General features: G+C 41.5%; 3 protein-coding genes across 7 annotated transcripts in view; all 3 read right to left on the minus strand.

Moving 5' to 3' along the window:
* The window catches only part of LOC132868870 (apoptosis regulator BAX-like), a 13,233-nt gene extending 774 nt beyond the window's left edge, over window positions 1-12,459 (minus strand). Inside the window, exons 1-5 of the mRNA XM_060902108.1 lie at window positions 12,250-12,459; window positions 12,130-12,160; window positions 10,106-10,276; window positions 7,516-7,651; window positions 7,284-7,388 (exon numbers count right to left, since the gene is read on the minus strand). Of these exons, the coding sequence (XP_060758091.1) occupies window positions 7,284-7,388; window positions 7,516-7,651; window positions 10,106-10,276; window positions 12,130-12,160; window positions 12,250-12,271 (465 nt within the window). The 5' untranslated portion in view covers window positions 12,272-12,459. The remainder of the gene's footprint in view (window positions 1-7,283; window positions 7,389-7,515; window positions 7,652-10,105; window positions 10,277-12,129; window positions 12,161-12,249) is intronic.
* Window positions 12,460-20,737: 8,278 nt separating this feature from the next.
* LOC132868872 (apoptosis regulator BAX-like) lies at window positions 20,738-41,836 on the minus strand. Of its 4 annotated transcripts, XM_060902113.1 has the most exons (7): window positions 41,714-41,836; window positions 27,270-27,525; window positions 27,143-27,173; window positions 24,008-24,178; window positions 22,634-22,769; window positions 22,435-22,539; window positions 20,738-22,133 (listed from the first exon to the last, which is right to left on the minus strand). In XM_060902113.1, the coding sequence occupies exons 2-7, from the start codon at window positions 27,289-27,291 to the stop codon at window positions 21,978-21,980; spliced, it is 621 nt and encodes a 206-aa protein (XP_060758096.1). In that variant the 5' UTR covers window positions 27,292-27,525; window positions 41,714-41,836; the 3' UTR covers window positions 20,738-21,977. The 4 variants fall into 4 exon arrangements, with proteins under 4 accessions (XP_060758096.1, XP_060758097.1, XP_060758095.1 ...); XM_060902114.1 differs by lacking the exons at window positions 27,270-27,525; window positions 41,714-41,836 and adding an exon at window positions 27,574-27,729; XM_060902112.1 differs by lacking the exons at window positions 27,143-27,173; window positions 27,270-27,525; window positions 41,714-41,836 and adding an exon at window positions 34,873-34,947.
* A 55-nt stretch (window positions 41,837-41,891) lies between these two features.
* slc16a6b (solute carrier family 16 member 6b) lies at window positions 41,892-59,594 on the minus strand. 2 transcript variants are annotated; one of them, XM_060902109.1, is made up of 6 exons: window positions 59,185-59,594; window positions 56,335-56,577; window positions 54,564-54,707; window positions 49,706-49,834; window positions 44,680-45,540; window positions 41,892-44,569 (listed from the first exon to the last, which is right to left on the minus strand). In XM_060902109.1, exons 2-6 carry the CDS (start codon window positions 56,570-56,572, stop codon window positions 44,340-44,342), a joined length of 1,602 nt encoding a protein of 533 aa, XP_060758092.1. In that variant the 5' UTR covers window positions 56,573-56,577; window positions 59,185-59,594; the 3' UTR covers window positions 41,892-44,339. The 2 variants fall into 2 exon arrangements, with proteins under 2 accessions (XP_060758092.1, XP_060758093.1); XM_060902110.1 differs by having other exon boundaries at window positions 59,181-59,594.
* Window positions 59,595-60,948: the final 1,354 nt, after the last annotated feature.

The following is a 60,948-nucleotide window of genomic DNA, read 5'->3' on the forward strand; positions in this document are numbered from 1 at the left end:
TTTTTACTTTCTGCACCCGGGTTTTTCCACCTCTGCCTCAGGAAGACTTTCGTCATGACTGCTCCCTGTTCCAACACCCAGGCTGCTGAATAAACTTCCCCTGACTGTCGTAACCGCTGGGTGTTTCTCAACGGCAGGGACAATTCTTTGAAAAGCTGCGGTTCGTGGACACCACTTTGAAGTGACGCATCTTGATAGCTTGCTGACTTTAGCGCCTGGGACACAAGCCACAAAAATCTGTTTCGACATTTCTGAGAATGTCTTGCAAATAGAATGCGCTTTTCTTTCTTCACAGTCCCAGATGTATCCAAACCTCTGTCCTACAGAGGGCGGTAACGCACTAAGTCACCAATAAACTCAATAGAAGAAGGCGACACAGCCCTGCACGCTTGTTAGACTGTTCTATATTGTGTGTTCTCTGAATGCTAGAAAGGAGTCATGCCTAGCCTCTGAAAGGTCCTACCAAGGAAACATCCCTGACATTGAGAAACACCCACTGACTGTCTTAAGCGAAGATCATAAAATGCTTAAACACTAAACTGTGGGTGGTAAAAGAGAGCAACTGGACTTGCTTGAAGATTCTTGAAGACGTTTCACCTCTCATCCGAAAGGCTTCTTCAGTTCTGTCTGACTGGTAGGGAGTATCAGGTATTTATCCTCTCATGGATGAAAAGCTCATCTAAGGTGTCATTGAGTCATCCTGTTGGTGTGGCTCACTGGGGGCTGGTTGTGAACGGCCTCGAGAGTCGTTAGGATGATCAGTGGATTGCCCGTTAGGGTGATCAATGGAATGCTGATTTTCTCTGTCCTCCTGTGCGTCACTGAAAACAGCTGGGTTTTGGTGTGCATTCAGTTGTCTGGGAAGCGTGCCAAGGACTGCATTGTAGGTGGCTGATAAATGATGTCTTAGGCCTCCACCTCTGTTCAGTGATGGCCGTTCCAGGTTGACAAAAATGGCTTCTTTAACTCCTCGCTCATACCAACGATCCTCTCTGGCTAAAATGCATACGTCACAATCCTGAAATGAGTGTCCTTTGTTGTTAAGATGAAGGTAGACAGCAGAGTCCTGGCCTGAGGAACTGGCTCTCCTGTGTTGAGCCATGCGCCTGTGAAGCGGTTGTTTTGTCTCCCCAATATATGAGTCCGTGCATTCCTCACTGCACTGAATGTCATACACTACGTTGTCCTGTTTGAGTCTGGGTATTCTGTCCTTAGGGTGGACCAGTTTCTGCTTCAGAGTGTTACTGGGTCTGAAATGTACCGGAATGTTGTGTTTGTAGAAGATCCCTACCAGTCAGACAGAACTGAAGAAGCCTTTCGGATGAGAGGTGAAACATCTTCAAGAATCTTCAAGCAAGTCCAGTTGCTCTCTTTTACCACCCACAGTTTACCATGACCTGGATGACTGAGAATCTTCACAGACACGCTTAAACACTAAATCGCTAGTTATTTAAAAAAAAAAAATCTACCACTATTTTTTTCGACTGTTTTTGTGATACTGACTTTTGTAAAAAAAAAAAACACACAACAGGGTTTTAACCATATGGCATTCTTACATCATACACTATTTGAAGAGTTTGGTTCCAAAATGCACTAAGTGCCATTTAACCTCCTAAGGCCCAAGCTGTTTTTTTACATGCATTTTTTATTTCTCTTTGCTATTTGGGCTTATTAGAACCTGATTAGAATAAAAACTAAGCATCATCTTTTGATAAGATGTACTTTTAGAGAAAAAGTATGTCCACATATGTGGATTCTTGTTCCGAATTTCCATAAAGTGCTGTCCACGCATGTGACCACTAAGCCCTAGGAGGTTAAAAAAAAATTTAAAAATTTAAAAATCAAGTTTCTGCCAAAAGATATTTGGCATTTACCGGATGCTCTTATCTAGAGCGATGTACAACATACCCAGAGCAGCCTGGGGAGCAATTGGGGGTTAGATGCCTTGCTCAAGGGCACTTCAGCCATTCCTGCTGGACCAGGGAGTCAAGCCAGCAACCTCTTGATCCCAAAGCTGCTTCACTAACCATTCGGCCATGGTTTCCCCCTTTGATTGCTATTCAAAGTTCCAAAATCAATTTTATGCAAAATGTGATATCCACCATGTTTCTCTGCATTGTATATCCCCTTTCTTTCCAAAACCCAACAAACGCCACTGCTGATTTACCGCAGATCACAATTTCTCCGTTCGACCAATCACAGCGCACCACTCAAACATGAACAGTAATGGCAGCTCTCATTGACTGTCAACATCACAGAGAACCCCTGCCTTTGTGAGATTTTGAACAAAATAAATAAACGAGACCATCAATGACGGCGTAGCTCACTCCGGCCCCCGTCTAGTGCAGAAGGAACGATCTAAAGTGGGCCACCTTATGGGCGCAATAACTGTTGCAAGCTATATACACTATATACAAGCTAGATATAGAAGCTATATCCACCCTAGGAATACCGACCTATTTACGAGAAAAAATCCAAAACGGTGAGGAATTGACCGAGAAGAAGCGATTTTTGTTTGTTGAACTGCTCGTTAAGGCTTAATTAGTCCATAACTTCATTAATAATTGTAATTAAGGAAATCTGGGTAGACATCAGTGACGGGAATAACGGCGTTAGAAATAAACGGCGTTACTAACGGCGTTACTTTTTTTAGTAACGAGTAATCTAACTAATTACTTTTTACATCGTTATAACGCCGTTCCCGTTACTTACAATAAAATACTATGCGTTACTTTATTAAAGCTGTTCTCATCTGGCACGCTGCTCGTTCAGCCTTTCTTTACTCTGCTTTAGTGTGGGGCGGGGAGATGCGAGACAACGGCACAGTAAGCCAATCAGAGTAGATTTAGACAACATACGTAGGTAGGCCACGCCTACTGCACTACTGCGCACTCTTTCAATCGGAAGACACAGCGATGGCGAGCGGTCAGCCCAGCACTGCGCTTTCACACTGGAAATACAGCCAGGACTTTTCATTACTTGAAATAAAAGGCAAGAGTGTTTACGTGCAATGCACATTATGTCGAGGAACAAAGCGTTTGTCCTCGTCAGTGGCCAGTAATTAGTAACATAATTTTAATAACTACAAAAATATATTACATTTGATAGATGTCTTATCTCACATTGTCCCACAAAAATATTAATATAGTGTAGATAACATTACTAATTGGTTCTGTTAAGTGTCCATTTCAATCATTAAACACATTTAACATTCACTTTTATTATGATTACACTAATTGAATTTGATTTTTTTTGAGGGGGAACAAAATGTAACGGAATAATTACTTTCCCTGGTAATTAGTTACTTTTATGACAAAGTAACTCCGTTACTAACTCAGTTACTTTTTGGGAAAAGTAACTAGTAACTGTAACTAATTACTTTTTGAAAGTAACGTGCCCAACACTGGATATAGTAACTCATATAATCACTCTTTACAACCGTGGTGAGCAGAAAAGCATCTCAGCATGCAACAGCAGAACAGAAGAACACATTGGGTTCCACTCCTGCAGCCAAGAACAGGAATCCGAGAATCAACAACAAGTTAAAGTGGCCGGTCAGTGTAAATGCAAAATGGACCACGATTTCACTTGGAGACTAAATTCACTGAGATGCCAGATGGGTGCAAGTTTGCAAAATGAACAAAGGTAAATCTGTTATCTAAACAACGGGCTGGTTCTTAAACCAGGAAACAAGAAAATGAGAAGGAGGGCGACTGGAAATGCACAGAGATACGAGACTCACTGAAATGACACATGAGCAATCAGCGTGAACAACGATCAAGAGTCGAGATGTTTACGTCAAGCTCTTATCCAGACATGCATTGAGGTCTCTGTTGAAAATCCGATCTTAACACTAGAACAAGTGAAGAGTTTGGTTCCAAAACGTTATCATCGACGAAGTAACTTTGAGAAAAAATGTATTTTCTTTACCAAAAAAAAAATTGGCAGCATGAAAACCAGTATTTTCTGTTTGAAACTTTAATAGAACACTGAGTTTGTTATAACATTAAAAATGTCACTCTAGATTTTGAGTTTTTAAATTTTATTTAAAAAAAATATATTATTATTATTATGGCAGCACGGTGGTGTAGTGGTTAGCGCTGTCGCCTCACAGCAAGAAGGTCCGGGTTCGAGCCCCGTGGCCGGCGAGGGCCTTTCTGTGTGGAGTTTGCATGTTCTCCCCGTGTCCGTGTGGGTTTCCTCCAGGTGCTCCGGTTTCCCCCACAGTCCAAAGACATGCAGGTTAGGTTAACTGGTGACTCTAAATTGACCGTAGGTGTGAATGTGAGTGTGAATGGTTGTCTGTGTCTATGTGTCAGCCCTGTGATGACCTGGCGACTTGTCCAGGGTGTACCCCGCCTTTCGCCCGTAGTCAGCTGGGATAGGCTCCAGCTTGCCTGCGACCCTGTAGAACAGGATAAAACGGCTAGAGATAATGAGATTATTATTATTATTATTATTTTTAGCTCATGAGTTTGTGATCGTGTCAGCCCTGTGATGACCTGGCGACTTGTCCAGGGTGTACCCTGCCTCTCGCCTATAGTCAGCTGGGATAGGCTCCAGCTTGTCTGCGACCCTGTAGGACAGGATAAGCGGCTGCAGATAATGGATGGATGGATGGATGGATGGATGGATGGATGGATGGATGGAGTTTGTCATCATGTGTTGTATGTCGTCCATCTGGCGTTGTCCACATTTCACGAAAATTGCTTCTTCTCTCTCAATTCTCCACTGATTTTTATTCTTTCTGGCAGGAAGGTAGGTCTGCCTGGGGTGCATATAGATAGCTTCTACTCAAATTTGCATAATTGGAATTAATAATGAAGATACAGAGTAATTAATCAATCCCTAACGAGCAGTTTCCACACAAATCCCTTCTTCTCCCTCAATACTTCACTGATTTTGATTCTTTCTGGCATGAAGGTAGGGGTACCTAGGGTGCATATAATGTCTACCAGTGTTGGGCACGTTACTTTCAAAAAGTAATTAGTTACAGTTACTAGTTACTTTTCCCAAAAAGTAACTGAGTTAGTAACGGAGTTACTTTGTCATAAAAGTAACTAATTACCAGGGAAAGTAATTATTCCGTTACATTTTGTTCCCCCTCAAAAAAAATCAAATTCAATTAGTGTAATCATAATAAAAGTGAATGTTAAATGTGTTTAATGACTGAAATGGACACTTAACAGAACCAATTAGTAATGTTATCTACACTATATTAATATTTTTGTGGGACAATGTGAGATAAGACATCTATCAAATGTAATATATTTTTGTAGTTATTAAAATTATGTTACTAATTACTGGCCACTGACGAGGACAAACGCTTTGTTCCTCGACATAATGTGCATTGCACGTAAACACTCTTGCCTTTTATTTCAAGTAATGAAAAGTCCTGGCTGTATTTCCAGTGTGAAAGCGCAGTGCTGGGCTGACCGCTCGCCATCGCTGGGTCTTCCGATTGAAAGAGCGCGCAGTAGTGCAGTAGGCGTGGCCTACCTACGTATGTTGTCTAAATGTACTCTGATTGGCTTACTATGCCGTTGTCTCGCATCTCCCCGCCCCACACTAAAGCAGAGTAAAGAAAGGCTGAACGAGCAGCGTGCCAGATGAGAACAGCTTTAATAAAGTAACGCATAGTATTTTATTGTAAGTAACGGGAACGGCGTTATAACGATGTAAAAAGTAATTAGTTAGATTACTCGTTACTAAAAAAAGTAACGCCGTTAGTAACGCCGTTTATTTCTAACGCCGTTATTCCCGTCACTGACTATATCCTTCCTGGCAAAAAAAGGATATAGTACCTTATATATAGTACCTCGAACCACCTCTAATCTGTCCATTTTCCTCTGATCTCTCTTATCGACAAGGTGTTTGTTTACTTCCCACCCACAGAACTGTCGCTCACTCACTCACTTGATGTTTTTTTTGTTTTTCACACCATTCTGTGTAGAGACTGTTGTGCATGAAAACCCCAGGAGATCAGCAGTTTCTGAAATACTCAAACCAAAAATACTCATCTGGCTCAAACCAACACTCATGCCACGGTGAAAGAAAGCCACACTTTGAGATCACAGTTTTTCCCCGTTCTGATGTTTAAACATTGTGAACATTAACCGAAGCTCTTGATTTGTATCTGCGTGATTTGATCCATCGTGCTGCTGTCGAGCGATCGGCTGATTAGAGAACTGCATCAAACCACAGCAGGTGGATGTATGTATGGGTGTTCCTAATAAAGTGGCCGGTGAGTGTATATTGACAGAACAAGTACTGTATAATATCTAATCTAGGCTAATGCACAGTACACAAGTGAGGCGCACTCAGTCCCCAGTATTACACCACACTGCAAAGCATGACTGTTTATCAAGTGAAAATATCTGAAATATTTAAGTTATTCCACAAAATCGAGTCGTACACGAGCTGATGGCCGACGAGGCGCGTAGCACCAAGTTGTCTATAAGCCATGTACGACGAGATTGAGTGGAAAAACTGTTTTATTCTATCCACATTCACTGGATTTTAGGAAACAGAGCATTTTTATTTGTATTTTTTGCAAATTCGATAAATTAAAACTTTATACAAAATGCCCGACAAAATCGTTTCTGCTTAGAATGTAAACAAACTGACGAAATGACAGGAGCAATTTGTGAAAAATGCTATAATAATAATAATAATTCTTGGAAAAAAAATTTTTTTTAAAAAAAGATACGTTCTTACCATCAAATACTTTCACTCCATATTTTGTTGCGCTTTTTTTTTGTATTTTTGGGGGTTTTGTTTTCGAGTAGAGTTTTTATTTTGTCCTCGTTTGGATCAGCAACACGCTTCGCCGTTTTGTTTTTCTCTACTCATGGTATATGAGCTGATATCCTAGTAGTAGTAGTAGTAGTAGTAGTCGTAGTAGTAGAATAGCCAATCAGAGTGCACGATTGCTCATATCCAGTGAATGTGGAAAGAATACGATCAAATATATCTGTCCTATTATAAGGTTGTAATAAGCCTAACATATGATTCTTAAACCTATTTCTTGAAATTTTTTTCTTAATTTCACACTTGAAGTAGTCTTGTTCGAGTCACTGGGAAATAAATATTGCTCATTTTAGACATTTATTTCTCAAAAGAAGAAAATTATCTGTAAATTTAAAGAATGAAATGGTTAAAATAATCTAAAAACAGGCTGAATAATCTTATATTCGATTCATATTCTTTTCCATCTGACCGACTGGTGAAAGGTGCACAAACATGTTCCTCGTGTGCGAGTGCATATCTGCTTCTCTTCTTACCCATCCGCCCATGTTGCGAATCCATACCAAGAGCTTCATCCTGAAGAAATCCAAACATGAATCCAGGATTTCGGAAAATACTCCGGGCAAGTTAGCCAGAACCATCTGCTTAAGAAGGAATGAAGAAATGTGAGTCATACACACACACACACACACACACACACACACACACACACACACACACACACACACACACATACAAAGAACTACAGCACAACAGTATCTAAAGGACCTTAACAGACAGCTTTCCGACTGTGCAGAACAGCACAATGATTCTTCCCCAGTTGATCTGACCATCGTTGAAGACGCCCTCCACAAGCTTGGGAAAAATCGTCTTATCACCCAGACGTGCTAAACCATCGATCTGGCTGAGGAGTGAACAGAGAAAGAGAAAATGATGGGCATAAACACTGATGTTCTCAACCTGTGTGTGTTATATGTAAGGAATAAAACACTTGGGGACGTACAGTTGGAGGAAAATAATCAACAACTAGTTGGTGTGATGATAGGTTACTTTCCTATAACAGAACATCCTGAACATCTTACACCACGGCGATTTTGCCATCATTAACCATCAATTAGAGACTTACTTATATATGTATATGATTACCTCTGACAGGTTTGTTGGAGGAGGTTATGTTTTCGCCCCCATTTGTTTGTCTGTTCACAACATAACTCAAAAACTAGTGAACAGATTTGGATGAAATTTGGAGGAAAGGTGAGCCATGGGCCAAGGAACAACTGATTAGACTTTGTAGAAACATATCTGTGAAGATACTCAGTCGTCCAGGTACATAGTAATCTGTGGTTGGTAGAAGAGAGCAACTGGACTTGCTTGAAAAGTCTTGAAGACGTTTCGCCTCTCGTCCGAAAGGCATCATCAGTTCTGTCTGTCTAATAGGGAGTATCAAGTATACTATCAAGTATACAAGTATCAAGAACCCTATTATACTTGATACTCCCTATTAGACAGACAGAACTGATGATGCCTTTCGGACGAGAGGTGAAACGTCTTCAAGACTTTTCAAGCAAGTCCAGCAAGTACCTTGGCATCCCACAGGCTAATGGAAACCATGAAGAGGCCACAAGAAAGTCAACCACAGCCAAATACCTCCAGAGAGTAAGGCAGGTCCTGAAAAGTCAGCTGAATGGTAAGAACAAGGTCCGAGCCATCAACATGTACGCACTACCAGTCATCAGATACCCCGCTGGTATCATAAACTGGCCAAAGAAGGAGATAGAAGCCACAGATATCAAGACTAGAAAGCTCCTCACCATGCATGGAGGGTTCCACCCCAAGTCCAGCACCCTGAGACTATACACGAAGCGGAAAGAGGGAGGCCGAGGGCTAGTGAGCATCAAGACCACGGTCCAGGATGAAACATCGAAAATCCGAGAATACATCAGAAAGATGGCCCCAAAGGATGAACTGCTAAGTGAATGTCTCAGGCAGCAGAACCCTGATGAGAGTGCAGAGGAGGAGGAGGAACAGACAACCTGGAGGGACAAACCCCTACATGGCATGTACCACCGTCAGATAGAGGAAGTGGCTGATATCAAGAAATCCTACCAGTGGCTGGATAATGCAGGACTGACAGACAGCACAGAGGCACTAATCATGGCAGCACAAGAACAGGCCATAAGCACAAGAGCCATAGAGGCCAGGAGCTACCAGAGTTGATCAGACCCAAGATGCAGACTGTGCAAAGAAGCCCCTGAAACAGTCCAGCACATAGTAGCAGGGTGTAAGATGCTAGCTGGATCAGCGTACATGGAGAGGCACAACCAAGTGGCTGGGATAGTATACAGGAACATCTGCAACCAGTATGGAATAGAAGTACCCAAGTCCCAATGGGCCATACCACAGAAGGTGGCTGAGAACAACAGGGCCAAGGTTCTGTGGGACTTCAGCTTCCAGACTGACAAACAGATCTTGGCTAACCAACCGGACATAGTGGTGGTGGACAAAGAGCAGAAGAGGGTGGTGGTGATAGATGTGGTGATCCCAGCTGACACCAACATCAGGAAGAAGGAACATGAGAAACTTGAGAAGTATCAAGGGTTGAAAGAGCAGCTGGAACGGATGTGGAAGGTCAAGGGGTGCATGGTCCCCGTGGTAGTGGGGGCACTTGGGGCAGTAACCCCCAAACTGGGAGAGTGGCTCCAGCAAATCCCAGGAACAACATCTGAAGCCTCAGTCCAGAAGAGCGCAGTCCTAGGAACATCGAAGATACTGCGCAGAACCCTCAAACTCCCAGGCCTCTGGTAGAGGACCCGAGCTTGAGGATGACATGGATACCACCCCCCCGCTGGGGGTGAGAAGGAGATTTTTTTTTTATATATATGCACACACACACAGAGTAATGAGCTGTTGCTATAAAAACAATAACATTAGAATGAGTGCATTAATCTTAACGTTTGATTTGCAGGTTTAACTGTAGCTATAAACAGATTAAAAAGTATAATGTCATTCTTGAATCAATAACAAATGTTAGAACTGGCAAATTGCTGTGGAATAAGAGGAATAAACACTTCAGAGCATGTTTTATTGGACTTTGGAGTGGTAACCATAACTCTGCTTCATGTCATGATGTATCACACCATTACATCAGTGATTATCCTAAAGTGTTTTATTCCTTATTTCAAATACATCAAAAGTAAATAAAATGTCAATTCCTCTACCTACATGCATAAGTTTAATAAATCAGATTGAATCATGAAGTGAATTATTATTATTATTATTATTATTATTATTATTGAACTGACTCATATTTTTAAGTGCAGTGGGGAAAAAAGACACTCACTGTCCAAGTGAAACTTACTCATTAAAGGTTTGTTCCTGATTTAAGTGGTCACCGATCATTTTCACTGACTGAGCCAGCTGATCCACCAGCTTCTGGCTCTGCACATCGGGTAAAGGTTGAACCTTTGGGAGGCATGGAAGAGAGAGGGTTCCTCCTTGAATAATGCCCGCCGCCTGATCCTTAACCACCCTGAATGACACAAAGAGACTTGTATTGCATATCGATCCAAAGTCGTTAGGACACATAGTTTTGCTGTGATGACTGGGGACTACAATCACCATGATAACTTTAGGACTGCAGTTGTCATGAACAGTTTTACACTCAAGTTTCTATCAATGAACAGTTGATAACTTCAAAAAAAAAAAGACAATGCTGGGACTAAAATGAATTTCCTGGATACACAGTTGTACGGCGGCACGGTGGTGTAGTGGTTAGCGCTGTCGCCTCACAGCAAGAAGGTCCGGGTTTGAGCCCCGTGGCCGACGAGGGCCTTTCTGTGTGGAGTTTGCATGTTCTCCCCGTGTCTGCATGGGTTTCCTCCGGGTGCTCCGGTTTCCCCCACAGTCCAAAGACATGCAGGTTAGGTTAACTGGTGACTCTAAATTGACCGTAGGTGTGAATGTGAGTGTGAATGGTTGTCTGTGTGTCAGCCCTGTGATAACCTGGCGACTTGTCCAGGGTGTACCCCGCCTTTCACCCGTAGTCAGCTGGGATAGGCTCCAGCTTGCCTGCGACCCTGTAGAACAGGATAAAGCGGCTAGAGATAATGAGATGAGACACAGTTGTACTACTTTATATAGGACACGGTTATAGAAGTGAGTTATTTATAAATCACCTGGCAGCACGGTGGTGTAGTGGTTAGCACTGTCACCTCACAGCAAGAAGGTTCTGGGTTTGAGCCCAGTGGCTGACGGGGGCCTTTCTATGTGGAGTTTACATGTTGTCTGTGTGGGTTTCCTCCACAGCTCAAAGACATGTAGCTAGGTTAATATGGGGCTGAAGCGCCCTTGAGTAAAGGCACTGCTCTCCGAGTGCTGTAGTATGGCTGCTCACTGCTTTGTGTGGGTGTGTGTGTGTTCACTGCTTCAGATGGGTTAAATGCAAAGGAGGAATTTCACTGTGATACTGTGCTTAAGTGTACGTTTGACAAATAAAGGTGGCTCCTTCTTCTTCTGAGGTAAAATACCTGGGTAGGAACCTTGTGCGAGTTGTACTGTGTTGCACGGGGGAGCTTAATAAAGGACGGAGTAAATCGACAAGAAGCGTTTGTCATACGTCCTGTGTCAAACACTGAGTTCTATATTACTCCAGTGCAAAAATAAGTAACAGAACACTATAATTTCTGCTTCAAAATCATAATTCTCAAGTTTATTTTTGTAAATTTACTGTCAGTGCCTCCAACAATGAACTGATGGGTAAAACAGCACGGCGCGGAAAGTTCAGAGCACCTTTTCGAGCTTTGGCCAATCAGCGCACAGGAATGCAATCACGTGGTTTTCAAAAATGGCGACGCCGGCAGAGACCGAGAAGGACTGTGTCTTGTGACATGTCGCGACTGTGGTCTAATGACGCCATTTTATGTCTTTTTTGGCCCTAAAAAAGGCACACACAGTTACTTTGAGGTCCAATAGCAATCCCTAGGGGCTACATTAGTATAGATTGTACCCTGGGGGACAGAAATGGACTCCTACATCTATTTCTGACAACTTGTGTATTATGATTGTAGTGTCTCTGTATAAAACTATAAAACTACAGCATGACTGGACATTAAATTGGTGTTGGCTGGTTTATTGAGCTGATCTGAATGGAAGAGTCAGTGTCAAAATAATATCCGGTTATTTAGTTACTCGGAGCAAGAGTTAAAAGTTTTACTTTCACTTTCGGTTTGTGAAATCGGTTTAAAGTATAAATACCGCGTTACCTTCTGTCATATAAACATACAGAATTATTCATTTAGAGCTCCTGGATTTAGACTGTCAGACTTCCATTACTGACCGAAAGAGGACCGTGAACATGAACTGGAACACTGGAAATAAACTCACATCATTAAGAGTGCTTCTCCAATTTGGCCATCTGTAGGTGGAGGAAATGAGAAAAGTTCATCCTTAGACCATTTAGACTTCGCCATGGATTTTAAAGGGAATAAAAATAATGAGACTTACCTGGTGTTTCTTCGTTAGACATAGTCAAAGTTATCTTGCTTCTTGACCTTTCTCTGATCAAGTGTAAAAATGGACCAAAAAAATGTTCACAAAGATTACTTCTGACTGAGGAAAATCTGCTGTCTCTAATTCATACAGACGAAATGAAGCAGGTTTCTATTCCGGAAATATGAGTTTATTCCTCGGCTTTGGGCTGAAAGGTTACACCCCGGGTACACCTGACGTCATTGACTTCCTCACGGTCTGCCCAAGGCATAAGCGAATTAAGCGCCCGCTTAGGGCCCCACACACCACCAGGGGGCCCCCAAGAGCAGTTGGAATGCCCACCTGCGAAAATATTTTTAATTAAAAAACGTAATATCAATGACATGATATAGCAGGGGCGGCACGGTGGTGTAGTGGTTAGCGCTGTCGCCTCACAGCAAGAAGGTCCTGGGTTCGAGCCCCATGGCCGGCGAGGGCCTTTCTGTGTGGAGTTTGCATGTTCTCCCCGTGTCCGCGTGGGTTTCCTCCGGGTGCTCTGGTTTCCCCCACAGTCCAAAGACATGCAGGTTAGGTTAACTGGTGACTCTAAATTGAGCGTAGGTGTGAATGTGAGTGTGAATGGTTGTCTGTGTCTATGTGATGACCTGGCGACTTGTCCAGGGTGTACCCCGCCTTTCGCCCGTAGTCAGCTGGGATGGGCTCCAGCTTGCCTGCGACCCTGTAGAAGGATAAAGCGGCTAGAGATAATGAGATGAGATGATATAGCAGAAACAAAAGACACAAAAATAAGACACAAAATAACGTTTTTTGTATCATTTTCATCAGAGCCGGCCCGTGGCATAGGCAATATAGGCAAATGCTAAGGGCGCCGCGTCCATCCAGGGGCGCAGAAACGGGGGAGAAAAATTATGACTTCCACTATTCTGAAAACGAGTCAGCATTATGTCTTAGCCTAATTTAATTGTACAGCAAAGCATGTAGTCAGGGTGCGATTTGTCAAAAAAAGCAGGGTGGGGTGGGGTGGTGGTTGTTAATCATGAAACAATAAGCGCTCAACAGTGGTTCGCCCTGTCTATAGTGTGTCTTCGGGCGCGCAAGTGCGCATCCGCGGCTATTCTCTGTTTTGGCCATGTAATAGCCTAAGTGTTGTTGGCTAAAGAGTGTTTTTGCATAATGTAGATAACTGACATAGATCTGTTGCTTGTTTTGAATATGGCTGCACTTGCAGCAGTCTGTCGGGTTGAGCAGTCTGGGCTGAAGGTCTTTTATGCACCGAACACGTTTCGCAGCGAGATATTCCAATGGTGCCTGGCACTTTTTTTTTTAAATAAAACAAAGTTGCTTTGTTGATCTGTGTTCTCATTAAAATGACAGTTTAGCAGCTCATTCAAGCAACCATGTTGCGAAGAGCTTCCTGGAGGAAAATATAATAAACGCGTTGAAAACAAGAAACAATCTCAGTGCGTCAAGACTGCAGGGAAACGAAACAAGCACTCAGATGTGTTCTCTTTACCAGCGCCGGCGATTGCTATAGGCGACCTAGTGTGCCCAGGGGCACCAAGGGCGACCAAAGCCCCACCAAAAAGTTGGGATGGAGTTATTGAATGGAGATGTTACCAAGTGCATCAGTGGTGTACAGTGTTTTCAACCACTGTGCTGCCGAACTCTAGTACTGTGGAACACTAGTGTGCCGTGAGAGATCACCAAGTGTACCGTGGAAAATTATAGAATGACTGTATATTGTAAATATTGGCAACAGCGTTTTAGTTTCAGTCAACATTTTCTATTGGTGATGTGCCTTGAGATTTTTTTCATTGAAAAAAGTGCGCCCTGGCTCATGAAAGGTTGAAAACCTTTTTTACAACACCTTTGATGCGGCTGGGGATGTAGAAATACGCGCTCCTTACCTCTGCTGTTACACTACCTGTGACAGTAGCTTCTGCTGAAAGAAGCTTTTCAAAATTAAAACTGCTGAAGACATACTTAAGGTCAACAATGAGTCAAGAACGTCTGAATGGGCTTGCTCTGATGAGCATCAACCAAGAGATCTCAAGAGAAATATCATTTGATGATATTATCAAGGAATTTGCCATTAGGAAGACCAGACGAGTCCCATTGTAATGTTACTTCAATAACAAAGTACCCATAATAGCACTTTTGTTTGAAAATACAGCCCATTGATGTCCTAACAGGGTGCTTAAGTTTGCACAATTTAGAACTGTAGAATTTTTTATTCATTTAATTTGTTAATTCTTCAGAGATGACTTAACTTTTAATAGCAAAAAAGAAACTAAAAATAATTTCTTGTTTATTGTCCATGCACTACACTTTGAACAGGGTGCGGAAGAGTTTTTGCCCATTATATGGAGATATGTATTGAATTTGTGTGGTCATTTTACTTTGTGACACTTTATGTGAATAATGATAACAATAATAACAATAATGAAAAAGATAAAAATGACTTCTTGTTTATTGTCCATGCACCGTACATTGTTTAATAGTAATAGAATAGAGTGATTAGATTAAAGTGTTATTTAGATGTTATTAGAGGGTTTTTTTCTGGGCGGGGGGCAAAATTCAATCTCGCCTAGGGCAGCCAAAGACCTAGAGCCGGCCCTGGTACATTAGGTTAACTAATCCTTGCTGCTGGTTGCTGCCACTGCGCTCCTGCACAACCAGACGCACGTGATGTGACAGGAGTTATTCACTTCGGAAGATAGGTGGACTAGATGGCTAAGTCATGTCTCAAAAAAGAAATTATCCATCTGGGGAAAGACTCAGTGGGCTTGCACTTACAAGTATCAATAGCAAAGTTGGTCGGGAGATCTCCTATAATGACGTCATTGATGACTTTGCCTCCCGAAAAGCCAGGAAACATAGATTTTGAAGGGAAATGAGCAAGCACTGATGATGACAGGAAAAAGGACAAGTGTTGTCTTTCCGAACAGTGAGTTATTTTAGGCGAGTTTTCATATTTTCTCCTATAAATAGTTTTAAGTGCAACATAATAGGTTGTCTCATTCATCTCATCTCATTATCTCTAGCCGCTTTATCCTTCTACAGGGTCGCAGGCAAGCTGGAGCCTATCCCAGCTGACTACGGGCGAAAGGCGGGGTACACCCTGGACAAGTCGCCAGGTCATCACAGGGCTGACACATAGACACAGACAACCATTCACACTCACATTCACACCTACGGTCAATTTAGAGTCGCCAGTTAACCTAACCTGCATGTCTTTGGACTGTGGGGGAAACCGGAGCACCCGGAGGAAACCCATGCGGACACGGGGAGAACATGCAAACTCCGCACAGAAAGGCCCTCGTCGGCCACGGGGCTTGAACCCGGACCTTCTTGCTGTGAGGCGACAGCGCTAACCACTACACCACCGTGCCACCCCATAATGTGTTATTGTTGATGTTATTATGCTGCAAATTTCTCTGTTCATTTTGTGAATTTATTTAAGATTTCTTTTAAGATGTAAGGTTTATTCCAGAGTTTAAGATTTATTTATTTGTTTGGGCAGCACGGTGGCGTAGTGGTTAGCGCTGTCGCCTCACAGCAAGAAGGTCCTGGGTTCGAGCCCCGGGGCCGGCGAGGGCCTTTCTGTGTGGAGTTTGCATGTTCTCCCCGTGTCCGCGTGGGTTTCCTCCGGGTGCTCCGGTTTCCCCCACAGTCCAAAGACATGCAGGTTAGGTTAACTGGTGACTCTAAATTGAGCGTAGGTGTGAATGTGAGTGTGAATGGTTGTCTGTGTCTATGTGTCAGCCCTGTGATGACCTGGCGACTTGTCCAGGGTGTACCCCGCCTTTCACCCATAGTCAGCTGGGATAGGCTCCAGCTTGCCTGCGACCCTGTAGAAGGATAAAGCGGCTAGAGATAATGAGATGAGATGAGATGAGATTTATTTGTTTGTTATTTAATAATGGTTACAAGTACAAGTACTAAGTACTGTTTGTAAGAACTGTGTATGTTAGGTTTTGTTTTGCACATTAGTGCAAAATAAACTGGTTAACTTGTTTACATATACAGTGTCTTGTCTACTGATTTGTTGTTTTACTTACAAATATGCCACACATCACTCTGAATATTTTATATTGCAATAGCCACAAGTTGCAGTATAATGTAAACCAACTAAAAACGCAGATTATGGTGGGTGGCTAGACTAACTAGACTAACTGTGTAGCCTAAGAAATAATAAGGCAGCTAGCAGTGTAGTTTTGGTGGTGTGGGGGGCCCCCGAAATCAAATTCTGCTTAGGGCCACTTAAAGGCTTGGGCCGGCCCTGGACTTCCTCACAGGCTATAATTACATCCGGGATATTTCACAATCATAGCAGTCTTTTTCAATAACACCAACTAACTGCTGAACTATACAGTGGTGCTTGAAAGTTTGTGAACTCTTTAGAATTCTCTATATTTCTGCATAAATATGACCTAAAACATCATCTGATTTTCATGCAAGTCCTAAAAGTAGATAAAGAGAACCCAGTTAAACAAATGAGACAAAAATATTATACTTGGTCATTTATTTATTGAGGAAAATGATCCAATATTACATATCTGTGAGTGGCAAAAGTATGTGAACCTCTAGGATTAGCAGTTAATTTGAAGGTGAAATTAGAGTCAGGTGTTTTCAATCAATGGGACGACAATCAGGTGTGAGTGGGCACCCTGTTTTATTTAAAGAACAGGGATCTATCAAAGTCTGATCTTCACAACATGTTTGTGGAAGTGTATCATGGCACGAACAAAGGAGATTTCTGAGGACCTCAGAAAAAGCATTGTTGATGCTCATCAGGCTGGAAAAGGTCCTGAAGTGAGCAGTTCACATGAGGAAACCCACCAACATCCCAGAGTTGAAGCTGTTCTGTACGGAGGAACGGGCTAAAATTCCTCCAAGCCGGTGTGCAGGACTGATCAACAGTTACTGGAAATGTTTAGTTGCAGTTATTGCTGCACAAGGGGGTCACACCAGATACTGAAAGCAAAGCTTCACATACTTTTGCCACTCACAGATATGTAATATTGGATCAATTTCTTCAATAAATAAATGACCAAGTATAATATTTTTGTCTCATTTGTTTAACTGGGTTCTCTTTATCTACTTTTAGGACTTGTGTTAAAATCTGATGATGTTTTAGGTCATATTTATGCAGAAATATAGAAAATTCTAAAGGGTTCACAATCTTTCAAGCACCACTTTAGGTCCAGTGTGTGTGTAGTACTGTACAAAAGGCACATGTAAAGAAATGCTGTCGACCCAAAATGGCTTCACAATAATGAAATGAAATGTTTCAACATTTAAAAAAAATACTATCAACAGTAAGCCGTAAGCCATCAGAAATGAATATAACAAAGTCAATATTTCGTGTGATGTGACCCTTCGCTTTAAAAAAAAAAAATAGTCGTCTCAGGTACAATGAGTGCAGTTTTATAAGGAAATGAGCTGTAGGTTTTACTGAGCATCTTTCAAAACCAGACACAGTTGTTCTGGAGACTTTGACTGTCACACTCACTTCTTCATTTTGCACCAAAACCCAGCAGCCTTCATTATCTTTTCTTTTTTAACCTGAAACATGGTCTCTTATGTTTTTTTTTAGCTGGTGCAATGGACGTGGTGTGTTTTTGTTGTGTTTTACGTGCGTTTGTGTTGGGATGTTAGATATGATGGTGGCTGGTGTCTCGTCTTGTGTTGTGCTGTAAGACAAATTGCCTTTATAAGGACATTAAAGTTTCTAAGTAAGTAAGTGTGTAATATGCTGCTAAGATACAAACTTAGGTTTTTTTTAGCACTAACTAGGTTTTACTTTGGGACATACAGTGGTGCTTGAAAGTTTGTGAACCCTTTAGAATTTTCTGTATTTCTGCATAAATATGACCTAAAACATCATCAGATTTTCACACAAGTCCTAAAAGTAGATAAAGAGAACCCAGTTAAACAAATGAGACAAAAATATTATACATAGTCATTTATTTATTGAGGAAAATGATCCAATATTACATATCTGTGAGTGGCAAAAGTATGTGAACTTCTAGGATTAGCAGTTAATTTGAAGGTGAAATTAGAGTCAGGTGTTTTCAATGAATGGGATGACAATCAGGTGTGAGTGGGCACCCTGTTTTATTTAAAGAACAGGGATCTAACAAAGTCTGATCTTCACAACACACGTTTGTGGAAGTGCATCATGGCGTGAACAAAGGAGATTTTTAAGGACCTCAGAAAAAGCGTTGTTGATGTTCATCAGGCTGGAAAAGGTTACAAAACCATCTCTAAAGAGTTTGGACTCCACCAATCCACAGTCAGACAGATTGTATACAAATGGAGGAAATTCAAGACCATTGTCACCCTCCCCAGGAGTGGTCGACCAACAAAGATCATTCTAAGAGCAAGGCATGTAATAGTCGGTGAGGTCACAAAGGAGTCCAGGGTAACTTCTAAGCAACTGAAGGCCTCTCTCATATTGGCTAATGTTAATGTTCATGAGTCCACCATCAGGAGAACACTGAACAACAATGGTGTGCATGGCAAGGTTGCAAGGAGAAAGCCACTGCTCTCCAAAAAGAACATTGCTGCTTGTCTGCAGTTTGCTAAAGATCACGTGGACAAGCCAGAAGGCTATTGGAAAAAAGTTTTGTGGACGGATGAGACCAAAATAGAAATTTTTGGTTTAAATGAGAAGTGTTATGTTTGGAGAAAGGAAAACACTGCATTCCAGCATAAGAACCTTATCCCATCTGTGAAACATGGTGGTGGTAGTATCATGGTTTGGGCGTGTTTTGCTGCATCTGGGCCAGGACGGCTTGCCATCATTGATGGAACAATGAATTCTGAATTATACCAGCGAATTCTCAAGGAAAATGTCAGGACATCTGTCCATGAACTGAATCTCAAGAGAAGGCGGGTCATGCAGCAAGACAACGACCCTAAGCACACAAGTCGTTCTACCAAAGAATGGTTAAAGAAGAATAAAGTTAATGTTTTGGAATGGCCAAGTCAAAGTCCTGACCTTAATCCAAGAAATGTTGTGGAAGGACCTGAAGCGAGCAGTTCATGTGAGGAAACCCACCAACATCCCAGAGTTGAAGCTGTTCTGTACGGAGGAACGGGCTAAAATTCCTCCAAGCCGGTGTGCAGGACTGATCAACAGTTACCGGATACGTTTAGTTGCAGTTATTGCTGCACAAGGGGGTCACACCAGGTACTGAAACCGAGGTTCACATACTTTTGCCACTCACAAATATGTAATCTTGGATCATTTTCCTCAATAAATAAATGACCAAGTGTAATGTTTTTGTCTCGTTTGTTTAACTGGGTTCTCTTTATCTACTTTTAGGACTTGTGTGAAAATCTGATGATGTTTTAGGTCATATTTATGCAGAAATATAGAAAATTCTAAAGGGTTCACAAACTTTCAAGCACCACTGTGTACTGTACTTTCACTCACAATAGAAAGATATTTAGAATTTAGATTTCTAACTTAAAATATTAAACATTTCTAAATATAAATATCCATAATTATTATCCATCCAGGACACTTTTTCAATGGAATAACAACATGTGTTCTAATCCCTTCTAGCAGGTTTCATTCATTTCGCTCAATAGCATGCAATATTGTTAGCATCTCACTTAACCTACATGTATTATGTCACTCTACCCAATGGAGAATGAGCGTTGAATATGGTTTACGATATTGCATGGCTGTCAAGACAACATGATGTCACACTTCGGAGATGTAAAACTTCCGTGCTAGTGAGCGACTGTGACAATTTGTAAACAAACATGGCAGCTAGGTTTACTTCGGTAAATACGGAAGATTTTGAGAGAATTTTGAAAGAGAAAGGCGCGTTGAACACCCGAAAGGAATGTGTATGTATAATAATAATAATAATAATAATAATAATAATAATAATAATAATATTGGCTGGCTTTTTTCGTGGTATATCAGATATGTTCCATTCAGATACTTGTCTTCGACTCACTCAATATAATGCTAGCTGAATGGAATATATCTGATATACCACGAAAAAAAGCCAGCCAATATTATTTAAATATTAAATATTTTTCGATATTTCACTCAGATGATGTCAGTCCCAGTGTTTTCTCACTGACTAGATGCGCATTGTGAAAACGGCGAACCGGTTCAAAATTAAAATTCTTTTGATTAACTTGTGTATTTTTTTGTGGATGTGTCCATATAATATAAAGAACATTACACGGTGGTGTGAAGATATGAAGTTTATCTTCTCATGTTGAAAATATTTTCCCTCATTCACTTCACTCACTTGTGAATATGTTCACCATTCGAATATAAACTTCACATCTTCATGTAACCGTGTAACATCCTCTACGTGTTTCATTATATTATCATTTCTATGTTAAAGAGCTATAGCAGTGGGACATAGACAGTTAACAAGATAAGGTGACATGACAGTCGATATTGCATTTAAGTGGACTGTTTTATGAAAGTAAATCTTTTTATTGCAACTTCAAAGTACACCAGATTGACATGAAGCCGTAAAAAATGTCTGGTCTGGCAAATAGGCAAGTGTAAAGTGATCTGTAATGATTTGGATATCACATTCATGTCATTTAACATAACGGCAAAAGGTATGGGAGTGTCATGTTCTATAAACATTGTAAACATTGTTTCCATCAATGAAGAGTTATAACATCAACGAAACAGACTTCACGTTAAAGGAGAACTGATGGCAAATTTATTATCAAAATTCTATTTATCTCATTTTATTAAATATCAGAATGCATTTTTGATCGCTATTTTGTCGCTGCTATAGCGAGTTCTGAGTGTTTGAAATATGCTCTGTAATATATCAGTCCATATGTCAAAGCAATGGCCGTAAACGAGATTCGTTGAGACCTGTGCAAGACATCGTAGGACGGAAGTAAAATGTACAGTGGAAATCAAAGTGATCGACATCTGCCAACATTGTCAAAAGACGCGCGCGCCCTCTTTCGAATGCTGATGTAATCAAGCCGGAAGTTTTGTTTGTTTTGATAGCAATCAGGAAAGTTTGAAAAAAAAAAGTAGGCAGTAATCGTCATTTAAACTCGTTTTTGTGCAATATTTCGCTTGGAAAACAGTTTTCAAAATGGTGGCACTGACACCTGGTTGACACTTGACGTTTCGAAGTCTCGCACAAGTCTCATGAAGATCGCGCGGATAAGCGACGCCTGCCGTGGACCAAACGCACTAAATTCAACACGGCTAAAAACCGAACAGGCCGATAAGTATAATATTTAATTGCAATTAGTTGCCAATACAAGTCACGATATAAGGTTACTAAAACCGAAAACGTAATTGAATAACGCGTTAATTAAGAAATAACGCAAGTTTAAAAATGACTTCAGTTCCCCTTTAAAACTGTTAAAAATGTTATAATCACATTATCTGTTGTCACCCAAATGAGGATGGGTTCCCTTTTGAGTCTGGTTCCTCTCGAGGTTTCTTCCTCATGTCGTCTGAGAGAGTTTTTCCTCGCCACCATTGCCACAGGCTTGCTCATTGGGGATGAATTAGGGATAAAATTAGCTCATGTTTAAAGTCATTAAAATTCTATAAAGCTGCTTTGTGACAATGTCTATTGTTAAAAGCGCTATACAAATAAACTTGACTTGACTTAACATGTTAAAAGCTTCATTTGTAACAGTACAGCTTGTTTGTTCTTTTCCAGCCTGCCTCTGTGTGTGTCTCTCTCTCTGTCTCTCTGTCTCTCTCTCGCTTGCTCTCAGCTGCTTCTGTTGAGTTTCCAGGCAATGACGCTACCCAGCAGAACCCCACAGACGAAGGCCATGATGAGTGGAGCAGGCAGCCGGATGGCGCAGGAGGAGGAAGCAGAGTTATGCTCAATGGAGAACCGGGTCAGCGCTGAAATGCTGCTGATCTGTAGGAATAATAAAGCAGGGCACAGCAATGAGATTAGATTCCTATATCATGAATTTTTCCAGTTTTGTTTCCTTGTCGCCTCAGTTCTCAGGAGGATGTTCATTAAGACTGTTCTCTGTCCTGGCACCCAGGTGGTGGAAGGATCTTTCTCAGCCTGTTATGTAAATAATGGTTCGACTGATGTTGATTTAGCAGACTTATGTCCAACTGAATGTGACACTTGGATTATTTTAGTCGAAAAGTATCTTTACTCCATTTTTTTAGAGAATGTGTGAGTGCTGTTCTGCTTCTCTTCTTACCCATCCGCCCATGTTGCGAATCCAAGGCAATAGCTTCGTCCTGAAGAAATGCAAACATGAATCCAGTATTTCTGACAACACTGTGGGCGAGTCAGCCAGCACCATCTGCTCAAGAAGGAAAGAACAATGTGATCATGGTGCAAATACACACACTCAGAGAACTACAGCACTATACTTTAGGCTAGTGTATCTTCAGGACCTTTACAGCCAGCCTTCCTACTGTGTAGAACAGCACAGCGATTCTTCCCCAATTGATCTGACCATCGCTGAAGATGCCCTCCACAAGATTTGGAAAAATCTTCTTATCACCCAGATGTGCTAAACCATCGATCTGGCTGAGGAGTGAACAGACAGCAGAGAAAAAGAGAAAATGATGGGTGTAAACACTGACATTTTCAACCTGTATGTTATATGCAAGGAATAAAACACTTGGGGGCATGCAGTTACAGGAAAATAATCAACAATGGGTTGGTAGGATGATGCAGAGTTACAGAGTTACAATCTGCAAAGTTGATTACTTTCCTATAATAGTGTATCCCAATGTGTTTTATTAGCATTTAGTATAAATACGGAGGTGATGACAGAAAATCGTGCGCACTGATTGGTTGAGAAATTCGGACTATTTCTCGATAATCACTTCGAGTGACTCGGCAAAATGGCGGCCGATCACTTCATCACCAAATGCTGTTCCTAAAAGCACTAAAGATGCTATGAAGTTTGGTCTAAAACTATCCAAAGGAAAGGTGGAGTTGTGATTTATTTTATCTTCTTTGACTTTATCTTGGTTATTATTTACCGATACTCACTGAGCCTTTGGCAAGTAATTCTTAAATATAAGCAGATAAAGAAAATATATAGAGGATATTAGACAGTCGCACAAAGATATGAAGTTTATCTTCGAGTGGTGAAAATATTCACGAGTGAGCAAAGTGAACGAGTGAAAATATTTTCAGCACTAGGAGATAAATTTCATATCTTTGCGCCACTGTGTAATGTATTATATGGACACATCCACAAAATAATACAGACGTTAATCAAAAGGATTTGAATTTTGAACCGGTTCGGCACAGTGGTGTAGTGGTTAGCACTGTCGCCTCACAGCAAGAAGGTTCTGGGTTTGAGCCCAGTGGCCGACAGGGGCCTTTCTGTGTGGAGTTTACATGTTCTCCCCGTGTCCGCGTGGATTTCCTCCGGGTGCTCCGGTTTCCCCCACAGTCCAAAGACATGCAGGTTAGGTTAACTGGTGACTCTAAATTGAGCGTAGGTGTGAATGTGAGTGTGAATGGTTGTCTGTGTCTATGTGTCAGCCCTGCGATGACCTGGCGACTTGTCCAGGGTGTACCCCGCCTTTCGCCCGTAGTCAGCTGGGATAGGCTCCAGCTTGCCTGCGACCCTGTAGAACAGGATAAAGCAGCTACAGATAATGAGATGAGATGAGATAATATAATAAAAAAATGGTAAAAGTTGATAAAGTTGCTATAGTGCAGAAATAATCTACTTTGGATTTGAAGTAACTCTGCAATTAGTTTGATTACGTTCTGTAAATGATACTGACTGATTAAGAAACACTTACCAATTAAGGTTTCGATCCTGATCAATCCAGTCACCGATCACTCTTACTGACTGAGCCAGCTGATCCACAAGCTTCTGATCCTGCTCGTTGTTTAAAGGTTGAACCTCGAGGATGGATGGCAGAGAGATCTTTGGTTTTTTTATAACGTCCATCATTTGATCCCGAACCACTCTGAATGACCCAAAGAGACTGATATTGTATAAAAATGGTACAGTATTTTAAAAAAAAAGAAAGAAAGGATTATTTGGTTTGTGTCTATGGTAGCTGATTATGCTAGAATGGCTGAGCTGCATTACTGAAAGCTTTAGCACATTTTCTATGTTTAGTCATTTTCAGCTGTTTGGGAGTTTTGCCTTTAATGGAGTTTTGTAGGCGTGACTAAATATAAATCAGCTCTGCTGTGCACGTGTTTGGACATTCTTGTGTTTTCTCCCCCTCCCCCCCCCATCTGTCCCTCTGAGTTACATGTTGGTCCTGGGATTGAGATGCTGGCCTCTTCTGCCCCTCGGACCTGCTTGATCCATCCTGGTGCCCTGTGTCTGGTCGGAGTTTTATCGCACTGCTCCTGTGAAGGACGGCCCCATGAGGACAGTTGAGGGTTATACCTGGAGGACGCTCTGGACTCTTACAGTAATGCTTTTATGGCTGAGGACTACAGTTGACTTGCTAACTTTAGGACTGCGGTTGTCATGAACAGTTTTGCACTTAAGTTTCCATCAATGAAGAGTTTATAACATCAACGAAACTGTCTTCATGTTAAAACTGTTACTGTTATAGTCAGGCTGTCTGTTGTTGCCCAAATGAGGATGGGTTCCCTTTTGAGTCTGGTTCCTCTTGAGGTTTCTTCCTCATGTCATCTGAGGGAGTTTTTCCTTGCCACCGTTGCCACAGGCTTGCTCATTGGGGATAGATTAGGGACAAAATTAGCTCATGTTTTAAGTCGTTCAAATTCTGTAAAGCTGCTTTGCGACAATGTTTATTGTTAAAAGCGCTATACAAATAAACTTGACTTGACTTGACTTGACATTCACACCGTACTGGAATTTATCAACACGAGGCAGGCAGTCTAGTTTTCAGCTTTTTTTTAAAGGGTTTGACAATTGTGGTATACAGAGCCAGAAATCATATAATTTAGTCTTTTGGGTTTGAAACAAGTGCAACTTTTTTTTTTCCATGCTCATAACCTGTAACTTATGCATTATCATTGTAGTGTCACTGTAAAATTACAGCATAACTAGACATTAAACTTGTCTTGAGCTGATCTGAATGGAAAATTGAGTCAGTGTCAAAATAATATGTTTTTTTATTTATTAGGAGCAAGAGTTAAAAGTTTACTTTCATGTCTGGTTTGTGAAATCGGTTTACAGTGGTGCTTGAAAGTTTGTGAACCCTTTAGAATTTTCTATATTTCTGCATAAATATGACCGAAAACATCATCGGATTTTCACACAAGTCCTAAAAGTAGATAAAGAGAACCCAGTTAAACAAATGAGACAAAAATATTATACTTGGTCATTTATTTATTGAGGAAAATGATCCAATATTACATATCTGTGAGTGGCAAAAGTATGTGAACCTTTGCGTTCAGTATCTGGTGTGACCCCCTTGTGCAGCAATAAATTCAACTAAACATTTGTGGTAACTGTTGATCAGTCCTGCACACCGGCTTGGAGGAATTTTAACCCATTCCTCCGTACAGAACAGCTTCAACTCTGGGATGTTGGTGGGTTTCCTCACATGAACTGCTCGCTTCAGGTCCTTCCACAACATTTCCATTGGATTAAGGTCAGGACTTTGACTTGGCCATTCCAAAACATTAACTTTATTCTTCTTTAACCATTCTTTGGTAGAACGACTTGTATGCTTAGGGTTGCTGTCTTGCTGCATGACTCACCTTCTCTTGAGATTTAGTTCATGGACAAATGTCCTGATATTTTCCTTTAGAATTTGCTGGTATAATTCAGAATTCATTGTTCCAACAATGATGGCAAACCATCCTGGCCCAGATGCAGCAAAACAGGCCCAAACCATGATACTACCACCACCATGTTTCACAGAAGGGATAAGGTTCTTATGTTGGAATGCAGTGCTTTCCTTTCTCCAAACATAACGCTTCTCATTGAAACCAAAAAGTTCTATTTTGATCTCATTTGTCCACAAAACATTTTCCAGTAGCCTTCTGGCTTGTCCACATGATCTTTAGCAAACTGCAGATGAGCAGCAATGTTCTTTTTGGAGAGCAGTGGCTTTCTCCTTGCAACCCTGCCATGCACACCATTGTTGTTCAGTGTTCTCCTGATGGTGGACTCATGAACATTGGCTAATGTTAATGTGAGAGAGGTCTTCAGTTGCTTAGAAGTTACCTTGGGGTCCTTTGTGACCTCGCCGACTATTACACACCTTGCTCATGGAGTGATCTTTGTTGGTCGACCACTCCTGGGGAGGGTAACAATGGTCTTGAATTTCCGCCATTTGTACACAATCTGTATGACTGTGGATTGGTGGAGTCCAAACTCTTTAGAGATGGTTTTGTAACCTTTTCCAGCCTGATGAGCATCAGCAACACTTTTTCTGAGGTCCTCAGAAATCTCCTTTGTTTGTGTCATGATACACTTCCACAAACATGTGTTGTGAAGATCAGACTTTGATAGATCCCTGTTCTTTAAATAAAACAGGGTGCCCACTCACACCTGATTGTCATCCCATTGATTGAAAACGCCTGACTCTAATTTCACCTTCAAATTAACTGCTAATCCTAGAGGTTCACATACTTTTGCCACTCACAGATACGTAATATTGGATCATTTTCCGCAGTAAATAAATGACCAAGTATAATATTTTTGTCTCATTTGTTTAACTGGGTTCTCTTTATCTACTTTTAGGACTTGTGTGACAATATGATGATGTTTTAGTTCATATTTATGCAGAAATATAGGAAATTCTAAAGGGTTCACAAACTTTCAAGCACCACTGTAAATTGTAAATTTCACGTTAACTTCTGTCAATAAATATACAGAATTATACCGTACATATTCATGAAGAGCTCCTGGATTTAGACTGTCAGACCTCTACTACTGACTGAAAGAGGAACGTGAACATGAACTGGAACATATTTAACACTGGAAATAAACTCACATCTTTAAGAGTGCTTCTCCAATTTGGTCATCTGTAGGTGGAGGAAATGAGAAAAGTTCATCCTTTGGCCATTTAGACGTTGCCACGGATTTTAAAGAGGAAAAAAATTCAAAATAATGAGACTTACCTGGTGTTCCTTCATTAGACATAGTCAAAGTTATCTTGCTTTTTGACCTTTCTCTGATCAAGTGTAAAAATGGACCAAAAAAATGTTCACAAAGATTACTTCTACTGAGTGATCTAGTCTCGAGTCTAAACCATCCAAACAAACTCAATGAATCAGGCTCGTATACTGGAAATACGAGTGCATTCCACGCCTTTGGTCTGAAAGGTTACACCCCCTGGTTGCACGTCACATCACTCGTCACTGCCTTGCTCAGAACCTATAATTATAAAAAAAAACAACAATAATTCTTGGAAAACTGGTTTACCTGTGGAGTTTATCTGGTGGCGGCACGGTGGTGTAGTGGTTAGCGCTGTCGCCTCACAGCAAGAAGGTCTGGGTTCGAGCCCCGTAGCCGGCGAGGGCCTTTCTGTGTGGAGTTTGCATGTTCTCCCCGTGTCCGCGTGGGTTTCCTCCGGGTGCTCCGGTTTCCCCCACAGTCCAAAGACATGCAGGTTAGGTTAACTGGTGACTCTAAATTGACCGTAGGTGTGAATGTGAGTGTGAATGGTTGTCTGTGTCTATGTGTCAGCCCTGTGATGACCTGGTGACTTGTCCAGGGTGTATCCCGCCTTTCGCCCGTAGTCAGCTGGGATAGGCTCCAGCTCGCCTGCGACCCTGTAGAACAGGATAAAGCGGCTAGAGATAATGAGATAAGATGAGTTTATCTGCTTAATCAGCTCCTCAATTCGACTGTCAAGTCAAGTCACTTTTATTCATCGAGTTTGTAATGGCAATTTACACCATATAGGCATTTATCAGCATGAGGAAGAAGAAAATCAGGGTTACTGAAACTTGGGAAAATGGTACAAGAACTCTGTGCTACTTTCTGCTTTATTCACACTATGTACTGGTCAGCACTGTACTGACGACCATTTTTAGCTCATCCAGCTGCAGACCAGGCCAGATGAGCTTATGCGTTCACACATCATCCATCGTCTGTCGTCGTCTGCCCACAATTTATAAAAATTGCTACTCCTCCAACAGGATTGATTGGATTTCGATCAAACTCACATACGATGTTCCCCAGGTGGGTGTGCATAAAAGTTGTCAAGATGGTGGCGCCACCTGTCATATTTACGATTTTATGGGCGTCTGAAATTTTTTGGTGACTCGTCACGTCAAACGCTACTTTTCGTAAACTGCCGGGACATTTTCACTGAAACTCACCCAGAAGACTCTAAAGACATTCCAACAAGAATTGTTCACCAAGTGGCGCCACCTACCATGGATGAGGCTACAGAGGGGTCACGTACAATTTCACAAAACTCGCTACTCTTTCTACAGGAGTGATCAGATTTTGATCAAACTCATATGGAATGTTCCCCAGGTTGGTGTGCATAAAAGTTGCCAAGACGGTGGCGCCACCTGTCATATTTAACATTTTATGGGCGTTTGAAAATTTTGGGTGACTTGTCTCATTAAACACTACTGTTTGTAAACTGCTAGGATGTTTTCACTGAAACTCACACAGAAGACCCGAAAGACCTAATTCAACAAGAATTGTTCACCAGGTGGTGCCACCTGCCATGGATGCGGCTACACAGGGGTCATATACAATTTTACAAAAAAAAAATCGCTACTCTTCCCACAGGACTGATTGGATTTCAAACTCACACACAATAACAGTGGCCAGTAGGAGCTACAGCCTCATTGAGGCTATTTTTATTTAACTTTGACTCTTGTTAACATCATTCCAAGAGAGTTATCTCTTTATTATTGTTGGAAAAGATTTACTAGGTCAGCCTCAATGTCATGATCCATATTTGGGCCTTACTATGCTATTGCCAGTGGTACCTAAGCATAGGGGTCTCCAACACTGATGGATGGCCAGTGGCTATCTATGGGCAATTTAGAGTAGCCAGTTAAAATAAGTGCATGTCTTCGGACTGTGGGGGAAACCAGAGCACCCAGAGAAAATGCAGACTCCACATATAAAGGCTCCCGTTGGCCACTGGGCTCAAACCCAGAACCTTCTTGCTGTGAGGTGACCGTGCTAACGACTACACCACCATGCTGCCCTGGTGGTGTTTTTTCTCCAAATACTGGCCCATAATTGTCTGAAAATATGTAGACATAATCTATATTTCTACAACTTGAGTGTCTACTACTTAGGATCAAACAAAGGGAATGGGAAATGAAGACCAAACTATATGAGTATTGTGAGGGTTGAAAGGCACTCTATAGTGATGCTGACCCAGCCAAGAATGAAGAAGAAGAAGAATAACAGTTGCCTGGTGTTCCTTCATAGGACGTAGTAAAAGTCATCTTGCTTTTTGACCTTTCTCTGATCAAGTGTAGAAATGAGTAAAAGCTGGCGTCTCTAATCCATACAGACTACTGAAGGAGAGAAAAGTCATGTGGTTTGCCATATAGACCAAAGTAATCATCTGGGAACTTTCATTCTGTGGTGTGGTTCCTGGCCATTTTTGGTGGGAAACAAACCTTTGAATTTGAATGATGGCTAATGGAAGCCACTGGTGTGTGACAAGGAAATATATTACAACTTTAAAAATGGTAAGTATATAAAGACTGAATACAGTGATCAGTCTGACAGGATGGCATTGTTCAACACCATTAAACTTAACTACTTGTTTTATACGTTATTAGGATGCAGTGCTGCTGCACAGCAACCTATGGGCTCCCCTAAGGGAGCCCATAGGTTGCAGTGCAAAGCACTGCAACTATTGTTCTTCTACGTGTTTCTTCTTCTTCTTCTTCTTCCTCCTACGCAAATTTTGATTTCGAATAACTCAATAACCATACGTCGCACACAGACAAATAATATATCAAAATGTGCGGCTCGATCGGACTCGCTATGCTATTACTTTTCTCTACAGAATACGATTTTTTCGCAACGTAGTCGCAAAAAAATCGTCGAAAAAACCCCCATTCATTTCTATGGAATTAATTGAAAAAAAAGCACTTTTTCAACGTTTTTCAAACGTCCGCTGCTCTGGCATGCTTTAACCTAGAGACGTGATTCAAACTCTAAAATGTAGGAAAACTTCTCCTCTGTGGATCTGGCATCCAACTTTTCTGCTAGGTTCTACATTTTCGGATCAGTCCCGGCTCAAACACCATGTGGGTTCTGGGAGAAAATCCGGCTTTTGAATGGGTGTCTATTGCGTTACACACCAGTGAAGGTCGTTAACTTAGAGTGGAGAGAGGTTGAAAATAAAGCTCAAACTTTCTCGCTTAAACTCTGTTTTCAGCCACAAATTTCACTCTACAGACATGATTTTCACAAAAGTAGTAGTAAAACTTGTCCTGATTCACACAATGTGTCTACCTCAACGATAGGATTTGCAGTTTTTGAATGACAAGCGTCAAACTGAGGACAGGGCAGCTGACAGGCCTCATTGACACCCATTATAAACGTGAGAGAAAAGTCAGTCATTTTTAAATCGCTCTAGTGTCGTTATTTTTAAGACTACAGACAAAAAAAATACATCATTTTATTCAGGAGACCCTTCTAGCGCTCACTGTGAAAGAATTTTGTGAATAGCTGCTTCCGTTGTCGAGTTATTTGTCATTGTTCGAGGCCTGGTCCTTCGTAAAATACACCAGAAAACTCCAGACCTTGTGTGTCTTAGCTCATTGACACCCATTATAAACGTGAGAGAAAAGTCAGTCATTTTTAAATCGCTCTAGTGTCGTTATTTTTAAGACTACAGACAAAAAAAAATATCATTTTATTCAGGAGACCCTTCTAGCGCTCACTGTGAAAGAATTTTGTGAATAGCTGCTTCCGTTGTCGAGTTATTTGTCATTGTTCGAGGCCTGGTCCTTCGTAAAATACACCAGAAAACTCCAGACCTTGTGTGTCTTAGCTCATTGACACCCATTATAAAAGTGACAGAAAAGTCTCTCATTTTTAACACTACAGACAAAAAATTACATCAGTCTATTCAGGAGACCCTTCTAGCGCTCACTGTGAAAGAATTTTGTGAATTTCTTTTTTTTGTGAAAAAAAAAACAGCCTCGGTCGGCATGACACTTCACCTTAGCCGCCCACTTTATTAGGAACACTTCTGTTCGTACATACAAACTACAAACACTCTTCTTAGGCCCAATCCCAATTCTAATTTCTACCCCTTCCCCTCCCCCTTCCCCTTGGCCCTTCCCCTTGAAACTGAGCTACAAGGGATAGGGCTTGAAATTCAACCCTTACGTATTGGGATAGCCCTTCAACGATCGCATACGTCATCGCGTACCTCCGTCAGCGTTTACGTTAGCAAAACGCGACCAAATGCGTCATTGGCTGCGACCAGCCGCTACAGTCAGAGCCAGAGGCAGAACCAGAAATCTCTGCTGGCAGGGTGTGATTTGTTAACTAACACCACTGAATGGGATATCTTTGGCGCTTCGTGCACCACATCCGACAGAATGAGGTGTCAGAACACTCATGTAAACAATAAAAGCGAGAATAACAGAACAAAATGTACGCAGTCAAGCAACCGAAAACAATACTCACTCCCAAAGCTTTTTAGCAGCAGCTTGGATTTCAGAAATCGCTGCTCATTCTCAGCTCGAAAGCGAATCAAGCGGCGTGTTTCCTCTGGATAACAACTTAAAACACGTAAATAATGGAGAAAATACATTTATGACAATCTTTCGCCGCGGGAACCGCCATCTTTCTGAAATCCGCATGAAATCTCGCTGAAATCCGCATGGCATTGTGGGAAATCACTCAAACCCCTTCGTTCGGAGTCAGCTCCAGGAAAATCTCCGTTTGGAGGGGTACAGAAGCCCTACCCCTTCCCCTACCCCTCCGCGTTAACTGGGATTGGGATACCCCTACCCCTTCACGTGAACACGCAAAATGGAGGGGAAGGGCCAAGGGGTTGGTCCAAGGGGTGAAATGGGATTCGGCCTTAGAGTTTAGAGTTGATTTTATTTTTAAAAGGGACAGTGCACAAATTAAACATTATCCTTGTGGTAAGGACAGATGTCTGTCCCAGGTTATAGCAGTACATGCTAATTTCCGCCTGTAGTCACTTTGTTTATACTCTTGAATAGCTCTTCTTCATGACGGCTGCTGTCTCAAGCACACACATAATCATTGCATTGAAACATCATTGCAGGTCACACATTCACGGCCAGCGAACATGCATGACCGAATTGCTTCGCACACTGCATCCTCTCACAATTTCCCCAGGGGAATTGTCCGGTCTAGTATCTTTTTCTTCTTCTTTCGGCTGGTCACCACAGCAGGTCATCCAAACATAGGTTTTACACTGAATGTCCTTCCTGACACAACCCTCCCTCTCAAAGCTATCCAGGCTTGGGACTAACACTAAGTTTGCACTGACTTGTACAACCCCAGTGGCTGGGTATTTTTAATCCACATGCCTTTGAACTGCAGGAGGAAACCAGAGCACCTGGAAGAAACTGACGCAGACACGGGGAGAACATGCAAACTCCGCACAGAAAGTGGAGGTTAAAGCACTGTTACATTTCACAGCAAAAAAAGAACAAGCTTCCATCCATCCATTATCTGTAGCCGCTTATCCTGTTCTACAGGGTCACAGGCAAGCTGGAGCCTATCCCAGCTGACTACGGGCGAAAGGTGGGGTACACCCTGGACAAGTCGCCAGGTCATCACAGGGCTGACACATAGACACAGACAACCATTCACACTCACATTCACAACTACGGTCAATTTAGAGTCACCAGTTAACCTAACCTGCATGTCTTTGGGGGAAACTGGAGCAACCAGAGGAAACCCACACAGAGAGAACATGCAAAGTCCACACAGAAAGGCTCCTGTCAGCCACTGGGCTCAAACCCACAACCTTCTTGCTGTGAGGCAACAGTGCTAACCACTACACCACCATGCTGCCCAGAACAAGCTTCCTAAATGTATATTGTATTTTGCGTTGGGTTTTCTCAGTGCAGTTACACAACCTGCCCCTGAGATGTCATCAAAACGTAACAATTGACTGCCAGCTTTGTTGGAGGGGGTTACAGTGGTGCTTGAAAGTTTGTGAACCCTTTAGAATTTTCTCTATTTCTGCATAAATATGACCTAAAGCATCATCAGATTTTCACATAAGAACTAAAAGTAGATAAAGAGAACCCAGTTAAACAAATGAGACAAAAATATTATACTTGGTCATTTATTTATTGAGGAAAATGATCCAATATTACATATCTGTGAGTGGCAAAAGTATGTGAACCTTTGCTTTCAGTATCTGGTGTGACTCCCTTGTGCAGCAATAACTGCAACTAAACGTTTGCGGTAACTGTTGATCAGTCCTGCACACCGGCTTGGAGGAATTTTAGCCCGTTCCTCCGTACAGAACAGCTTCAACCCTGGGATGTTGGTGGGTTTCCTCACATGAACTGCTCGCTTCAGGTCCTTCCACAACATTTCGATTGGATTAAAGTCAGGACTTTAAACAAGTCGTTCTACCAAAGAATGGTTAAAGAAGAATAAAGTTAATGTTTTGGAATGGCCAAGTCAAAGTCCTGACCTTAATCCAATCGAAATGTTGTGGAAGGACCTGAAGTGAGCAGTTCATGTGAGGAAACCCACCAACATCCTAGAGTTGAAGCTGTTCTGTACGGAGGAACGGGCTAAAATTCCTCCAAGCCAGTGTGCAGGACTGATCAACAGTTACCGGAAATGTTTAGTTGTAGTTATTGCTGCACAAGGGGGTCATACCAGATACTGAAAGCAAAGGTTCACATACTTTTGCCACTCACATATATGTAATATTGGATCATTTTCCTTAATAAATAAATGACCACGTATAATTTTTTTTGTCTCATTTGTTTAACTGGGTTCTCTTTATCTACTTTTAGGACTTGTGTGAAAATCTGATGATGTTTTTTGTCATATTTATGCAGAAATATAGAAAATTCTAAAGGGTTCACAAACTTTCAAGCACCACTGTATGTTTTCACCTATGTTTGTTTGTCTTTTCCTAATGTAACTCAAAAAGTAGTGAATGGATTTTGATGGAATTTGGAGGAAAGGTGAAACATGGGCCAAGGAACAATTGATTAGATTTTGAAGTAAATCTGGATATCTATGCGGATCCAGGATTTTTTTGTCTGTTCCCAATGTAACTTCAAAAGTAGTGAACAGATTGTGACAAAATTTGGTGTACAGCTTTAGTATTATCTTAAGTTCAAGTGATTTGATTTTGATGTTGATGATATGTGGCTTGGCGGAGGTATGAACTCCACTGAGTGCCCTTCTAGTTTTTATTATTTTGAAACTAGGTGTCTGTTCCAGAAAGCTTTAAGGACATAGATATCACATAATAACTAGATACGACACAAGCTGTTTACTTCCAGCACGATTAGACGCCATATTGGTTCGCTGATTCTTGTTATAGTTATCCCATTTTGTATATTGTATTTTCGACTATTTTGATGAAAATAGGTGTCTTAATACTGAAATAATGCTTAACGATAATGAAAACATCTGACAAAGAGGGTTTCTGATCACTCTGATACCCCTTGTCAACCAACAAGGAACAAGTTCCGTTCTGATTCGTGCACCAAATTATGAACCATTCAGAGCATTTCAACCAAAAATAAACTGGTTCAGAACCTGAAAAGTTGGTTCCCGGTTGGAACCAAAATATTGCTGGTTTTTCCAGAATGAGTCATGATGACATCGGTGGGTATGTCTTTAGTTTGTAGAGGAAGCAGAGTCCAGCAATGGGAATAATGGACCGAAAACAAATATCTACAATAACAGAACAAAAGCTTGCAGATAATCAATGTGCTTCACCATCTTGCTGCTACTGTTTACTCCTGTTGTGCAACACCCTCCATTCATGACACATCCTTGATTGCAACAGTTCCACCCAAAACTGGTGAAAACGTGGGCCAGTTCACTCACGGGCATCAAGGTTCAAAGAATTCTGAATAGAACCGGTTCAAGAACCTGTTCCCTGTTGGCCAAAATGGGATATGAGCATGTCAAACAGGCTTGTCAATGTTCAGCAAGCTTGTTTTTCATATGTTCATAGCCAACATGAAAGAAATCAGTGTTTGTACAACTAAATTAACCTGGATTTCATAGCAGATCACCTGTGAGCTGGCCTAGTGGTTAGTACGATATATCTGCCTCTCTATTGGTACATTGTGAGTTCTACTCTTGGTTGGGTCATACCAAAGACCATCATAAAAATGGTACCTACTGCTGCCTGGCAAGGCATGCTGCAATACAGATGTGAGTGGGGAGTCAAACTCTTGTGGTTAACAAAGGACTAGCCCCCCACCCCACTGTAACCTTAGCTGTATAGGCAAGAGGCTAAGGGCTACAGAGATCGGTGCTGCCAAGTGCACCTTAACGGCCTGGGTAGTACTGGGATGGGAGATTGCCTGAGAAGACCAGGGCATGGTGTGGGAAGGACTTTAGACTTATGGCAGATCAGACTATTATGCAAGTTCTTAATGTTGACTTTTATCCATCCTTTATCTGTATCGCTTGTCCATCAGGGTCACAGGGGAACCTGGAGCAAATCCCAGCTGACTTCAGACAAGAGACAGGGTACACCCTGGGCAGGTTACCAATCTATCACAGGGCTAACAACTATTCACACACAACTATTGGCAATTTTAAAGAAGCCAGTTGACCAAATCCACGTCTCTGGGAGGAAACTGGAGCACCCAGAGGAAACTCACACAGGTGGGGGAGAAGACGCAAATTCCACGCAGAAAGGCCCCAATTCAACCATGAGGTTTGAACGCAGAACCTTTTTGAAAGGTTCCACCAAAAAAATTTCCAAGAGAAGCTGCTCTTCTCTGAGTGGGAATACCATTCTCAGAGGGCTAGAGAAGTCCACAATTGTCTCCAGGCCGGGGTGTCCAAGGATGACCAGACTTTTGGCCCACCAGCAAGCTTTACTAGGCAGCATGGTGGTGCAGTGGTTAGCGCTGGCACCTCACAGCAAGAAGGTTCTGGGTTGGAGCCCTTTCTGTGTGGAGTTTGCATGTTCTCCCTGTATCTACACTACCGTTCAAAAGTTTGGGGTCACCCAGACAATTTTGTGTTTTCCGTGAAAAGTCACACTTTTATTTACCACCATAAGTTGTAAAATGAATAGAAAATATAGTCAAGACATCTGTCTGGCCATTTTGAGCATTTAGTCGACACCACAAATGTGATGCTCCAGAAACTCAATCTGCTCAAAGGAAGGTCAGTTTTATAGCTTCTCTAAAGAGCTCAACTGTTTTCAGCTGTGCTAACATGATTGTACAAGGGTTTTCTAATCATCCATTAGCCTTCTGAGGCAATGAGCAAACACATTGTACCATTAGAACACTGGAGTGAGAGTTGCTGGAAATGGGCCTCTATACACCTATGGAGATATTGCACCAAAAACCAGACATTTGCAGCTAGAATAGTCATTTACCACATTAGCAATGTATAGAGTGGATTTCTGATTAGTTTAAAATGATCTTCATTGAAAAGAACAGTGCTTTTCTTTCAAAAATAAGGACATTTCAAAGTGACCCCAAACTTTTGAACGGTAGTTGCCTCCGGGTGCTCCGGTTTCCCCCACAGTCCAAATACATGCGGTTAGGTTAACTGGCTACTCCAAGGTGCCCTTCTCTGTGAATGTGTGAATAGTTGAAAGGAGAAAATCTCTATAATAATCCAGTAGAAGGCAACAGGAAACCACAACTGTAATTCTTACCTAGAAACTTTGCTGGCTGGAAGAAAAGCTGTCAGAGCAGTGATATGCCCGAGAGAGATAAAGAGAGTGAGCAAGCTTTACTGGTAAGCCAAGATAACATGAACCACGCCTTCAGGCTGTGGTTCCTCTATACCGCAAGAAATACAGCATGCATTGCAACAAGAAGCTGTTTGGTGTGAACTTGATATTGTCATACAAAGTACAATAAAAATACTGTTCCTGTTGCGAACGAAGGGAGCACAACAAGGTCATGAGTGAGCAGTGAATTAGTATACCGTGTGGCATTGTGCTGTCAACATCAGGGCCTGTGTTTGACACATTTTTGTCATAACATGCATATGCTCATGTCTGATTTTACTGCAGACCATGATGACATGACTTTATATGACAGGCATTTAGCAGACGCTCTTATCCAGACTGATGTACAACATACTCAGAGCACCCTGGGGAGCAGTTGGGGGATAGGTGTCTTGCTCAGGGGCACTTCAGCCATTCCTGCTGCTCCAGGGAATCAAACTGGTGACTTTTTGGTCCCAAAGCTGCTTCTCTAACCTTTAGGCCATGGCTTCCCTAAGAGACCAGAGAGCAAACGTCAAATACTGTGTCAAACTCCGGGACTCAGCAACGGAGACCCTGGAAATGCTTCAGCAAGCCTATGAAGCAAAGAGCTGGGCAAAGCATTTTTTGAGTGGCATTTGTGCATCAAGAGGGGCAGAACATCATCCTCCAGTGACTGCCTGCCCCTCATCAAAAATGAATGCCACTCAAAACCCCTCACCCGGATCATTGCTTCATTGTCATAGGCTTGCTGAAACATTTCAAAGGCCTCCAGTGCCAAACACAAATGCTTGTACATTGCAACTTGCAGCCCAACTACATTTAACTTTATTCACCTATTATCCCTTTCTACTTGCTACATCCTGTTGCTCAGCTCCAGCCAAGAGTAACTAGCTACATCCAATATGCATACGAAAGCTCTGTATACTGCCATTAAGGCACTAAAAAAGGATCATCAAGAAAAGCTAACCTATGGCCCTTTTCCACTACCCTTTTTCAGCTCACTTCAGCCCGACACGGCTCGCGTTTCGACTACCAAAAACCAGCACGACTCAGCTCGCTTCAGCCCTGCTTAGCCCCTAAAACTCGCACCGTTTTGGAGTGGGGCTGAAGCGAGCCAAGCCGTGCCGAGTGAGGTTGGGGGCGTGAGCAGACACTCCTGTGCACTGATTGGTGAGGAGGAGTGTCCTCACATGCCCACACACGCCCCGCGAGCGCGCTGGGATCTGTAAACACCGCAAACCCGGAAGAAGAAGAATTACGAATTACGAGAATTTCTGAAGCCTTATGCGCCTCGCCTCATCTATACGCTCTTGCCAGTATCTGTTGGCGTTGTCGGTGACAACAAGCCACAGCACCAAGACCAGCAACACTAACGACTCCATGTCCTCCATGTTTATTGTTTACTATTCGGGTCGTGAGACTACCGCTGAAAAGACCACTAGGATACTGTACATGGCTCTTCCTGTCACCGTTGCAACCTCTGAGCGCTCATTCGTATGCCCTTCAAATAATGTGCGCAGTATAGGCTATTGATGTTTTATTATGAGCCATGTACAGTATCCTAATGTTTTTTGTTTCTGAGTTACATGTTCGTTTGAAGGACTTCGTTTTTGTAGCCTAGTACAGTGACATACAGAGCATCGTGGACGAGTTCGCGGAGCGCAAGGCTCGTCGTATGCCCTTCAAATAATGCGCGCAGTAGGCTATTGATGTTTTATTATGAGCCATGTACAGTATGTCGCCTAATGTTTTTTTGTTTGAGTTACATGTTCGTTTGAAGGACTTAATGTACAAAATAACATAGTTGCACCCCGTAGTGTTGAAATTGGTAAACACAGTGCATTCAGTGAGGTTTGCACCGCCCTCCTTTTATTTCTGACTCTTCCTGTCACCGTTGCAACCTCTGAGCGCTCATTCGTATGCCCTTCAAATAATGTGCGCAGTATAGGCTATTGATGTTTTATTATGAGCCATGTACAGTATCCTAATGTTTTTTGTGTCTGAGTTACATGTTCGTTTGAAGGACTTCGTTTTTGTAGCCTAAAATGATGTTTTGATAAGCTTTAATAAAGGGCCCGGTCATTTGCCCCGCCCCCGGCCCGGCTCTGACTTGTTCCGCCACTGTCACTGATGTCACTGTTTGCGCTGCTTAACGACATCACGTGACGTCCACCCACTTTCGCTAACTCCACCCAATGTGTCCACCCACTTCCAGCCAGCACGGTTCAGCGCGGTTGTAGTCAAAATGCAACTCCAACAGCCCCGCTCAGCTCGACTCAGCTCGACTCAGCACGGCACGGCTCAGCCGCGTTTGTAGTGGAAAAGCGGCACTAGATTGCTAGATCTTGGTGGTGATGATGGGACACTTAAATGTCATTCACATCCTTTTTCAACAGCAAGTGGCTCAGAGGGTTGTTGAATTCACAATTCTGATTGGTCAGAAGGTGTTGATTAATTAGCTCATCCGACCAACAGGCAATGAGTTTATGCCATCACGTGTTGTCCATTGTCCATCCGGTGTCATCCACATTTCACAAAAATCGCTTCTTCTCTCTCAATCCTTCACTGATTTTTATTCTTTTTGGCAGGAAGGTAGGTCTGCCTGGGGTGCATATTGAGGTATTTCACTCACGTGACCAAGTCATGTGATGCTGCCATTTTGGACGTCACGGCTCGAATCAGTTTGAATGCGAGGAAGGCGACAAACGAAAAACATAAAAGAAAAAGGAGCGAGATGCAGAAAACACCTTCACTATCCAGCGACGTAGGGCATTTACAGGGCGAGCAGAGGGAGAGGTATTTGCAAAAATTGAGGTTAGCAGGCTTAGAGAACGACGTTTACCTGCTTCCACCAGGATTGTTCACTGATGTACGGAAGTACACGAAGCCCTCGTCTTTACCTGACTTCGGCCCACATGATCTGTATACCTATGTCGTTAAAAACCCATCGCCATACACAGGTATTGATCTGAAAGCGTATACGAGTTTGGATACCTACAAATATTTTGTGTCAGGCTGGGTAACATGCCTACATCAGCAGGTCGTCCCTGGAGCCGGTGGTCGCCATCTGATTACAGCTAAGGTTTGTTCACATTTTCATTTACTTTCGGTCCTCAGGATAAACAAAATGTTATGTCATTGAAATAACTTCTTAGTCTGTTGAGACATGGCCCGTTATAAGTTTGCTGTTACCAGGCAATGACCAAGAACTGTATTATTAGGGTCGGTGTAGTTGTAGCAGTGTACTAGCAGCTAGCTGTTAGCACTAGCTAATGTCAACAACATCATAGCTGGTATGTTATTGTAGTAATGTTTACGTTCAGTTCAGTTCAGTTACGTTCAAGTTTTTCCTTTACTGGATTTACTAGTTTACTGAGCCTGGCTAGCGCGCGTGCCGGCCGGGAGCCTGGCGAGCGCACTCGCTGGCCGGGAGCCTGACTAGCTCGCGCGCTAGCTCAGTAAACTAGTAAATCCAGTAAAGGAAAAACTTGAGACTGAAAGGTTTTAACAGTCATCCAAATGACTGAACGTAAACATTGCTACAGTAACATACCAGCTACTGCTGTTGACATTAGCTAGCTTGCCGTCCAAAATGGCGGACACCGGGGCGTCACGTGACCCTGTGACGTCAGGTGAAATACCTCAATAGATAGCCTCTACCCAAATTTGCATAATTGCAATTAATAATGAAGATATGGAGTAATTAATCAATCCCTAACAAACAGTTTCCACACATCACTTCTTCTCCCTCAGTTCTTCACCGATTTTGATTCTTTCTGGTATGAAGGTAGGGGTACCTAGGGTGCATATAATGTCTACCCAGATTTGCTTCATTACAATTATTAAACGAAGTTATGGACTAATTAAGCCTGAATGAGCAGTTCAACAAAAATCACTTCTTCTCGGTCAATTCCTCACCGTTTTGGATTCTTTCTGGTAAATAGGTCGGTATTCCTAGGGTGGATGTAGTTTCTACGTATATATAGCTTGCAACATTTATTGCGCAAGGTGGCCCACTTTAGATCGTTCCTTCTGGATGAGACAGGGCCGCGGTGAGCTACCCCATCTTTGACGGTCTTGTTTCATTTAGTATAAATATGGAGGTGATTATAGAAAATCGCACATGCTGAGTGGTCGAGAAATTTGGACTATTTCTCGATAATCACCTCGAGCAACTCGGCGGCTGATCACTTAGTCACCATAAGTGAGGAAGCAATAGAAATGATGAAAGAAAACACTGATCCTATGTGACTCAGTGTAGAGGAGTGACAAGTCTGTGCCACGCCTTCATGACATTTGCATGCTGTTTGCAATAAATTATTTTTTTTAAATAATCACATGTATTTATGCTAAAATAATTATCCTACCCAGGCTCAGTGAAGATCAGCCAATAATTGTTAAATAACAGCAACATAAACCAATTAGAAACATGTAATCATTAACGTGGTGAAACTTTGTGTAAGATGTTTATCTCAAACGTATGAAAGGAGTCTCCTGTTTCAACAGTTTGTTTTTTCCTGTAACATGACAAGCTGCATTTTTTTTTTACTTCAAGAGAGAAGGGGGGAAAAAAGAGAGAGAGAGAGGCACTGATTATTTTCCTCTGACAGCACACACCCACAAAGGACTCCAACTCGAACATAATACACATACAGTAGTTTTAAGTTTCAGTCTGTAATGAACCTTTTGGCCTGAAATGGTTTTCCTCGTCCAGTTTCTCTTCCATTATTCCTCGATATAAGTGCAAGGCCGAGATCAGAGGTGAGAACCTTTCTATGATAATGGGACCGTTTGGTGTTGTGGGTTCTTCAGGTTCCTGTGTGCACATTAGAGCAAAAAAAAACAAAACAAAACACAAAACTACATAACAGAGAATCACATAGTTTATTCCTGTGTAAATAATCTAATTGCAGTACAGCAGTTGCAGCATTTCAGAGGCAAAAATTTACATTGTGGTTTGGTTTCATTGCACATACAAGTTTCAGTTAAAAAAAAATCAGGAACTAAGACTAAATAAGATGTCCAACGTGTTGTAAAAAATGAAACCACCAGCAACGTACAGTGCAATCATAACACTATGGCAGAGACAATATAATAAATCAATCAAAGCCATTCAAGTCATTAAGAGTTTGAGAGTGCATCAGGGTTCAAGTTTAAAACATCCCCACGCCCCAGTACAGCTTTTAATGTGTCCTTCGTACAATCAGCGGGTAGGTTCCCCCCCCCCCCCCCAAAAAAAAAACAATATGGAGTGTGTAATTCTCATGCATCGCTACACAAGGTGCAAACTAGCAGGCCTGCTAACTAGCTAGCTGATTAAACAGTTATTTCACTTCTGCTGTACAGCCGTTTGAAGTTTTATTGCTTCTGTTAAACAGCTTCATGCACCATTTTGAAAAAGGAAACCGCGTCCGACTGCAGCAACATCTTCTTTATATAAAAACTTCGAAAACCTCAAGCGATGGCCGTTCAACCCCTCATCTTACGCACTACAGTAGAATCAAGCGGAAATGGGGACAGGAAGAAGTGAAGGGCACATTAAAATCAGTATTCGAGTGGGGCCTATCAGTATTATGTACACACTTCTAGGTTTTAGGAGTGATTGTTTCTCGCCCGCAACATATTCAAGTTTGGTAATGAATTAAAAGATGTGGATTAAATAGCAAAATAAAGGAATGAGAGTTTGATTTGTGGTGTGCTAGTGACACAGGATTTATGGTTCAACATTCATTCATTCTTCATCTTTTACAAAAGTTTTAGAATAAAGAAAAAAAGAAATGCACAACATGGAAGACATGCAGCTGGATCTACATGCCCTGGAGTGTAGGAATGACAATAACAATAAAAAATTATTATTATTATAATAATAATAATAATAATGTGTCAATCATCCATCACGTAATATATTAGCACATTCAACATGCAGGATGTTATTGTGAGCATCTGGCTGAGCACCACAAGGAGGGAGAGTTTTTGAACAGCAAGATCTGTCCAAAGGTTCCTTAGAAGGTAGAAAGAGAACGATCCTCTAAGGTTCCTTCTTAGAGAAACCAACCCTGTAATTTTGTTCACCATGAAAGTGAAAGGTTTTTAACACCATACAACATCAGACATGAATGATGAAGGCCTACGTTTCAGAATCGGACTCACCAATATACTTGAACAAAACTCAGCCCCCTATGAATAACGACACCTCAGAACATCATCCTTTTTTTGTTTTGTTTTTTGTGCATTCATGACGAGTTTGAGCTATTTGAGTCAATTAAGCTCCGCCCTACAAGCACTGACTGGCATGTGGTGACCATATGGTATTCAACTCTCATGCTTTTGATCATTTTTGGAGGTTCTGGCTCGGAGTCCTTGGAAGCTATGGCAAAAATCTTAGGAGTAGACTTAAAGGAGAGGGGGGCGGGGCTAAATGAATTGCCGAAGCCAAATTCTTATGGTTTAATTAAGACAACGAATGAGGAGAACTTGCACTGTAACAAATTTTCATTATTTAAAATAATAATAATACAAAGAAACCTTGTCAGATCCATACTGAAAGCTCTTTGGTTGTTGGCAGCTTTTTGAATTTAACTCCGCCCAATATTAATGACCACACCCATTTCGTATAGTGTCAAGCTTCCGGCCCATGGATTCCTCTCTCTGCAATTGGGAACGATTCCAACTCGAGACTTTTTTTTTCTTCCCCTAAATTAAAAACACACTGCATGATTTTGTACTTCTCATCAAGCAAATTATGTTGACATTTTGAGACATTTCTGCCAGATTACTCCAATTAGTGCCATTATGGATATAAAAAAAACCAACCATGGTGAATACAGAGACGGGCAGGTGATCTGAGCAGGCGATGCATCACAAACAGGCAACTTCTTAGGGCTTAGAAAATAAACGCTTACAAAACAAACAAACATTGTTCTATACTGGAATTTATCTTCTCAAAACTGCTGCATATTTTGATGAATAAATTACGAGACAAGGATTTAAAAAAAAAGTTGCTGACTTGATATTGCCTAAAACGAACAACACTAACTGGTGATGTAACATATCCTCTGTTACACATCACTCACTCTTATGGAGATCTATATAACTTTGACACAAAATACTAAAATCAAGTCTATGTTAATGAGAACAGCAGCATCACCAGCTTTGAGGTTTCATTTGGTCTGGGGAAAAAAAAAAGGGGGGGGGGGGGGGGAGAGAAGAAAACGAGGCACAAAAAAAGGAATCAACATCCATGATGTCTGTCTCAGGGTGGATTGTTCAAGTTTTGTGCGTGTGTGCGTGTTCTTGTAACATTTGTCTATCAGACTTGTGCCAAGTTCTTCGTCTCCTCACTGCTCTTCAGATCCAGGTCCACTTCCACAAAGTCATCTGGAATAACGTCCTGTTTTACACACTTGCTGTCCCTCTTGCAGCAGCTCCAACCGGTTTTAGCTGGTCGCACCAGTGAGAGAAACAAAGCGCCAACGCACACCCCAGCCGCGCTGGAGTAAAACGCCGAGCCATAGTCCCGAGTCTTGTCCACCAACATGCCTGCAAAACAAAACATCTTGATTACGCATGTATTAGGAGTTCATATCTGTTAGACATGGCCATGTTTAGGCTCTAGATTTTTTTTTTTTTTTACTCGTAACCATTTTTACCTGCAAGTGGTGGACCGCCAAGGCCAGCAAAGCTTTGGACAAAAATGTAAACACCGGCACCCATCGTCATCCTCTCCATGCCCAACAAATCATCTTCTGCGAGCATGGGGATGTGCGTGGAGGCGACCGTGCCGAACAGGAACCCGCAGACAGCGCAGCAGGAAGCGAGTGCCCAGAAATGTGAGGAGACTGCAGGGAAGAGTGCAAGCACCATGCCCAGGAGCACTGTGCAGATCAGCAGGATGTAGATTTTGCGGATTTTGCGGTTCATCACCCAGCCGATGGACAGGCGCCCAAACATCTCGGCCGCGGCCATGACGGACAGCATGTAGGTCGCTTTATTGCGCTGCACCCCACGAGATACGCTCAGCTCAATCACGTAGAGCTGCGGTGCAAAAAAACCCAGCGTGGCGAAGAGGCCAAAGAGGGAGTAGCAAATGAAGCCAGGGTCTTTGAGCAGCGAAAAATCGAGGCGTTTACTTTTTCTCTCCTCGTTCTGGTTTTGTTTTAGAGGAGTGGAAGGCAGTGCCTGGTGATCGTCCTCCTCGGTTTCTCCTCTCTCCACCTTCTCCGGGTCCATTTCTGCGATTTTGGCCTGCTCGATTGAGGAGATGGACTCAACACCGGAGTCGACGGAGTTCAACGACGTGCGCGTGAGCTCGTTCTCCAGGTCGTATTTGTTTTCAGCATTCGTGTTAAGAGGAGACTCGGGACCTTCCAGTTCTTCTTTCGGCTTCGAACATTCGGGCTGGATGATGATTGGTCTGAGCAGGACTCCACAGCCAATCATAGAAGCTTGAAGGAGCCCCATGATAATCATGCACTTACGCCAGCCAACCTGCTCTTTCAAAGCACTGAAGGCTGAAAAACAGGCAGGGGGTTGGGGGTGATAGTGATGAGAAAAAACAGTAGTAGTAGTAGTAATAATATTGTAATGATGACTTTTATAACCAGTCATTATGACTAGAAAGCATTGATGCGTTTGGTCATTTTGTTTACATTAAAAAAAAAGTTTTTAAAATCGTATTTTCTATCAAATGAATAAGAAGCCATTTTGGCAGCTCTTAGTGGCACACCACACTGTAGGACATAAATATTATTATATTCCCTCATTCAAAAAATAAATAAATAAATAATAACAATAATAATAATAAATAAATAATAATAATTCCTGTTCTTGGAAAACTCTTGGATTGGCCAAGGATGGCTCACATAACAAAATAGTTCCACTGTTGATTAAGCAATGCATCTCATGACGTCAAATTTAAAAAAAAAAAGGGGGGGGGGGGGGGGAATATGCTGTGAGTCAGTCATGGTACAACTCCGATTCCAAAAAAGTTGGGACAAAGTACAAATTGTAAATAAAAACAGAATGCAATAATTTACAAATCTCAAAAACTGATCTTGTATTCACAATAGAACATAGACAACATATCAAATGTCGAAAGTGAGACATTTTGAAATTTCATGCCAAATATTGGCTCATTTGAAATTTCATGACAGCAACACATCTCAAAAAAGCTGGGACAGGGGCAATAAGAGGCTGGAAAAGTTAAAGGTACAAAAAAGGAACAGCTGGAGGACCAAATTGCAACTCATTAGGTCAATTGGCAATAGGTCATTAACATGACTGGGTATAAAAAGAGCATCTTGGAGTGGCAGCGGCTCTCAGAAGTAAAGATGGGAAGAGGATCACCAATCCCCCTAATTCTGCACCGACAAATAGTGGAGCAATATCAGAAAGGAGTTCGACAGTGTAAAATTGCAAAGAGTTTGAACATATCATCATCTACAGTGCATAATGTCATCAAAAGATTCAGAGAATCTGGAAGAATCTCTGTGCGTAAGGGTCAAGGCCGGAAAACCATACTGGGTGCCCGTGATCTTCGGGCCCTTAGACGGCACTGCATCACATACAGGCATGCTTCTGTATTGGAAATCACAAAATGGGCTCAGGAATATTTCCAGAGAACATTATCTGTGAACACGATTCACCATGCCAGCCGTCGTTGCCAGCTAAAACTCTATAGTTCAAAGAAGAAGCCGTATCTAAACATGATCCAGAAGCGCAGACGTCTTCTCTGGGCCAAGGCTCATTTAAAATGGACTGTGGCAAAGTGGAAAACTGTTCTGTGGTCAGACGAATCAAAATTTGAAGTTCTTTATGGAAATCAGGGATGCCGTGTCATTCGGACTAAAGAGGAGAAGGACGACCCAAGTTGTTATCGGCGCTCAGTTCAGAAGCCTGCATCTCTGATGGTATGGGGTTGCATTAGTGCGTGTGGCATGGGCAGCTTACACATCTGGAAAGACACCATCAATGCTGAAAGGTATATCCAGGTTCTAGAGCAACATATGCTCCCATCCAGATGACGTCTCTTTCAGGGAAGACCTTGCATTTTCCAACATGACAATGCCAAACCACATACTGCATCAATTACAGCATCATGGCTGCATAGAAGAAGGGTCCAGGTACTGAACTGGCCAGCCTGCAGTCCAGATCTTTCACCCATAGAAAACATTTGGCGCATCATAAAACGGAAGATACGACAAAAAAGACCTAAGACAGTTGAGCAACTAGAATCCTACATTAGACAAGAATGGGTTAACATTCCTATCCCTAAACTTGAGCAACTTGTCTCCTCAGTCCCCAGACGTTTACAGACTGTTGTAAAGAGAAAAGGGGATGTCTCACAGTGGGAAACATGGCCTTGTCCCAACTTTTTGGAGATGTGTTGTCATGAAATTTAAAATCACCTAATTTTTCTCTTTAAATGATACATTTTCTCAGTTTAAACATTTGATATGTCATCTATGTTCTATTCTGAATAAAATATGGAATTTTGAAACTTCCACATCATTGCATTCCGTTTTTATTTACAATTTGTACTTTGTCCCAACTTTTTTGGAATCGGGGTTGTATTATATCCTGGATCTACCATGAACTGATTTCACAAATTTCCAGCTACATGACCGACTCGAGTTTTTATTTAAAAAAAAAAAAGTCATTAATACAACTGAAACAAAAACATCATTTCAGCCAGGGGGATTTTCAAAATAAAGACATTAAAATAACCACATATCAATAGTTTTAACAAGTTTATGATTTTGAGAGTCAGTAATTGTTTTTATGTACTGCTTGGTCTCCTTTTCAAATACCAAAAATAACGGTTTAGTAACCGACTCGAGTCACAGCTGTGGCTCTGTGAGCATTTCTGTGTGTAGATCGACGCATCATGATCATGCCTAGTGAGGCAGGCGATAGCATGGTAAAAATAAAATAAATAAATAAAAAGGTTAAAAATAAAGCAACAACATGGTACATTGTACATGAGCAGGTCGAAAGTCGCTCCGACATAAAACAAAAATGGCTGCCTCCAGTGAGTTTATACCGAGATCCAAGCTCATAGACGAAAGTCTAAAAAAAAATTAACACTCAGTTTGGAATTTTTTGATGAGGGATATAAAAAAAAAAAAACAGTTATTCCATGAAATCGAGTCATACATGAGCTGATAGCCGACGAGGCGCGTAGCACCGAGTTGGCAATAAGCCTTGTATGATGAAATGACTGGAATAACTGGTTTATTCTATCCACATTCCCTGGATTTTGAGAAAACAGAGCATCTTTATATTTTGCAAATTTAATAAATAAAAACTTTAAAACAAAACTTCTGACAAAATAATTTCTGCTTAGAATGGAAACAAACCGGTGAAATGACAAGAGCAATTTGTGAAAAATGCAAAAATTCTTGAAAAATGTATTTTAAAAAAAAGTTCTTACCATCAAATACTTTTACTCCATATTTTGTTGCTTTTTTTTGTGGTTTTGTTTTCGAATAGAGTTTTTATTTTGTCCTCAGTTGGTTCAGCAACACGCGCCGCCATTTTGTTTTTCTCTACTCGCCAGTATATGAGCTGATAGCCTAGTAGTAGAGTAGCCAATCAGAGCATGCGATTGCTCATATCCAGTGAATGTGGATAGAATAAAAATCAAATGCACCATGCGCTGAGAGGCACCGGGAATTACGGAATCTCTTTGGTGACTGGTGTAGTACTATTTTCTTCGTGGCTGTGCCCTTCAGTCACCTCAGAGAATCCATAATCTCAACCAGAGTCTCTCAGTACCTGGTATATTAGATTACTATTATGACCAAAGGTAATCATAATTAACTTCAATCAAAATAACTACCCTCGTTACTGTGCCTTATGTAACATTTAACCCAACTTAAGGGGTGTTCACACGGCAACTTTTACTCCGGTGTAGCACCGGGGCTGCCCCGGTAGAGGGTTCACACGGTACAAAGTTATACCGGTGTCGCCCCTGAAAGCTGCTTAAACCGGTGCACATCTAACCCTGCTCGGGAGGTGGTTTAAGAAATTTACTAAATGCTAGCAAATGCTACTAAATGCTAGTTTGCGGGGCAGCACCGATATAAAATGGGACATCTGAACGCTACAGGGGTAGACTCGCTACGCGTGAGGAGAGCTGATTATATACGGGCATTGCATAATTTGCATCCTGGTATTTTGCGCTTCCAAAATGGCGAATATCAACAACAACAGAACTGCGTGTCTTCCAGTGTTGCCAGATTGGGCGGTTTTAAGTGCATTTTGGCGGATTTGAACATATTTTGGGCTGGAAAACGTCAGCAGTATCTGGCAACACTGGTGTCTTCATCCACGTTGTTTTCCTGGCGCTTGGTGATGCCATGACAACCGGGAAAAGGAAGTACATTTTCACGCATGCGCATATTTCATTTCCGCATTATTACTATCGTATAGGACGGTCGCAAAAACTGCCGTGTGAACGCAAGTGGGGCTGCACCGGTACTAACACGCTTCTCTCTAGTAAGCAGGTTTGTGACGTGTGAACGCGCCACAAAATTTACACCGGTGTAAGATATATCGCAACAAAATACATCGGTGCAGCATCGATGCAAATATGTGCCGTGTGAACACCCCTTTATACGCGTTCCAAGAGGGGTTGTGTATGTAGAAGCTGTTGAGTGAGCAGTCAGTCAATACCTGGAGCCAAGGCGAAAAGTGAGAAACACTCCCCGGTGGAGGCGAAGGACGTGACGAGTGACCTGCGCCTGTTGAAGTACTGCGAGAGGATGGTGACGGTGGGCAGGAACGTGAGGCAGTAACCGAGGCCTGAAATAAAACAGCACAAAGGAAGAATAACAGCCACCCGTGCATGGGCTCAGGTCAGGCTAAAGCACTCGGCCGCTGGCTGCCATCGGAGACTGTGCTGAAAGAAAACTGCAATTAAGAGAGACACACAAAAAGAAAAAAGGACAAAGAAAGAAAATTGTCATGTTAGAAGGGGTTTCCTTTGAGCAGGAATAATAAAAAAAAGAAGTTCTGATTATCAGAGTACACTGAAATAAAGAGGAATGGCAAAAGAAACTGAAAAGTGGACTGATCAGACTAGTCGTTTGTATTAATTCTGAGACACAGGATTCACATCTGCATTGAGTGATTAGGAGTACAAAAGATAAATCATGACTCAGCGAATTCCGCAAGAATTCCATAAGGGAAGCTCTGTCACAGCACTGCTCGGATTCTCTCGCAGTACCTTCAGGAAAAATGGTGGTCATTTAAAAAATAAATAAATAAATTTAAAAACACATTACATACTGATAACACAGTGCTAAAAAAAAAAAAAAAACAGGAAGTGTTGGTGCCGCGCCAATTACGGCTCTGCGATTCTGTTAAACGAAGCCTTTTATTTCTCATTAAGCTTCAAGAAACAGGAAGTAGCAATTTGAACCCGTCGCGTTTCTGCTGTCGTCGCTGCATCAGCAGATAGTGCCCATACACAACGTTTCGGTTGAAGTGAGCCCGAGAATGTCGTTTTCAAGCGGAACAGTGACAAGCTCCCTAGACCACGCCTGTGCTTCTTCTTAGTTTAGTTTTGTTTCGTTTTAGATAAACCCACGGGCTTTAGCTGTGCGTCTCACCAACCGCGGCTTCTAAAATGTTGTAGTAACTGATTGCCAGCTCGTATTATTTAGATACTTCCCCCCCATGTACCAACAGGCCACGTCCTAAACAGTGCACAAACGTTCTAAACAGTTTCAGTGTTTGAATTTAGTAGAATATTTAGCAAGTTTTAGGATATTACTATAAAATATAAGAAAAGGATCATGAAGGATGCCATCCAAGACGGTTAAATGGAACTATAAATAGATAGAAAACTACAATGTGCAGGGAATTTTTTTTTGTATTTATTAAAATGCTAGGCTTACAAAAATGACATCACCCCTGGACCTTATAAAACTAGACATGTTATATAGTTTACTGTCTAAATTGTATTTTAATACGAGACCGGGAACATGTTCTATTTAACCGGTAAAGTTTAGCTCTTTGAGTCCGCCATTACACGAACACGTTCCTGGTAAATTATTGCTAATTCAAAGGAAGGGACGTCATACGCGCAACCAGGGCAGGAATTTCACGAGGGCCCTCTCAATTTGGCCTTGTGCCCTTGGAAAAAAAATATCTGCCGTAAGACCACAGTGGCCTTGATGCCCTGCGGTTTTGTAGTCTGCCTCGTGACTGCCAATAGGCTTTAACATCACCTGCGTCTATTGAGAAAAAAAATACGTCTTTTGATGACATTCTGGATTCTTATTGGGCAACTCATCAGTGGTGGATCGGACTCAAGCCTGGCATGAACCGCTCCGACGCGCTATAATGACACCAATCTATCACCAGCCAACCAGGAGACTTAAAAACGCATCCCCCGCCCACTTGTGTCCGCGTCTGAGACGTTGAATTTTCACAGAAGGAGGGAAGAAGTTGATGGAGGTAAGACTGTGTGATAAATTAACGAACGAATAAGAGAGGAATTTCAACATATAGGGCTTAAGTTTGTTACCGTTAAATAAGCATTGCTTGTACAGTAACGTTACGTCGTTACGTTGACCCACTTTTAACGTGCTGAGTACCGACTGTAGCCGCTAACAAATGCTAATTAGTTTGCTGTCAAGTTTTTCCTTTGTCGAGCTTTAAGCGGAAGGTCATGGATGTTACTACTGCTTGTTCCTGCCGTGATATGATATGTGATGTGCTGTTGTCTGTTCATAGACACTTTTTTAATCTACGCAGTTGGCATTGTTTTGTTACTACTACGGTACGTACGTTTCTTTTTGCTGTTTAACCGAAGTGTAACTGCTGCCATCTTGACGAGATCACCATCGCAAGAAATTCTCTCATTGTTTTTGGCGTCATTACAAACATTAACATTTACTTTTATTCATTTACCCCCCAGTAATAATTATGCCAAGCAAGGAGCGGAGGGAGAGGTGCCGTAATTGAAGATGCAGCTAAAAACTGCAAAACAATGGACGCTTTTTTCAAGAGGTGAGTGGTAGCTTAATTATGATTCAAGAGACAACAAGATATTGTAGTTTGTTTGTTAGCTATCTAACAACACACCAAAAGTGAAACTCAGGGAATCAGTTTATCATGCACACTCCATAAATATTTAGGCCATATATTTAACCCTCTGGATCCCAGAGCCCGCCGGCGGGCTCAAAATACTACTTATTTTTAAATGATTCGAATTTACAAACAAACTTTCATGCAAAAGCTGAAAAGACTGGCGAAATCGTCAGATTCTGAAGTTTCCGAGGGTACCTGAATGTTTCACAGGCGACGTCAGCAACATATTTAAATATCCCGGAGAAAACGGTACAGTGAAATTTCATGAAAGTCGCTTTGAGTCGAACGTCATTTTTGAAAATTTGCAGAAAAAAAAAAACATCGTTTGCTCTAGCTAAATTCTGTAAAAACATAATTCTACGACCTTTCATGCTTTAATAAAAGTTTTACAATTTTTGAAATGAGTGATGGATTGATAAGTTTAGATGTGTTCAATATTTTCTCATCTTCAGACATAATAGTGTAGATGTTTCTTTACCTGCTTGATAGTTTTGACTGAGACGCCAATCTTCCTCAGAAGAGTCATTAGTCCTTAAATTAAATTAATTATAGGCGTGAACTTAAAATCATCGTTTTATTTTATGGCCTTGGTGCCCTGGCTTTTGGCCTTCGTGCCCTCAAAAAAATTGACAGCACAAAAGGCCAAGTGGCCCCGCCCCTAAAATGATGAAATTCCAGGCCTGCGTGCAACGCTTGAAAGTTCATGACATTTCTGGCTTCGCCTGCTTTGCAAAATGTACCACGTTTTTAATTATTTTTTTTAATTCCAAAACAAAAAGCATGCCTCCTAAGACTGAGGTGTGTCGTTCACGGCTGTTTAGGTGTCGCCGATTTTTAAAAAAATAAAAATAAAAACGGAATTTCAATCCAAAGTCAGCAGGACCCTTACAGAATGAACGGGTTCGATTTGTATGGACAAAGAGAGGTCACTTCAAGCCGACAGGACGGTTTGGGGTCTCCGCCATACGTTTTGAAAAAGACAAATTTGTGAGGCAGATTCACACAGAAGGATTTGAGCGACGTCTGGTACGCAGAGCCGTTCCTACGATCCGAAAACAGAAGTCAGAAGCACCGTCCCAAAGAGCTCACCGCCGCACAGGAAGTGTCGAGCTCGTGTTCAGCCTGTTTTTTTAATTTATTAGCCGTCCTTCGTCAGATCAATAACGTTCTCAGGTAGTTTCTCTGTGGCCAAATATAACCCTCAGATAGACAACAGGCAATTACTGATCTAAAAGCAAACTGAAACATGCTGACTCTGTCACTTCTTCGTCCTTGTTGTCGTAAAGTTGTGCAGCTTTACAAAAGAAGGCAGTGGCGCACGTGACATCACACATGCAGCGCCGCTGACTAATAAATTGCTGCGATCTCATGGCGGACAGGCTTTTAGTGATTTTTAGAACAGAATTCAGACACAAAAAAAATTTTCGAACCAATTTTTTTATTCATCAGTGAACTTTACAACCTATTTAAAGATTATCACACACAGAGAACCCGGGATTTTATAACGTCATTTTTGTAAGACTAGCACTTTACAGAAATGTCAGGATTAGGAAATTGTTGGAGAATAAGAAGACTAGAAATAAAATTCAGGATGTGCTCTTATTGGAAATAATTAAACTTGGGAGTAGAACTGTAATGTTTCACGTCACTGATTACTAGCTAACTATTTGGCGATGTTTATGCAGCTACTCCTAAGCCATATTTTTCACTGTTATTTCTTTTTTTTTAACGGTAGCTAGCATATTATTACTCACAAGACACAAAAAGCCGGCTGGCGTCTGCAAAATTTGTTGATTAAATTTAAAGATGTCGTGCTTCAAGTTAAAATTTTAGCCATGTGTCGCGTCCACTGATCGTGAAGAAACACCTGCTTTTCATTATTATACACACCCGAGTGAGTCTGAACAAGTTCCACAAAATGGATTACACACACACAAAAAAAAACACACATAGATGGTAGTGCATCAACAAATCAGTGTTTAGCAAAACATTTCACACAAGTAACAGCACTGAGTCAAGGTGACTGCATATTGAATTAAAGACAGACGAGAGATTTTCCGCCTCTGTTCACGAATGGGTTATTCCACCTTCAGACAGGAAAAAAAAAAAAAAAAGAGTCCATGCTCAGGATTTTATTTTAATCTTCATATATAGTTAGAGTAATAACTATACGAAGGGGTACGATTAAAACTGACAGTCTGATGGTTGGAGAGATTCGATTTCACCCCCCCATTGTTTTCAGGATGGTTTGTTCCGTGTTGGTTCACATACACAGATGTGTCGGGATGCTGACAGCACTGTATAAATGGTGTTCTAACGTTTATTTGGGAAGGATTTGTTCCAGTTTGAAATGATGTCAACTTGATTTAGTGCTGGTAAACACTTCTCGATGACCTGGATGAAAACTCACACTTGCATAGACAACCACAAATACCTGTAATGAGGCCTGTTGTGATGTACATCTGAGGGATGGATGTGGTGAAGGCCGTAGCGATGGTCCCCAAACTGACCAGGAAACTTCCGACCATCACAACCGGCCGAAATCCAAACCGGTTACTGAGCACCGAGGACAGAGGAGCTGTATAACACACACACACACGATCAGGAGCTCTTCCAGTGAAGCTATAAAACAATAAACTTTAAAATCAATGAAATAAAGTGAAGGCATGGTGACAAAGCATATCACCCATACACCCTAACAGTGAGCGCGAGATTCAGACCTGCCCTTCTGCGTCATTACTCCGACTGTTTACAGAGTTTAAAACACTGGGCCATTTAGCTGGAAGAAATGTTTACACATGCCATGAACCATGACCCAGCGTATTGCTTTGTTAGTTACAGACACACCAAACTCTGAGTGTTCACCTTGATGACCTTCCCTTTCAGCTCCAATTAGAGTAACACCCACACACACACACCAGGCTCAAACAACACACACTGCTCTCTCGTAACGGCTCACCGGAGACTGCAGTGAAGCACGCACATGCAAGTTTTAGAACCGCTTCCTTACGCAGAAAGCTCTCTTTAATTTCTAAAGGGGCTTTGACTCATGAGAGAAATGAGTCTCAGTGGAGATGAACGCTCATTATTTCATTTCATACAGAGGGATAAATGTGATCAAAGCAACACGAAGAACTGGAAATTGCAATATTTCTGGTCCCATGACATTTTTTTCCCCACCGAAAACAAACTCCTAAATTGGCAACCTTCGTAAAATAAAAGTCCCCCCAAAATAATAATAAGTTTATTTCCTTAAAAAAATAAACACACAACTGTATTTCTCTAAAATATTTTCCCCTAAATTTGATTCTTAAAAACTTTTTTCCTAAAATCAATTCTCAATAATATTTTTTTTCAAAACTTCTTTTTCCTTTTTTAAAGATTCAGTTTTGAAAAAAAAAAAAAAAATTACTGAGAATTGAGTTTAGGAAAAAAAAAAGTTTTTAAAGACTCAAATTTAGAGGAAAAAAAAAGTGTTTTATGAAAATAGTTTTTTTTTCTTTTTTGAAAGAAATAAACTAAGATTTTTCTTTTTTTTTTAAAGAATCAAAGAAAAAAAAATTCCTAATTTATTTCTTTCCTAAAAGAAAAAAAAAAAATCTTACTGCATTTTCCTAAAACATTTTTTCCTCTAAATTTGAGTCTTAAAAACTTTTCCTGAAGTCTATTCTCAATATTTTTTTTAAATCAATTCTTAAATAATTTTTTTTTAAAAAACCCACACAACCCAACATGCGAGCGAGCGCGCACACACACACACACACACACACACACACATTTCCCCATAAAACATATTCTTAAAAAAAAAAAAAAGATTCTTTAATATCTACAACTTTCCTTAAAAGTGATTTCTTAAAAAAATTTCTACAAAGATATAGGGGTTTTTTTTTACTTATAAATAGATGCCTAAATTATTCCTTTTGTCTTAAAACAGATTTATTATATATTCCTTAATCCCGTGCACCCCTCCCCCCCAACATCAAGTCATATTTCCCCGTAAACAGGTTCTTCAGCTGATTTTTTTCCCCGCCTACAAGTCTTCCCGAAAACAAACATATCCTTAAAAACAGTTTGTCCCTCTAGAATGGATTCCAAAATCTGTTTTTCCCTTAAAGCAGATTTCTAAAATATTGGGATTTTTTTTATGACAGATTCCAAATAATTACTTTTGTTTCTTAAAGTCTCAAATATCTGGGGTGTCTAACCTGTGAAGCTCATGACAAAGACACAGATGGAGATGATCCAGGACACGCGGCTGTTTGTCTCTCCGAATTCGTGGGTGAGGTCCTGCAGGAAGATGCCGAAGACCTTGATGATGCCGTAGGTGAAAACCTCCACGAAAAAGAAGGCCACAGCCACGACCCAGCCCCATCCTCCGTCAGGAGTCTGCGGGTAGACGTTGGGTTTCATGCAGAGGTGCAGAGCGGGCAGGAATCCCATCATGGTGACTGGAGTAGAGAAACACAGCCAGGATGGTGTGAACAAAAACACTTTCCTCATTTCATAGTTGAAAACTAATTTTCCTTTGATATATGACTCTCCCCCCCCCCACTACTTTATAGAGGACTATAAAGGAAACAATTATTTGTGTCTCTTCCTGCTCGTTACATTGATGTGGCATTTAAATCGCATGAGGCTCCAAGGCAAGATACAAAGAAACCCTCATGTGACAATCAAAACGCCACATTACGAGCAGCGCGGAGAACCAACATAAAGTTCTCCGAGGCGACAGAGACATCAGGGCATGAGGTTCACCTGACACCAGAGCTTCAGCCTCCGCTGCTCCAGGTGTAACCGGACCTCTGAAACATGCCGTGTTTGTTCTATTTCGTCTGACTACATTCCGTTTACAATCAAAACAAGGGTATTTATTTATATTCAAATCAATGAGGTGACTAGCATGCATGGAATTTTTGGTAGGATAATTATGAAGTGTTTCCTTTCTGGGAGACACACACACTACTGTGCAAAAATCTTAGCGCCCCACCACATTTTTCTTTTTTCATACAAACTTTATAGAGTTCCATTTTATGACTTCTACATGATCAAGTCAAAACATTACAAAAACATTTTAGAGTCCCAAATGTTCGTTTTTTTCCCCCAGCACAAAATTCAATGTTACAGAAAAGAAAAAAAGTTTGTATCTGAGCAGCACATTACATCCATAAGAGCGTATTTTTCAGATGAAAAAAGAAAACATAATGAAGGCTGCTGGGTTTTGGTGCAAAATGAAGAAGTGAGTGTGACAGGCAAAGTGTCCAGAAGAACTGTGGCTGGTTCTGTAAGATGCTCAGTAAAACCTACAGCTCATTTCCGCATAAAACTGCACTCATTGTGCCTGAGACTCCTTTTTTTTCTTAAAGCAAAGGGTCGTCTCACACCAAATATTGACTTGGTTTCATTTATTACAGCTTAATGATTACTGTTAGGGTTTTTTATGTTGAAACATTTCATTGTATTAAGCCATTTTTGGTCGACAGCATTTCTTTACGTGTGCCTCAGACTTTTGCGCAGTTCCATTAGAACCAAAACCTCACGCCATAAAGCCAGCTTTTTTCCCCTCTCCAGCTGCCTCATCAATAAGACCCGAGACTCCACTGACTCTAACCTCACACTTCCAATCTGAAACATTAATGTACATCGTCACCGAACTGCAATTTTGCACATTTCACGGTCATCTCCTGCATCTTCATTCTGTGAACATTTACTGCACATCCCAGCTCACACTGTACAGCTTGGTTAATTATTTATCCCATTGCACATATTCTCTTCTCCTCGCACATTCATGTCATGACTCTTCATCAGGCCTTTTTTTTTTTTAAACACATCCACTTTTCAAATTTGCATATTTTAGATTTTATTATTATTATCTCATCTCATTATCTCTAGCCGCTTTATCCTGTTCTACAGGGTCGCAGGCAAGCTGGAGCCTATCCCAGCTGACTACAGGCGAAAGGCGGGGGCTGACACATAGACACAGACAACCATTCACACTCACATTCACACCTACGCTCAATTTAGAGTCACCAGTTAACCTAACCTGCATGTCTTTGGACTGTGGGGGAAACCGGAGCACCCGGAGGAAACCCTCGCCGGCCACGGGGCTCGAACCCGGACCTTCTTGCTGTGAGGCTACAGCGCTAACCACTACACCACTGTGCTGCCCATTTTATTATTATTATTATTATTATTATTATTATTATTATTAATAATAATAATAATAATAATAATAATAATAATAATAATAATAATTCTTCTCTGTTCAAGCACGGACTTGGCCATAAACTTCATTCTAATAAATAAATTAGGTGTATGTGAAATTGAAAGGACGCAATTTAATTCGCACAAACTACAGTAAAAGAAATTTTGCATGTTAAAATACATCAAGACCAGACAGACGGGCAAATCCGACTGCCTCAGCCACGCGTTCTGACCTCAGCCAATCATATGTCAGCTCGGTGTGCTGCTCATGAATATCATGCATATTCATGAGCCGGCGACATGACAGTAGACGCAGCTAGATGACGCCACGCGTGGGCGGAGTTTACGCCAGACAACGCTGTTCGAAGCGGCAGGGAGTTGAAACAGGAAATGAGAGGACACGTTTTATTTGTCAACTTTTCGAAATATATTGTCGGGATTTAAGCCATTAGTTTCAATAGTGAAGTGAAGGGGGTAAAAATAAATAAATAAATAAATAAATAAGTTTCCCCCTCCCTCTCTCTGGCTAGCTTATCTTCTAAAAGGTGCAGTTTGACGTCACGGCGCTTCAGCATCATTTAAGTGCACAGCAATGCGGATGAAACTAACTCTAACGTAAACCGGCTTCAGCCAGTCAGTGCAGGCAATTTCCTGACAAATTGGGACTGGAATAGAAAAAGATGAAGCGGAGTCACACCACAGTTCCTCCTCGGATGCAAATAAGGGACACAAAGATTTATTTTTCTGACCATAAAACTAACATTCCACCGTGTAACATATAACAAGTATTATAGGGTCTGAGAGAAAAATATTTATTAATATTAACTTAAAAAAAAAAAGTTTTACTTACTTACCAAAAATGCTGATGGAGCAAAAACGTGGAAAATAGTTTATTCACTGCTGCTCGAAAATACCACAAAAACAACCCCAAGCTACCTTCCCTTCAGCAACCTGGACAACATTTTAACACTAACGAGCCACTTTTCCCCTTTTTCTTCACCAACACACCGTGAATTAACGCACAGCAACTTGACACCGGCTTTATTTCTCTGTACCGCTGTTCACACGGACCACAACTCCCAGTTCGGTCCAAAATATCCTCTCTAATTCTACACGAACTCCGCGTGCATCACCTGAAATAACCGACCGGTCCTCGTGTTTCCTCTCCTTTAGTTTTCCCTCCCTCTCTCTCTCTCTGTCTGTCTTTCTTTCTTGTCTTGGCAGATTTTTATACCGGCTTAAGCCGGTATGGGAGATGCGGGCACGCGCGCCACCGCGACTGATGTACTCCGAGGTGAGCGAGCGCGCGCGCCCGTGTGCGTGCGTGCGTCCCTGTCACTGCGCGCTCCCGTGTCGCGCTTTCAGAAAAAGCCCCTGTTTTAGAGCGCGCGCACTGTATGTATATCCAGATTTAATACTATCTGGATATCAAATATTATCTTAACAAATGCAATTTATGTAAATAAGCTTTACATTAACATGAACTGTCGCCTACTACTGATGAGTTTCTTTCTGTATATTTATTTTCTTTTTTTGTGTGTCACTTTGAAATGTCCTTATTTTTGAAAGAAAAGCACTGTTCTTTTCAATGAAGATCACTTTAAACTAATCAGAAATCCACTCTATACATTGCTAATGTGCTAAATGACTATTCTAGCTGCAAATGTCTGGTTTTTGGTGCAATATCTCCATAGGTGTATTTCCAGCAACTCTCACTCCAGTGTTCTAATGGTACAATGTGTTTGCTCATTGCCTCAGAAGGCTAATGGATGATTAGAAAACCCTTGTACAATCATGTTAGCACAGCTGAAAACAGTTGAGCTCTTTAGAGAAGCTATAAAACTGACCTTCCTTTGAGCAGATTGAGTTTCTGGAGCATCACATTTGTGGGGTCGATTAAATGCTCAAAATGGCCAGAAAAATGTCTCGACTGTATTTTCTATTCATTTTACAACTTATGGTGGGAAATAAAAGTGGGACTTTTCATGGAAAACACAAAATTGTCTGGGTGACCCCAAACTTTTGAACGGTAGTGTATGTAAGAAAAATGCACACATGTGATGGACAATAAAGCGTAATACACAGTATAATAAATATGCAATCTATAATAACTATATACAATATGCATAATATACAATACCTATCCATCCATCCATTATCTGTAGCCGCTTATCCTGTTCTACAGGGTTGCAGGCAAGCTGGAGCCTATCGCTATCACCCAGCTGACTATGGGTGAGAGGCGGGGTACACCCTAGACAAGTCGCCAGGTCATCGCAGGGCTGACACATAGACGCAAACAACCCATTCACATTCACACCTACGGTCAATCTAGAGCCACCAATTATCCTAACAGGGCGGCGCGGTGGTGTAGTGGTTAGCGCTGTCGCCTCACAGCAAGAAGGCCCGGGTTTGAGCCCAGTGGCCGGCGAGGGCCTTTCTGTGTGGAGTTTGCATGTTCTCCCCGTGTCCGCGTGGGTTTCCTCCGGGTGCTCCGGTTTCCCCCACAGTCCAAAGACATGCAGGTTAGGTTAACTGGTGACTCTAAATTGACCATAGGTGTGAATGTGAGTGTGAATGGTTGTCTGTGTCTATGTGTCAGCCCTGTGATGACCTGGCGA

Source organism: Neoarius graeffei, chromosome 20, assembly GCF_027579695.1.
Source record: "Neoarius graeffei isolate fNeoGra1 chromosome 20, fNeoGra1.pri, whole genome shotgun sequence".
NCBI classification, from domain to species: domain Eukaryota; kingdom Metazoa; phylum Chordata; class Actinopteri; order Siluriformes; family Ariidae; genus Neoarius; species Neoarius graeffei.

Excerpts from the sequence above, each read along its gene's own strand:
- LOC132868872 (XM_060902112.1), bottom strand. The coding sequence starts at position 34,931 with ATGACTCATTCTGGAAAAACCAGCAATATTTTGGTTCCAACCGGGAAC. Across the intron at positions 24,179-34,872 it reads ACCGGGAACCAACTTTTCAG|AGTGGTTCGGGATCAAATGA; the intron begins GTTCTGAACCAG and ends TGGGTCATTCAG. Across the intron at positions 22,770-24,007 it reads CAGGATCGAAACCTTAATTG|CCAGATCGATGGTTTAGCAC; the intron begins GTAAGTGTTTCT and ends TTCACTCCTCAG.
- slc16a6b (XM_060902109.1), bottom strand. The coding sequence starts at position 56,572 with ATGATGGGATTCCTGCCCGCTCTGCACCTCTGCATGAAACCCAACGTC. Across the intron at positions 49,835-54,563 it reads CACAACAGGCCTCATTACAG|GCCTCGGTTACTGCCTCACG; the intron begins GTATTTGTGGTT and ends GTTTTATTTCAG. Across the intron at positions 45,541-49,705 it reads ACTTTTCGCCTTGGCTCCAG|CCTTCAGTGCTTTGAAAGAG; the intron begins GTATTGACTGAC and ends CCTGTTTTTCAG.